Here is a 72,089-nt window from a genome sequence, read left to right as displayed (position 1 = left end):
TGATAAACATATTATGTATTCGACTAAGGCACACTTCATATCCATTTAACTAATTTTTTAGTTGAATTAGAGAAATAAAACGTTGTTTTCAACCAACATAAATGGTTGAATTGGTTTCTGCAATTTGCAGCTATATGGCGCTCTGTCGCCGAAATAACGCTAACACCGTAATGACTACTAGCCACTAGATGGCACACTACTACCGAAAAAAATTTCAGTCGCGGTTGTCTTTTCTATATTGGCAGGTATAAATACGATGTTGTATTGGAAAAAAGACATGAGCGAAACATAAACTTCTTTTTGAACATTTTTCTTCTAATTCGCTGTTTTCTTCATTCGACTTCGCGAAATCGACTCTCTCACTGAAAACTTTGAGCACTCGGAAAATAAAAACCGAATACAAGTAGTACATCGAACGGCGTGGCCCGGAAGGTTGGAATATACAAAAAACATCATTTGACATGTACAATTAGAGTGCAACATGCGTAAAACATCTAAACAATTTGCAAGCAGTTTCAACAAGACTGTCCATTTTAGCTTTTTAATGGATTGTTTTGTTTTGACACTTCTCATGAATTTTGTGGCTAATAAACTGGTGATAGATAAATAGAAACAAATTTTTTGATGTTAAAAACAAAATTAGTTGTCAATGAGAATTTCGTGTTGGATTGAAATATTGCTGGTTTGTGTTCAGAATATTCGCCAACTAAACACATTCTCTAAAAATAAGAGTTTTTTTCAGCAAATAAATTCTCAATTTTAACTAATTTTATAGTTATTTTGGAAATTTTGTTGTTAAAATCAACTAATTCAAAAACAGTAATACGAATTAGGCGCAGAGCTAATTTCGGTCGTTCCGTGTATTTGTGGTACTTTAAGAAACGGTGTTCAGAGACCAGCATAACCCAAAATAGTTCGTATGACCATGAATTAGAATGACGAACAAATTGAAATAGTTTTGAGCCCAACTTTGTAGATTTTTTGGTGTCATCATCTTCTATAACGTTTTGAATTTTAAAAACTCATCACCTTGTAATTTCAAAATTGGAAGTCGGAACCGGAGCAAATTCACAAATTTTGTATGGGACCATAAATTTATTTCAATTTGAATTTTTGTTTTTTTAAATTCTTTTTGGCCTTTTGTTAGCTTTTCTATACCCGATACTTTCGGAAACGGAATTCAAAAATCGGTGCAGCCGAAGTCGGTCAAATTCGCCTAATGGGTTGTTAACCAGTTCATTAGATTCGAAATTTTTGAAAATCAATGTAGCCATCTTAGAGAAATCGTAGTGCGTTACACATAAAATTTTTGGGTACCTTCCAGAATCGAAAACAGAATACCGATAAATCTGAAATAAATTCATTTGATCATCGACTCTCAAAATCTGTGAACCCAATAAACCCGATAAATTTATGTAAAATTTTTACACTAACCACCCTGTATTTCCTGAACCGAAGTCGAATCTGATTAAAAACATGCAGTTTCTATGGGACCTCGAGATCTTTTATAGGAATGTTAGATGGACAAAATCGGTTTAATCATCTACTAGCAAATTAAGTGACATTGTTTTAATTTTATTACATATATAATTCAGTAGCCCCGGAACCAGATGTTGGATCCAAATGAAATTTAGAAACCTTATATTAGAGCATAAGACTGTCTTAGTTTGTAGAAATCAGTTATGCCATCTTCGAGAAAAATGATTGAAATTATTTTTTACACACAACTTTGCTTCTCTCGACGAACTTCTTCGAATGGTACACGGAGAACCCTTCGATCATAAAATTGCGATATCGCAGTATTTGATTTTTGCGATAGTTGATTTAACTAATTTCTTTTTGATTCAACCAATATGGTTTTTGATTTGCATATATTCAAGTAGTTGAAAAATATGTTGTTTTGAATGCTGTCAAATGCCGGAGACAGTTGAAAGCAAAACAATAATCGCAATGCAAAATCAACAACTTTTTTAGTTGAAATCTGTTCGCGTCGCTTCAAAATGTCAATGAAATCAACATCGATGGTTAAAGCGTTTGGTGAAATTGTGTTCATTCGATTTGAGAAATTTATGATAACAAGTGTTTATCTAACACCGGTGTTGTGATAAAGTTAACCTTGTTTAAGATGAAAAAGATTTGGTGACAAATTAGAAAATGTTAATGAATGATCATCTCGTAATCTTTCAGGTATGCGCAAAAATTTTATGCTTCAAATTCGATCATTGATTTACTTCCAGCAGACTGTTTTACTTTCAGCTGTCTGATACTGACGATGATGTTCATGCATTAGCAATAAAACGCTTTTTGACATGAATTTAATTTATAAAAGTGACAGGAGCGAAGGGTTTCAAACACACAGAACACGCTGCGATTGAATGGCGCGTTTGAATTGCCGTCGCAAAATTCCAATTCCCAGCGGTTGATGCACCCAAGCTCATATAATCAATCATTTCCGATCGAATCAGAAGTTTTTTTTTAGAATTTAGATCTTTACTGATCTCGACTTGACATGATAATGATCATACGAAAATCACAATCACTTAGAGATTACACTTCTGATTTCGTAATGATAATTTATTCCTTGGTTAAGATCACTTGAAATCAGCAGTGATCGGTGGTTTTCCCGGCCCTAATGGCATTACATATAAATTACTGTTCATATTTTAACAACGATATTCATTTCAAGAATCTCAACATACCGAACTTATTTCAAATAGATCATGACGTGTATTTGTAAGTATATTTTGATTATTTTCGCAAATCAATAACATTGTTCGAATGGATTCAACTATTTGCAATGTCTAAAACAAATAAAACCGATTTATTTTTCAACTAACAGAATTTTGTTTCAATAACAACACCAGTTATTTCAACTAAAATATTTGTTGAAATTGAAAAGTATGTGTCCTTACTAATTGACAGAATTTTTTTTCAAACAGTTAAATTAGTTGTTTCAACCATCGTTTCTGCTATTCGAAAAACAAAAATGACAGTTTAGATAAAACAACAATCGATTAGTTGTATCAAATTTTAACCAATCGAATTCAGAAAATCAACTAATATTCTGGTTTAAAATGGATCGCGGGTGGTTCCGTGTATAAGGGTGTAAGAAGTTGTGTCCTTCCAGCAATTATTGTTGCATGCAGTATAAATCCATATAAATATTGAATATTGTTTTGAATTTGAAAATACTTCCATCTTTCTAATACGATTTTCGAACGATTATGTTGCCAAAAACGAACCGTGGTAAAATTGAAACGTCATGAAAAAGGGTGCTGAGCATAGTCTTTTAGGTACCAAAAAACAATTGCATAAAACAGTATTGAAAATCATATTTGACTTTGCTACGAAACATCGCTTTATCGTCAAGCGCGTAAAACTCCTACTACTGAAATAAGGCGAAAAGTCACTTACACAAAAATATCGATATCTCCGTTAAAAGTGGATGTATTTTGACAATCTATTATCATGAATCTAAGTCTAAAAACATATTCTGTTTTCAACGTCAATTGTGACAGATATGGTAAAAAATTTAAAAATTTTGACATAAAACTTCGTATAACTCAAAAAGTAAACATCCAATCTCAAAACCATTCAATAGCGTTCAGGGTGACGGGGAGACCTTTCATTTGCGATTAGTTTGATCAAAATCGGTCCAGCCATCCCTGAGATCTCGACCTCTTTGTTGACAACACACATACAGGCACACACACACATACACACACACACACACACACACACAAATTTGCTCAGTTCGTCGAGCTGAGTCGAATGGTATATGACATTCGGCCTTCCGGACTTAGGTTCAAAAGTCGGTTTTCACAGTGATTGCATAACCTTTCTATTTGAGAATGGCAAAACAAACAATATAATTTTTCTTTCAACAGTACTATATTTTTAAACATAGTCCTTATGATTACCTGAAACTTTACAGAAGATACCAAATCGATCAGACCCACTGTTTCTGAAATATATATTATTGAAAATTTTCAAGGAATCTTTTCTTTATACCCTTCTCAAAAGTTAGGCTAGAGTTAAAATGGCAAACTAACGAAGCGAATTGTCTCTTTTGATCATGAAGAATGCATACGGAAACATAGAGACAAATCAAAGAGTACAGGAAAAAATCGACCTTCGATTTCGTATGGAATTGCTCAAATGTATAGTTTATGATATACTTGGTTTGAGAAATGTTTCAGAATATGTGACGTAAGCCCTTAAGCATGATTTTGTGAACTACCCGAATCAATATGAATATATTGGTGTCCAAAAAGAGCCCAAATAAGTGTCAAAAATTATATGCTAATAAAAAGGCCAAACATATTTTAATGAGACTGTGTCGATGAAAGAGAAAGCATTATGAAGCAAAGCATGTTTTATAATTGCAGTCCCATGCACCAGAAGTTTATGCACGGTTGGCGACAGAGCATACCATCCATACAGCTCCACAAAACGAATAGGTTCTCGTGTATATGATATTTTTAGAGTGCCCATTCGATTTCTATTTTGAATCTCATTTTTGTACAAGTAAAACTTTCTGTGCAAAATAATGATTTACCATACCGAAGACTCGTACAACGTTTCATAATAGACTGAGCTGTATTTCTCATTAACATTAGCATTATAGGCAATCTGTTTTTTGCATCTCCTGTATTGATCAGGATTGATTGAGGTTTCAAAAATGTTTTTTTCAAGCAACGTGCATGGGAAAAACATCGTATAGACATCGAAATGAATTGATTTTGGGCGGTCATAGTTACGTTTATAGTATGAATAATTACGTGTAATCGTAACTCATATTCATACTTTGCATTTTGAACATTTTTGCGTTATGGCTAATTGAAGATTGGCTAAAATGCAATATGGATTCATTTGAATCAGTTTGTGAAGACACATGCAGCCATTTCTTATAAATATAATTTAGGGTAGCGGTACCCTTATTCGGAAAGCTCCATAAGGTCATCTTATATACGATTAGAGTGGTTTGTCTATGTTCGATAGGTTGACTTTTAGGATAGGATGAAAATAGGTGCATTCGTGTCGCTATAAATATAACATAAATACAATGTAATTTGCAAAAAAACAATTTCAACTACGCATAATTTTACGATTACTATTTGTAAGTTAACATAGTACAAAAATGAAAGAAACTATTGAAGCATTACATTTTTATATTCTAACTTCTTATTCTTACTAACAAGGCCAATTATCTAAGCAAGGCAGATACTGATGTACTCGCGTATGAATGGAACTACCTGATTCGAAGCGAACCGTCATAAACAGTGAAACTAATGTACAGCCTCGAGTCTCAGAAGCGCTTAAAATTATTTAGAATGATGAAAACATGAAAGCTTCCAAAAGTGGATCAATCAATCATCAAACAACAAGGGTTTTGGTGTGCGATCGTCTACCCGTCCGTGGCTCAGTGATTTCTTAAATAAATCCCTTCTGATGCGTCGACACAAATTGGACCTCTTCGTGTACGACTTCGAAACGGTCCAGGCCAGAGATTTGCCGACGTCAAATTAGTTTTGATTGTTTTGTATTTTGATATCTCACTGATTTGGTTGCATGTTCCAAGCTCTGCTAAGTGATGAATTGCTATAAGTCATTTATACCCGTCAGACCATGTATAGCAGCTGTCAATCAAATCTCACACCTTGATGCCCGCATTCTACCAGTCAGTACCGGGACAGGGAGGTGGTGAGTGAATGCTTCAGTACAACTTCGATGCATAGCCCAGAATCAAAGGCTACACAACATGCAATAGTTGTTGTGCTCGAAGCCTCATGCTGTGTATTCTTGACGTCTCTGTCAGTTGGTGGCGGCAGTGGGTTGTATCGGCCTTTTTAGTCCGCCGCCACACGGTAAAACCGCTAGGCTCCATTATCCGGACTATCTTCAAACCAACACCCTTCTGCTACCACCCTGCGATACAACTGTCTTCATTTTCGTGATCATTTCCAACTGTCGCTTTCAGCATTCACATTTTCCACGCAGAATGTTTTGAAGTAGGTACAAATGGCATTTTGGACGCAGCGAACCGCCCGCCGTCGAGCGTGAGCATTTTGAAACGAGTACCGAAACGTGAAACGACTTCTCTTTCTCGCTTTGCTGCGTCAGTTTACGTCAGTGGAGCTGTCAGTTTGTTTCATTGACTGAGCGAAGTTTCGGATTGTTCAAGTTTCACGTTTTGCCTCGATTTAATGAGCTTCAGATGCACTCTGGATGACGAATGAAGCTCAATTCATCATAATTAGGTACAAGTGGCACCCCCGATTTTAGATTGACAGAAGTGTTATCCTTTCTTTGTGAACTAGCCTATATTGGCTATATGAAATAATATGATTGTGTGGATTGTAAGCATAATAGGGTATGAGAGATTTAAAGGAACGAAATTCTTATATAAAATAGGATGATAAGAGTTTTTTTTGTCAAATGGAAGAAGACCCGTGTTGCCATGAAATGCACCTATGCTGATAATTTCCTTGCTTTTTGTATGCAAAAAAAAAATGCGTATACCATCCAACCCAGTTATATCAGATCAGAGATGTCTATGTGTAGGTTTTCGGATAACTAAGTGCATACAATCCTATCTCGTACCTCCCCGCGTGTTGCTGATTACATTTGATTAATAGAATCACAGAGAACAGACATTCAAGGTCATACAAACTCTTTTGAAAAACCTGTGTAAACCATACAAGTGAAAATTCGTCATGAACCATAATTGTGTACGATTTTGCACGCATTAATTACAGGGCTGCTCGAATCGCCTCTGTAGACGAATTGCTACTTGATGATCACTTTGCCATACAACCGTTAAATTCATTACACACATTGTTATCACGCTGTGATAGAACGGCGGCGATTGGGTGCTTTCGTGTTATGCGTTAGTAGCAGAATGAAAGGGTGCGAAATGGCTTATACGTTACTGCCCAACTGACAAATCACGCTAATTTTTATTATATTATATGCTGTTTTTTATAAACAAGTTTATTTTTAAGGGAGTTTACATAAGTTTTTCTTCACCGTAGCATCACTTTCACATAGAATTCTTGTTCTAATATAATTCTAATATAGTCACAACGATTTGAATTTAATATTCCTCTTATATTTTAAACAAAATATTAGGTATTTTGTCATTATTTATTAAATCTACTCAAAAATATTATTTGAACCAAACGATTAATTGCTTTAAATTAGAAAATAAGCTCTTATATTTATATATTCGGTTAAAAAAAACTAAGTTGGCTTGTGTCAGTACATTAATTCTATTCAAATTTAGCTGTTGGTTGAACTGTTGGACGCAATTGAAGTCAGAACTAAGTCTTAAAAGTGTCAATTATCAAATTGAAACTCCAATTGTCTTCATTAAATGATAAAGAAATTCCATGTAGGGAAGGTCACGAAAAGCAAAATTGTCTCGAACTGGAATATTGGATATTCTATCTTGGGTACGCAAAGAATTTATTAGTTGAGATCTTACATTACGATATTCCAAGCATGTCCAAATGACATGATCAATATCCCGATAACCTTCACCACAAGCACAATGATTACTCTTGGAAGAGGATGTGCGTGAAGGAGATGAGCGTGTAACGTGTAGTGATTGGACATGAGTCTGGACATCACACTAATGAAATCCCTACTCACATCCAGTCTCCTAAACCATACCTTTGTCGATATTTTAGGAATAATTGTGTGCATTCACCGACCCATATCATCTTTATTCCAAGCTTACGTGGTGCGTTTTGCATGCAGCGCGCGTACACAAAAAATATAAAAAAATCAAAAACCGTATTTGAGCACACAGTTTTTTTTATGGATTATGAAAACTAATAATGTATGCAGCATTTTTACATTTAAAAGTAACAAAAATCGCGTGAAGAAGGTAAGTTTAGCAAAATTAATTATTTTTAAACAAGTTTTTATTGGTTCTAATACAGAAATAGATGTTTATCTATTTTCAAAGTTTCGTGTAATTCGGAAAAGTACTTAAGTTTTAGGAAGCATTACAATAAATGGGTGTATCAATATTCAATAGTTTTAAAAAATCGAATTTTGACCAAATATTTTAACGAACATGTTTGTAGATACTAGTTCTACAAAACGATAATACTTATTGAAAAATCGGTTACCTCGTGAAAAATGGGGGGTCACTTCAGAAATTTTCACTCATAAACTAATTCGATGAATTGCAGAATTAGTAGAAAAATACAGAACAGAATTTAACGTGCTACTTGGGTAGTCTCTATATATTGTATCATATTATGTTATATAACAATGTTGCAAAATGTAAATGTATATACGGGCATCAATCAAGAAAGACTGCATGGATTTACCCAATAATTAGAAGAACCCATCAGGAAAGAGAGAAAATCTAGGAAATTGTTTCGAATGAAATGGGAAATTTTCCATTCAATGTCTGCTAGATCTTCAATGATTGTTTGGCTCTTATCGAGTTGTGCACTGCTTGCCAACTGAACAGCAAAATATGAATACTAGATTATCGCTCGGCGCACGACGAGCTGTGTTGTATGGCTATTTTACTGAGACTACTTGACCCATGTGCTTCACTATTTTGAACCGCATGCTTATTTGAGTATGGACATCACATAAACGGCGAACGACATACAAGTTTCCTAAGTCATTTTCCAATATATGAATTGTGTTCAATACCGTTAAATCAAGCTATAGAAAAGTCCTGCATAGACACTTCAAACAATATACAGAATTTTCATATATATGATAAAGAATTGTAATATAAATTAGTAGGGAATTTTATTCAAAATTATGTTTTTCAATAATTCATAATTTTCTGAAAATTCCGGAAAAGTTAAAATGGATACGATTTTATCTGTCACAATACGTTAAAACGTCAGTCAAAGACAAAAGGATTGATGTAAGTAGAGTCACTATGATATTATATTACTTGAATTTATATGTCATTTCTCATCCTCTCATTCTGCCATCAACGCATTCCCTCGACCAATTGTCACCACAGACACACGTGTAGACATGAAACAGGAACCGTAGTACTACTCATAATAAACCCTATAATATAATATAATATAGTATAATAAAATATAATATAATATAATACAATATAATATGATATAATGCAATGCAGTATAATACCATACAACATAGTATATCATAACATGAAATAGTGTAAGACGATAATATATGAAACAATATGCTGTGATACAATATAACAGTTAATGTCGCAGTGTAAGTTACGCTCTTCTAATAATAGTAATAATAATAATGGATGGTGTAATAAACAACAGAATTATATGTTGAAATATACTATGATAAACATTGCACTTTTGGTTGGGCTTCAACCTACAAGCCATTTCGCACCCTCTCATTCTGCTACTAACGCGATAGCACCCAGTCGACGCCGTTCTATTGACCAATTGTCATCATAGACGCTCGGGGAGGCATGAGATAGGGACTTGTGAGGACTTAGTTATCTCACCATTTGACGACCGGGTACATGTTTCACTAATTTGTTCGGCATAAACTCAATGTGGAATAGAAAAACTCATAGTTTGCCAAGCTGTGAATCACATTGTTAAAAATTTGTAAGTTTTCATGACTGCTAAGATTCCATTACTGCTAAATTCATTAAATGTCGCTCGGGACTACAAAAATGTTAAATTCTCACCGTCATAGAAAAGAAAACAAAACTAACATTTCACTGATTCCACATACCGTTTGATGATCCATCGGTTATTCAATATGTCTGGTTATATGTGAGTAAACTGAAATAAGAGAGTGTTGCAGCTTGAGTAAATTAATTAAAACCAAGTACTGAATTCAATCAATAAATCAAATTTGGAAGAAAATGCAAACATATTAGGTCCTTTAATAATTATAATTTTGCACACTAAATATGATATTATATATTATATTATATTATAATATATTATATTATATTATATTATATTATATTACATTATATTATATTATATTATATTATATTATATTATATTATATTATATTATATTATATTATATTATATTATATTATATTATATTATATTATATTATATTATATTATATTATATTATATTATATTATATTATATTATATTATATTATATTATATTATATTATATTATATTCTATTATATTATATTATATTATATTATATTATATTATATTATATTACATTATATTATATTATATTATATTGTATTACATCATATTATGTTGTATTTTTCAATTTCCATTGTATCATATCTCACATAACTAAATGATTGTAAATGTGAGGATGGGAGCTTCAGGGCATCAGATTAACAGATGACTAAACAGGGGATTGTGGATAGCCAGCCCAAATCACTTGTAGGAAACTTGTTCCGCGCTGAAGGCTTGACACGATTCTCCAAAAAACCATCAGGCAGATTCGAGCATGTTTAGCGAGATTCAATGTTACTTGTTTTCCCAAAGTAGTCTTTTGTAGGGTAAAAACAAAAGTTAATGACGAGTTTATAGCATATACAATATAGTGAGTTAGTAAAGTTGAGTATTTTATAATTGGAATTCGTGATGGAATTCTGTTATAGAAACCGGATTTTGAAGTTAGTACTCGTCCTTGAAAGTGGTGTTAAGTTGAGTTCATTACACAGTAATTGTTTTTCACGAAGAGAGTTGTAATGCAATTCCGAAAGCTGAAAGAGGCTTCATGGTGGCGGACATTGTATCATAGGTTATGGTTCGGCTTTCACGTAGTCTGCCAGGGTTCAATTCCACACTGCGCACATAGGGTCATAAAACTTTTTTTTAACAAAAATAAAAAATGTACAAGTTAGCTTATGATATAGATTGGCCAGGCAGTGTTTTCTCATGCTGAATCAAAACGCACTGTTCTATTCAATGCAATTGTTAATCACCAATTTCCATTGCCAGTTTCATGCTCTATCCTGTTGAATATCATACTGCGAACAATTTTGACCGAGGGATAGGAGAAAATTATGTGATAGACCGACCTATTGTGCGGTTTCTATTTTTTCCACTCTGAAAAATGCTTCGTAGTAATTCTTTGGCATTCTATTTGTCTGCAATTGTTGAGTGCACGTTTGGGGTGTGCTTATTCTCTCCAACTTGGAGTCATCGTTTTGGGCCAGAGAACCCTTTTCTTGTACCATTCGCACAAACATACATTTGCTTCCTTTACAAATTCCATGTTGCCCCCCGCATAAACCATTGTTGATGAAGCTTACACTGGGCCAATGTGTGAGGATGAATGCGAACCTGACAGAAGGACATAAAGATGTCACATAATTCAATGTGATTAACGTTGCTGAATATATATGGAAGCTAATAAAGTTTGGACTTGTGTACATAAATTTCTGTTGAAATAAAATATGTTCCTTCTCCGATTTTGCACACGCTGTCGACGACTAACGACAGTGCTATGGTTGCATGCCTGCTCCGGAGCTTTGTTATAAAAAAGCTACTGCAAACCAAACTTACACACTTTTGTTCTCCCCTTTCTTCAGGGCGGCGCTACGGAGCAGAATACAGCAGGAGGGCCATTTCGGCATTTCTCGCCCAAGTATTGCGACATGGATGGGTTGGTTGAATGGATGGCTGAAGGCAACAAGGTTTTTGAAATCGTAACAGATTACTTGCATATAAAACTCGTCTCCCGGTTCTGTGGTACCGTAGAAGAATGTCCACAAGTCACATACGAAAACCGTACGCTACAGTTTCTGGGGGGCTCTGTGATGTGTTGCAAGTCGGTAGTTCAGACAGCTTTCGGTCGTCGGTCTTGTCTTACGGGTTATTCCCACTAGCTTCGCGCTAACGTAATAAAACTGGTGAAATTATGGGACTATGCAAACTGCAATTGCACTGCGAAGATTTATGGGTTATTACATTAATTTTATTTCTTTCCGGCACCGTTTTGGGGTTTCGCTGCATTCTACGGATGAGAACAACAGTGAAGCTCTACCGTAAATTGATTGCGGGCTTTTGACACCAGGGAAGCAGTTCTACAACAGCAGTCTAGTGTCTAATGACACGAATACCGATGATTTTTCTTGATATATAATGACATTGCGAGCTGAGAACGTTGATGAATGGAGGTGCATAAATTAGAGAAAATTCGTCGTTTGTTTTAGAAGCTCGACATATTTATTGGTAAGTTCAAGCAATATAGATTAGAATACTGATACTAAGAATACTACAACAAACTTCTGGCAACTTTGTGTATAGGTGGCTCCATATTGTATATGCGTTTTAAGTCTGAATATGTGCATGTGTGAGTGTGCGTACTCCTTACAATAATTTTCCTCTCCAGTCAATTTTCTCGCAGATTGCTTTCGGTTTCGGAGATATAATGTTTTATGCTGGTTCGAAAGTGACTTTTAGCTTGTTTGTTTTCAGTTCCGGAGTTATAATGATATAAGTGACGTAAAAGACAAAACGCAGTTTTTTCCTTCCACTACATTCTCTCGGAGACAATTGAACCGATTTCAACAAGTTGAGACGTTTGAGACAAATTTTGGATTGTGGATCAAATTCGAAGGTCATATGGCTGACACTTCCGGTTCAGGAGATATAATCGTAGAAGTGACGTAATCGACAAATCGCATTTGTATTCTACCCGCACAATTTTTTTAAGAATCAATAATCAAATGTTTTACTGCTGTGGTTTCGGAAATGTTGTCGAATATGCGATGTAAGCACTGAAACACGTTTTTGTGGACTAACCAAATCAATCTGGATGAATCAGTTTAAATTCGTACCAGGGATTCTCTTAATGAAAATAATATGTTCTAATGAGACTGTTTGAATGCCAAGAGAAAGACATTATTACACTACTAGGTGGGTTAAGAAGAGGTTTTTTGGTAGAATTTTACTTAAAGTCGTTCATATCGATTTCTTGTAATAATAAAGTTCATATGACATAGCCTTAAACAGATTTATCGACCAATATATTATATATTATTGAATACTTAGTATTTCATTCGATAGCTATTGATTCAAGCAAAAATAAAATCAGTAAGCGTTTAACAAGATGACGTTGTTTACCAAGACACTAATTTAATTTTTTTCTAAGTGTGCATGAACATGAGACGTTAACTTTGATTGTTCAATTTAATTGATTTCAATTTAATTTTGCTCTTATACCATTATAATTCTAAACCGCTGCTGGTCTATTGGCATTTTTCATTAGAGACGGCAACATTGAGGAAGTAAGCAACGTACAACTTAGCTGAGAAAGTGGTAAAGTCGTGTTGCATTGTTATTCTTAATCGTTCAAAACTAGATCAAAACAGTACAAGCCATTAATTTTAGTATTATAAGCGCTTGGTCAGTCTCAGAAGAACTACAGAAATCGACCTTACTCGACTAGCAAAAATCTTTGAAAAGCTCTATTTCCAATTTGGTTCTCAACGCACCGAAACAGAATATCAGTTTATTCCAGATGTCAATATAACTCTTGCACTATTTGCAGTCAGCTAATCGTAATCGAAAATAAGACAATCATCATCGCTCATATGGAGGTAGTCGTAGAACTAATCATTTTTTTTAATGTTGTTGTTAGTCGTCTTGTAGTCGTATTTCTTGAATTAACTATGCTATAGAATGTTTAAATTCAATACCTAAAATGACATTGTATTGCCATGAATACGACTTACTTTATTATCGGGCACCTTTTCAAAATTTAACTCTTCTTTCTATTTCTTCTCATAACCATCAGAAATATGTTCAGTAATTCATGATAAAGTTTTCAGTAGTATGAAATCAAGTTGAAGTTTTCTAAAATGTTTGGTATGAGCGAGCATTGAGGTGAAAATCAGTGCCAAAATAAGGCGCGCAACATTCCAAACACACGAATTGAACAAAACACCGCACAAAGCGTATCGTGCAAAACCGACACATAAAAATACGGATAATTTTCAATGATTGAGTGGGCTGTGGGCTTATGACACGTTTTGTTCGCTAGTAAAACAGACACTTATTATCGATGATTATAAACCAAGAGCTTTTTCAATTGACTAATATGAGGCATGAGTCGCTCATTCGGTTCATATGCGAGAGATTGAAACTTCTTGTGGTCAACTGAATACTTATGCATGTATGTAATACCTTAAAAACTTCTTAATCCTCAAATATATGGCAAATTCTCCTTTTTGTCGTGAATACGACTTACTTTACTGTGGGACGCCTTTTCAAAATTTACCCTCTGAGAGAGTGATAAGTTTTTGGTCGTGAATATCTCTTGTTGTATCCAACGAATCAACATAATTTTTGCTACCTGCCATCGGAAATATGATCACAATTTTATGATAAAATTTTCAGTTGTATGACATAATCTCAAATAATTCCAAATTAAACTTTGCTGAAATGTTTGGTATAAACGAGTATCAAAGAGGATAATTCATAAGGCGCGTTTGCCTTTCTCGCTCATTGATCTGTGAAAGGATTCATACAGGGTGATTTTTTAAGAGCTTGAGAACTTTTTTAAACAATAAAACGCATAAAATTTGCAAAATCTCATCGGTTCTTTATTTTAAACGTTAGATTGGTACATGACATTTACTTTTTGAAGATAATTTCATTTAAATGTTGACCGCGGCTGCGTCTTAGGTGGTCCATTCGGAAAGTCCAATTTTGGGCAACTTTTTCGAGCATTTCGGCCGGAATAGCCCAAATTTCTTCGGAAATGTTGTCTTCCAAAGCTGGAATAGTTACTGGCTTATTTCTGTAGACTTTAGACTTGACGTAGCCCCACAAAAAATAGTCTAAAGGCGTCAAATCGCATGATCTTGGTGGCCAACTTACCGGTCCATTTCTTGAGATGAATTGTTCTCCGAAGTTTTCCCTCAAAATGGCCATAGAATCGCGAGCTGTGTGGCATGTAGCGCCATCTTGTTGAAACCACATGTCAACCAAGTTCAGTTCTTCCATTTTTGGCAACAAAAAGTTTGTTAGCATCGAACGATAGCGATCGCCATTCACTGTAACGTTGCGTCCAACAGCATCTTTGAAAAAATACGGTCCAATGATTCCACCAGCGTACAAACCACACCAAACAGTGCATTTTTCGGGATGCATGGGCAGTTCTTGAACGGCTTCTGGTTGCTCTTCACTCCAAATGCGGCAATTTTGCTTATTTACGTAGCCACTCAACCAGAAATGAGCCTCATCGCTGAACAAAATTTGTCGATAAAAAAGCGGATTTTCTGCCAACTTTTCTGGGGTAATAAAATTCAATGATTTGCAAGCGTTGCTCGTTAGTAAGTCTATTCATGATGAAATGTCAAAGCATACTGAGCAAATAATAATGCATGAAAATCATAACCTCAAAAAATCTGAGCAAATACTAATGCATGAAAATCCTAACCTCAAAAAAATCACCTTTTATAATTTAACTACCAATAGAATCGAAATTTTCAACTTGAACGTGTATAGCAACAGCATTGAAGTATTTCAATAGTACACTATTGAAAAATCTGTTTCATTTGACCCATGTCAAAACCAGCCAATCAGAACGCGTTCTGAGGAAAAGAACAAAATATCTGCTGCTGTACAACAAATCGTTTGAGAAAAATGTTCCGAACAGTGCTTAATATCGTGCAAATCGAAAATGAAATAATTGAAATTAAAATTCTGTATGCGGCTATTTTTATAGCCGTTATAACCGCCAATTCCGAAAAAGCTACAAACGAAATCACGTATCAGTTTGGATTCTATCGCCACTGCGAGCAGATGTATTGTATGTCGTTTGCAAAGCTAGTTTCGCTTCCGACAAGAGTGATTACGTCACAGTTTCCAGTTGTTTGCATTGGTGAAAATACAACGAAGAGGACAAAATCAGCCGTTCTAATGGCTCTAAAAGTTTTCTAAAGAACTATCAGGATTTCTTCTTCGCAAATTGAAGGTAAATCCTCAGTTTAGTGCAGATCTAGAACAGTTTGATTAGATTTGTGCACTTTTCGCTGTGTGAAATTCACAGTAATCGAAATCAAGTGAAGCCTTCTTTGTTTTTGCGAAAAATGTGAAAAAAGGGAATGCTTGCATAATTAATACAATTGATCAACTAATTGATATTCGGAAGTGTTAAGGAACACGCCAGTTGTTTTCGTATTCACGACATCCAGTTATGTCTCTGACATTATCCACCCGTCTTTTTATAATTAATAGGTATAGAATTAGCTCAAACTAAAAAAATAGCGAAATGTGGAAAAACATATCAGTTTTATTAGGATAAACGTCATCCAGTTATGTCTCTAACATTACCCACCCGCCTTTTTATATTTGTATAAATTTGTATTTTTCGGACAATGTTGAGGACTAATGAGTTCTCATCTTTCCAAGTAATTCGAAGAATGATAAAATATTGTTTACAACAGTTTCGATCATATTCAATTTTTTTAAATTTCTTGGTATTGGTTTTCTTAAAGTACACTGTGAATGCAAAACACTCAAATATCGAATAATATGTTGGACTTGGTATTTGATGAATTGGCGGAGACATCATAATAAGATTTTTTAAGCTAGAACTGGTTGAAAGGATATGGATTCTCATGGATTTTGTTTGGAATGAAAAATTATTTACGCAGTTAGATCGCGTTTTTGCGATCTTCGTCATGCTTATGTTCTTGTTCGGATAGGAAATAACATGCAATTGACAGAATATTGAAAAATTAAAAGCATTTCGATGAATCGGCATAGACAATTCTAGAAATCACTATACATTGAAATTTTCATAATTCACATTTCTTAACTTACATTTTCATTTGCTAATTTTGCTAATTTATTCTAGAAGTAACGTTAAATTGCTTTCTTTATGTATATATTGTATGTATGTATGTATGTGTGAAACCACCACCAGTTCAAGGCATTACCAGTGTATGCGGGTTGACTTACAATAGATCCGAATTTGATTATCAGATAGCTTTCATATAATTGTTGTTAAGAAGGCCAATATTGGTTTTGAGGGCCCATCGCCTTTCAGCAAGAACATCCGGTCATATAATAAAAAATTTCGCTGTACCAGCTTAAACCCGCCTGATGGTTTGTTTGTTAGAAGGGTGCGTCTTACTCATTTCAGACCTACAGGGAAAAACACAAAGCTTCCCCCACGTGACTTAGGTTGGCAATCCACTCCATCATCCAGTCATTCACTTGTAAGATACCCCGTTGTCGATATACTTGATCATAATACAATATAATATTATATAATATAAATTTATATAAAAAAATATAACATAATGCAATACAATATAATATATCACATTATAATGCAATACAAAACAATATAATATGATATAATTCAATAAACATAACACAATATATCTTAATATAATATAACATAATATAATGCAATACAGTATACTACCAAGCTAGTACAAACTTTTTTAAAAAGCTGTGTAAAGCATACAAGTGAAAATCCGTTAAAAATCGCCGTTGTACACGACTTTGCACGTATGTCTGTTGGATATCTGTTCTCTGTGATATAACATAATATAATATAATGTAATGTAATATAATATAACATACTATAATACAGTATAATATAATATAATATAGCACAATGTAATATAACATTACACAATATACTTAACAATATACTATAACATAATATAATATAATACAATATAATATGATATAATGCAATGCAGTATAATACCATACAACATAATATAACATAACAGAAGATACTATATGAAATAATATGCTATACAATGTATAACAGTTGATGTCGCAGTGTAAGTTATGCTCTTCTTTCGTCGCAGTACTATTTGTTTGTTAATCATAATAATAATTATAATAATAGTAATACTAATAATAATAATAATATTAATAATAATAACAACAATATATGATACAATGTAATATGATTCAATTGAATATATAACAAATAATGCAACAAACAACAGAACCACATGTGGCAATATACTACCATAAATATTGCACTTTAAGGTGAGCTTCGAACTACAAGCCATTTCGCACACTCTCATTCTGCTACTGACGCAGAAGGCGATAGCACCCAGTCGACGCCGTTCTATTGACCAAATGTCATCAAAGACGCTCGGGGAGGCATGAAATATGAACTTAGTTATCTCACCATTTTAAGACCTACGACAAAATTGCTTTCTTTATATGACATAAAGTATGAACTGTTACCGGAACATGATACGATAATTTGTTCATACAATTATGCGAAGCTAGTTGATCTGTAAAACTTTAAAGCACTTTTCAAATAGTCAAATAAACGTACCTCTGGAGCCAATTTGTTCCGAAAGCAAGTTTATACTTAATCCTTGATCCATTTGTTCAGAAATCTTTGGGAAGGGTAACTGACTAGTTCCCTTACCTCTTTACCAGGTGTACTTCTAATTAATTTCCGGTTTGTCCGATAGATAACATAGATGTCTTTTAAGTTCGTTTTATTGATAGTCGAGCAGGTCGAGGAATTATCAACATTTCTGGTACTATACAATTACGTTTATTTGGAGCACTAGCCGAACTGTACGTCTACAATTTTAGGAAAATGTTTCCTGCACAACTAAGCATTACAATAAATAATACTAATTTTCGTGTTTTATATATTCCTTTGATTTCACTAAAAAGCCGAACCACTAACTACCGAGTCGAAATAATGACGAACTAATGCATAGATCCAGAGTCCTAAACAAAGCAATAATTTACGAGCATTCCGAAACCATAAATCATTTTGCACTTACCAATCACGATGATATATTGGTGGTAATTTTCAGACATGGTACACAATCATGACGTTGTAATTTATTCATAAAATTGTTTCACCATTTTTCCGGCAGCGGCAGAAATTGAAGAGTGCTGAAGGGAAAAAAGAGTAATATATAATTATGACGTATGCGAGACATGTACCACGTTTTCCCAACTCAGCCAAACACGCATTCTGCAAAACTTGGTTAACACATACGGGAAACGTCGTCCCGTCCACTTTGCGTTTGCATATATGATTTAGGGCGTCCGATCCCGAGTTTGCCGTTTCGTGACTACCCATTTATCGGCATAATTTACATGTTTAAATTTCCTCGTCGTCACCGAGAGAAAAAAAACTTGTTGCTGTGGCGAAGAAAAGACCACGCACCCAGATGAAACTGCAATGAAAGGGTTCGAAGGTATCGATTTTGAGCTGTCAGGAGAATGAATGTTGGTAAAAGGCTGAAATCATATAATTATATATGTATTGGGCGAAAAAAAACGGCCACAACAAAAGGATGCAGCCACTGTCAATTAAAAAGGTAATTTAGTGAACGTTCGATTGACCGATGAGTCTGCCGTGTCAGCGTTGTGATTTATTTCTACCCATCCCAAATTTTCGCTCACATCGAACCCATTGCCATTCTCAAAGTGCCAATCAATCTACACTCTTTGATTTTTCGTTTCTCCTTCGGCCGCAAAAGCCCATAAATCTTCTTTCTCCAGTTTCTCATCACCACCCTCCGTCACATGGCAGACGGAATACTCGTCAGGGTGCGGCGAAGGACGGACAGATTCAGGTTGATGATATGTCTCGTGTCTACCTATCAAGTGCTCCTCCTAGAGCCCAATGCAGCACAACGGTGACTGGGAAGTGAAATTTATTACCATAAAATCGGATTACGTCCGCAGACTATCAAGTGAAGGCGTAATAATTTTCTTTTGAAAAATATTGCAACTCACTCCGCGGAATGTCCTTCGTCACACACATCGTTGTTTTGTGCTTGTCTTTTGGAAGGAGTGCTTTTGTCGAAAGTGACATCGTAAAAGGAAACAATATATATGGAACCCGTTCCGATTACCGTGAACAGAGTATGGAAGCACCTTTTCGTTGGCAAATGCGTGAAAATGCTTTGGAAAGCCCGCCCTCCTCCCTAGGCTGTCAGCGTAGGGGGCTTTCGAGGCGGTAAAAGGCAACTCGTTACAAACTTACTGCCAACCTCGTCCTGTGTCGGCGACTCGGAGAGCTCTAGCATGACGACCTCACTATTGCTTCTCGTTGCCAGAGTCGTAATTCTTTATACTCCAGCCAACATAAACACATTAGTCTTGGAGTAAAAGTGATATATGTTTGCAATAAATTCTCATTCGTTAGCGTGTGTAAGTTATACTTTTTCCTACCCCATCTTCCGCACGATTTTCCCATTTCGCTCCGTTTGGGGTTTTGTTCGCGCCGCACCACTTCAATTCATTTTCTTTATGCCAAAGATGTATTTTGCTGGGATCGTGCCTTTGGTGTTCATTCCCGATTGCACGCGTGGAAGCTAGCCTTACTCTTTCTTTCCCGGTTTAGATTGGAAAAGGGACACCGAAGGGAAAAGTGAACGACGAAGAATATTTTTCTTCGCAACTTGGGCTACACTCTTAAGCAGCCCAAGTGGCGAAAAGGGAACCGGAGTAAAAAATGTATAAATATAAATTATATTTTATATATCTATTTTCTTGTTACTCAACGCTTCCAAAAATAAGATTTATGTGCTCGGTGTATTCATACTCCCTGTCTTCTGTCCTCGACGTCATCATTGTGTCGTGGCTGCCATTCCCGCGAACAGTGAGCTCTCAGAGTTGAATGCAGCCGATAAATGGAGGGTACTTGGTGAATGTTAGAAGGCCAAAAGCTGCCGGAATCGAATGAAACTATACGCCAACTGAACATGAGAATCTTTCATGTCATGAGCTATGGACACGAAGTAATATTTTAATAATATATTCTACTTCAAGTATAAAAAGATATACATCCTCGTATTTTTAAGCAGCTTCGAGAAGAAATTAAAACTGTGTCATAGTTTGTTTTGTGATTAGTCTAAAATATTGTCGAAATATTGATAATAATTGATGTTTCTGAACAAAAATATTCAGGATGTTTTCTTACCTTTCTCAAAATGAAAGGCTACTGTTAAAAGCGATTGTTGAAACGAAGCCGAGTGTCAAATGTTTTTTTAATTTCGTCGAGATCGCAGAAGGTATGCGTGAGTTTGTAACAAAAATGTGCACTCACTGTTCACCGAGACGACTGAACCGATTTTCACTAACTTAGACTCAAATGAATGACATTGATGTCCCATAGTTTTGAGTTCAACTTTATTCAACATATCTAATCATACTAGCATTGTGATGAAACCTTTTTTTGTCAATCCACATGTGTTTTTACATGATTTTTTTCGGTGTTTTTAATTTTCTTATAATTTCTTTTCGTCTAACTTTACTATGCTCACCTGGGTGTATTTTCAAAATTTCACAGCACGAAAGTGTAACGAAATTTATTTTCCTAATAACTTTTTACTTTTTGAGTATTTTCTCTAATTCTCTGTAAAAGTGGTCTTGGTCCAAACACGAAACATTAAAAGCAACCGAAACTATAAATAGACCCTGTTGCACGTTTGCTTGCTTCAGTCTATGAAAATCCATGAACGGAGACACTTTGGGTGCGCAGGCTGCCATCTACGCCAAGACAGTGGAACTACACCCGGCATTTTTCAATTGGTGCTTCAGTCAATGACGAATATGAGGTTCCGAGCCATCCTAAACGCAAAAAAAACAACAACTAGCTCTTCTGTGAGTATATCTGCTGTTGGACATTCGCAGTGTGAGTTTCGTTTCAAACAAAAGTGATTGCATCATCCAGGCTCTGGTCGTTTGCATTGGAGGAAAAGGAAACGAAAAGTGGACAATGGGGAAGAATTTACTAGATCAGCCGTTCTAATGACTCTAAATGATATCTGAAGAACTATTCAGCTTACTTTCTTTGCAAATCAAAGTAAAAATCATCAGTTTAGTGCAAATCTAGAATAACTTAATAGGTTGTACACTTTTTACTTTTTAAATTCGCACCAAATGAATGCAACTAAAACCAGCATACTGCATATCAATGTCGAAGAAAGTACAACCTTCTGGAAGCCTGAAATTATTACATTATTCAGTTGCTGGTCGTTTGCGTTCGAGTAACAGAAAAAGTACATTTAACCGACCCGAAAAATGAAAAATGATCATCCGAAATGAGGTAGCCCACCTTAAAATTCTCTACGCTGGTATTTTTGTAGCCTTTTGAACTGTTTTTTTAACTTTCAATCTATTATATTTATTGTTCGTTCCGTTCGCAGTTTGGTTTTCGATTCAAACAAGTGCGGATAATTCATCAAAGTATGGACACAACGGAGAGAATACATAAACAAATCTACAGTTCTAAGGGCCATAAATGATAGTGTTATAATCTGCAATTACGGTCAAATCATTTAGTTCCTTACCATTTTCAGTGTCTCCACATAGAAGCAAGCCAAGAGTTAATTTAGATTTCCTCATATACATTAATTTGATTTCATAAAACAGATTTTTAAACAGAATAAGTGTCGTCTCTAATTCATACGACTTCCAACTTTTGGACCAAATCTAGAAGAATTCTGCCCTTTTTTGCATCGTCGCTCTAAATGACGGTGTGCAATTTTAAACACACTTTACCCTATGAAAGCATGATGAATTTTAATAGCAACCTATGGGATAATGAGTGACATTATTTGACATATACTCACACATACACACACACAGACACATAAACTGCTCAGCTCGATAAACTGTGTCGAATGATATAGAACCCTTAGCCCTCTGACCAATTTTCACTAGTCAATTTTTCAAGTGATTGCATAAATTTTCTATATGAGAAATGCTGTAAGTGTACTTTTATAGAAAAGCACCGTTATCATGAATTTGTAATAACATTAACAAGTAGGTGCAAATTAAATAAAAGATTTACAAATTTACATAAATTTCCCCTGAAAAACATAGATTTGAATATGGCAACCCTGCACGTTATACGAAATTGAACAAAGTACGCTGCGAACGGAGTAAAGACGCACGTACCGACGCGTACCAGATTTGCATCGTTATTTTGAATGACGATTTGAATGTTTTAACATGCATCGCCCTATAGTTTCGGAACCGAAAGCCGGATCTAGATGAAATTTCACACTATATTTAAAAACAATGAGAACTTTAAGGGGAAAAGTCGCTTACACAAAAATATCGATATCTGCGTTAAAAATAGACAAATTTTAACAATCTATGGGGTGTTGGATAGCTATTATCATGTTGAATAAAAAAACATATTCAATTTACAAGGTCATTTTACAAGGACCGATATTGCCAAAAATTTATTTTTTTGCATAAAATTTGGTATATCTCAGAACAGGTGCATACCCAGAAATTTTTTTTGGGGGTTGTTTCAGAACATGTTGATCAATTTCTATACAAATGGAAATTTTTATACAATAATTTGAAATAAAAATTATTGAAAGTTGTTTGTTGAAAATTATTTATTTTATCATTTAGGGGTAAGCCTATGTTTGTGCTTAGGGCACATAACCGTTTCTACTGTTCTTTACGTTTCGTCTTAGACTCGTCAGTGCAGAGCAGTTCAAATTGAACTACCACGAAGTACCACGTCTTTCCTGACGTGCCGAACGAAAACGTTGTTTTCGGCTTATTGTGGCCGATGCCTATTTATTTTATAATTTTTTTTTTATTATTTCCTTATTCGAAGAAAAGAGTTTACATAATATTATAGATTTATTAGTTTCGGAGGGGGTTCGAGCCCCCAGTATGAGCGCCTGACTCGGGAAGTTAACATCAGATCAATTAAAACCAATAGCGTAAAGACCTTGCATTTGCAAATAGTTTGATCAAAATCGGTTCAGCCATATCTGAGAAACACGTCTCTTAATTTTGCACACACATACATACATACACAGGCATTTGCTCGGTTCTTCGAGCTGAATCGATTGAAATACGGCTTTCCGGGCTACACCTATTTTAATATTTATAAAAGAAAGTAAAAGACTATACAAATTTTTGGAAGATCATACCACTCGTGCCAATCCTCACTCTTCGATATAATTTTCGAATAACAATGAAATCAATAATTATATGACTTTTGAGTACGCTATATTCGTGACACTTTTGGACTACTAGTCGGATTCAACCCACAGTGTTATGGGCGCCTATAAACTTTTCTTTGAAACAGTTTGATTGTGAAAATCGATCATTTCCCGGCAATTTACTTTCCAGTCTGAGAAGCATCCAAAATCAACCAATTTTACCGAAATGTTGTGAAGTTGAGGTAAACAAGCAACCAATTATATTACATTCCACAAAGAAAAGTAAGTTGGGAAAAATATGGAATAAACTTCTGGTAAAACCAAACGTTTTGTTGTTCTAGAAAACACAATTCACTTTTAAATGAAGCTTCAAAAGTGAATTTTTCCCTATATGTAAGTTAAGGATATGCTCAGCTAGAAACATATTGTTTACTTTTTATTATATTATATTTGGATATATTTTATGATGTCCAATGAAGAATGAAACTAGCCTTCCTTCCCTGAATACAGCGAAAATCTCTTAGCGGAAACCAAAACGAATGCGTAAACTAGCAACACGGATTGAAGTATCCCATCTTACCGGTATCGAAAATCAAATCTCTGACTTGCTATTAATGATAAAACCTGTTGAATATCAATACATTGTAGTTAACAGTTAATATAAATTAAACACATGTCAATTAATTACCTCGAACACTACAATCTGTGCTTTATCATTTGTATATCTGTGAATTATTCATCGTCATTCTTCATTCAAACGATAATATGCATCATTCGAGCGAATTGTTCTAGTGCTCGCTCTGGCAATAAATTGAATAATCTCTCCATGTCCAGTTAACCGGAGAGACAAGCTTTTTAACAAGACAGCTAATAAATTTAAAAAGTTAAAGGAAAATTTATATCTTATGAACCTGAAATCTAAAGCCATCTATCTTTTCCCCCTTTCCTGCTCCATGCAGACTCGCTTTGCCGAAACAATCAGACGAGCCGGCATACTCCCAAACATACGTAGATCCACAAACACACATACAGAGTTCGTGCTCACTTTCAGCCACATTCACGAGTCACGCGGCCATGAAATGGTGTTTTTCGTACGTTTTTGTCGGCAAGATTTCCCCTTTTCGCAAAAAAAAAGAAAGGTCTCTTCTGCACTACCGCGAGATTGCTATGCTTTTGGAAGTGGGTTGGTGCCTTTTGTGTAGCGCCGTGCCTGCAGCTTTGACCCGAATCCATATATCATCTCGAGTCAGGAGAGTACACTGTTAGTTGCAGTTGCGAGGAAAATAAAATTCCCAACAGAAACCGTCACGTGCTTAAACCCGGACTTAGACTCTTGGCGTTAGATGTAGAATTGAGCTTCTCGGTTGGATCTGCCGCTGCTTCCAGACCTTCGTCATTCGCGGCATGGCTGGTCAGGTGCGATAGTTCAAGATAGTTGTGTAAATGAAAATTAATTACGTCTTCCTTTGGCGAGGAAAGCCATTTTTTATCCTCGTTGACAGCAATTGGCGCGAGAACAGTCAGGATGTGTCAGTGAATAATGAGCATGACGAAGTCGATATTGAAATGGTAATTGGTTTTCTGTTGTCATGAAAGATGTTGTCACCATGATCGTTGTTTATTGCACAACGAGAGAATAGTTGGCAGGGATTTCGTTGTTATTGACAGTCACCCGTAATTTCGGGTAATGGTCAATTTACGAATGTCTGCAGTAAACCTGTTACTTAGACATGTCATTAATAAAGATTTCAGGGCACTCTTTTGCACTCAAACAACTGTAATATATCGGAACAATATGGCAATATTTTATCACTCTTTATGCTCTTTATACTGTACTTGATAAATAGCTCATCTGTCTTCACGCTTGTTTGAAGTTGGTCTTCCGCAGAGTAGAGTAGCAGGAAGTCTCAGAAATCCTTTATATTTTGTCGGAACCGTTCTGTCGGCAAAACCTGGCAATCAGAAATTTTGACAAACTAATTTCTTCTGCTCGCATAATTAATGCATGACATCATGACATAAATTTCACCGATCTCGCAGTTGCTGCGTCTGCTTTTATTTTTTCCGGCACACAAGCCGAGACGTTCCTCCTCGAACTGGCAATGGTAGTGTGATGATGGAGAGCTACAAAGCAAGTACGAAGTATCTCGTGGTAGGGCCGCAATACATTCTACTCAACAAGATATATGGTTGTCGATTAAGAGAACACGGGAGAGTTCCTTTTTTCTTTCGAATATTTCAACTGAATTCGTTATATACTGTCTTAGATCGTGAGCACAACAAATTTGGCACATCTGCTGTAAATCAGAATCACTTTATATTTTGGAAGTCGTAAAATGAAAAATTTGACCTTATGTTGTTTTACGTGAAAACGCGTTATGTTTGCTATTTTTCTATAGAAATAATATAGAATAGCTATCATAGAAAACCCGATTTTTGGTCGAAGACCGCAAACTCTTAGTTTATTTTTGTTTATTTTTTGTTTGTTTATTTTTTGGGAGCAGAGAAAAGCCCGATGAATATTAGTGTTATATACCATATAATTGATTGTAAAACCGATTCTAACAATTTCACTGATCGAGTTCGAAGATCAACTGACTGACATCCAGGTTTTGGCATAATGATCTAATACATAGATATGCAATGCACGGAGATACAATGGTATGTAAGTATTCGAAAAAACGCCCTTGCCCTGGTGGTCCTATATTAAATTTTTGAATTTCATCCAGATCTACCATTCGGCTCCAGAACTACTGGGCTCAAAACTATTTCAATTGATTACCGAAATCGTTAGTAGACGGCCAAACAAACTAATTCAGGCAACCCTAGTTAATAGTTTCCTATATCGGAAGCACCGGAAATAGAGGTTATACCTATATTCCAAAACGGAACTAACTAACTTTTATCAGAGATGGCTTGACCGACTTTCACAAAGGTCTTGTGGTGAATTCCTTCCGGATCTGACTCCCGGTTCCGGAATCACAGGGATGGTAGACGAAGTATTTCGCAGTGTTTTCTAATGCGCCAAATATTCTCGGAGATGCTTGAATCGATTTCAATAGTCTTAGATCCGTTTGAAAACTACTACTATGTTATATGATAAGCTCTAAGTTCTAATGGCAACACTTTTTGTTGTTGTTGTTTCGATATAATGTTACTATTTAACACTAATCGTAGAGGCATTTTGACGTGAATACTTTCGTACTTTACTATGGAGCACTTTTTCATAATCTACAATTTTAGTAATTCGATTCTTTGAAGTGTCAGTTCACCAATGATACGATGATAACAGTTCGGCTGAAAAGTTCGTATCGTTTAATAGAAACACACATTGTTTTGCCAAAATTCGTTTTTATTATTCAACATAATTGCCATCAGAGGCGATACAGCGATTATAGCGAACTTCCCACTTTTCGATACCACTTTTGTAGTACGATTTGTCCTTTGCCTCAAAATAGGCCTCAGATTCAGCGATTACCTCTTCATTGCTTCTAAATTTTTTACCAGCGAGCATTCTCTTGAGGTCTGAGAACAGGAAAAAGTCACTGGGGGCCAAATCTGGAGAATACGGTGGATGAGGGAGCAATTCGAAGCCCAATTCGTTCAATTTCAGCATGGTATTCATCGACTTGTGACACGGTGCATTGTCTTGATGAAAGAAAACTTTTTTCTTCTTCAAATGAGGCCGTTTTTTTTTTAAATTTCGTCCTTCGAACGCTCTAATAACGCTATATAATAGTCACTGTTGATGGTTTTTCCCATTTTAAGGGAGTCGATGAAAATTATACCATGCGAATCCCAAAATACAGACGCCATAACCTTACCGGCCGATTGTTGATAACTTTCCACGCTTTGGGTTCGGTTCATCGCGTGCAGTCCACTAATCTGACTGTCGATTGGACTCCGGAGTGAAGTGATGGAGCCATGTTTCGTCCATTGTTATATATCGACGAAAAAAAATCGGTTTTATTTCTATATAACAGCTCCAAACACTGCTCAGAATCATCAATTCGTTGTTGTTTTTGATCGATTGTGAACTCACGCGGCACCCATTTTGCACAAAGATTTCTCATATCCAAATATTCGTGAATAATATGTCCAACACGTTCCTTTGATATCTTTAGGGTGTCAGCTATCTCGATCAACTTCACTTTACGGTCATTGAAAATCATTTTGTGGATTTTTTCACGTTTTCATCGGTAACAGCCTCTTTTGGATGTCCACTGCGTTCATCGTCTTCGGTGCTCATATGACCAGTACGAAATTTTGCAAACCACTTACGAATTGTTGCTTCGCCCGGTGCAGAGTCTGGATAACACTCATCAAGCCATTTTTTGGTATCGGCGGCACTTTTTTTCATCAAAAAGTAGTGTTTCATCAACACACGAAATTCCTTTTTTTCCATTTTTTTCACAATAACAAAAGTAGCTTCACTCAAAATGCAATATCTCACAAACTAATAATCAGACAACTGTCAAATTTATACACGTATCTTTTGAAGGTTGGTACTAACTGAAAATGGTATGGATTTAATTCTAGTGGTGCCCTCTCATAGAAACGATACGAACTTTTCAGCCGATCTGTTACGAGAACGAAATCATTTATTTTCGCAAAAATATGCCATTGATAGTTGCGAAAGAATTTAATAAAGTTTGAAGCGTTTAAGCAAAAAAATGCCAAATTCATTGATTTCATGAGGAAGTATGTCAAGTTGTGTATTAGATCTGTTAGGTATGTCTGGAAATAGATAACGGACAACATGATCACCATTATTATGAACACTTATTTCTACTGTTTCCAATACTTTCGTTGTATGTTATCGTATTTGATATTGGACTTATCATTATTATATGTATATCCTTCAGCCCCAAATTTAACCTGTATTTGCCGTTCGCTGGAGCAGATATCGTGTTTATATTAATCCAGTTATTCCTCTAACATTACCCATCCGCCTTGTTTTCTTCGATGCAAAATTACCAGTCCAATCAAGTTGAATGGAAGTTGATACATGTATTAAATGGCATGAGAAAGGCATTATCACACTACTACGTGGATTAAGAAAAGAATTCTTTAAACACGTTCAATTTTCTCGGAGATCGCTCCTCCTATTCCGAAAACCTAGGCTTCTTGAATAGCTATTATTAGATCATTGAACAAGTTTGAATAGTTATGGCGAACATTTCCGGTTCAAGAGATATGCTCTTATAGGTGATGTAACAGACAAAGCGCAGTTTTTTTTAATACGAGATATATATTCTCAGAGAGGCCTGAACTGATTTCTATTATCTCAAATTTGTTTAAAAAATACTATTGCGTTATTTAGTAAGTTCACAATGCTCCGAAGATATAATCGTATAAGTCAATGATCAAGTTTTAATGTATTATTGCTGATACTTTCGGTTCCGCGCATGCTATCGAATACCTGACGTTAGCGTTGAAGTGTGCTTGAATTAAATTGAGCGAATTGATTCCGTCTACTTTCACTATGTAAGCGGGGCCGTTGTCTTGCTGTAAAATGACTTTTTATGTTTTGTAGAGCATTCTGGTCGTTTTGTCGGAATATGACTTACTTTACTATAGAGTGCTTTTTCAAAATTTACCTTCTGAGAGAGTGATAAGTTTTCGATCGTGAATATCTCTCTTGTTGTATCTAACGAATCAATATAATTTTTGCTACACGCCATCGGCATTTTTTTTGCATAAATATCGGTTTGTTAATCTTATTTTTGTGTATTACATCAACATTCTACAGTACAAGTGTTTTGACCCTTTGGCCTTTCATTTTTGTTGTTCATACGATTCGTTATTAATAATAGGTGTTTTAGTTACTCTTGTTTTACATACTAATGTTTAATAATAATATTTATTTTAATTATTAAAATATCTACCTACTTATAACTATCCCAAACCTAATACGTACAAATTTTGAATTATTTGTATTTCAGAGATTGAGCACCTCTCTTCAAATTTCGTGCATTCGAATTTTTGTTCTAGTATATCCAGTGAGGCCATCTCATGTACTTCACTAGTCCTTGTCCAAGGGGGTAGATTTAGAATCATCTTTAAGATCTTACTTTGAATGCGCTGAAGCCTAAGTTTGTGTGTTTGTGCACATCCCCGCCAAACAGGGACTGCGTATTCAATTGCGGGGTAGATGATTTGTTTATATACAGCCATCTTGTTCTTCAGGCACAGTTTAGATGTTCTACAAATCAGCGGATACAGAGACCTAATGAGTATGCTGCATTTTTGAACGATTTTGTCAACATGTGACCTGAATATCAGATGTCTGTCAAAGGTGAGTCCTAGATAGATAACTTCGTCGGACCATTGCACAGTGGGGAAAAATGGACCAAAAACGCGACGATTTTTTTGGAGGCATGATACAGCTGACCACAAAGCACTTTTTTGGTGTAAAATGGTCAGTAAAATCGATTCCATGTATTTAGAAGGACCGCACGAAACGCTATCATGTTCATTTTACCCCAAGTTCCCTTTTGATACTGCATTGTATTCAAGCTTAACTATATAACATGAAACCGAAGAACTTGCAGAAGAGCGAATAGAGAGTTTCCGATGTAAAAAAGTCTAACAAATCGATTGCATATAGTTTTATTGACAGCAGAAAACTCGTTGCACCGTTTTACCCCATTTCTTTTCTAGTTATAATATTCAGTTGAATTATGATCTACAATCCAAAAGCAGATCCAATGCGATCTATCAATATTGGTTCATAATACGTGCAAAACATCTGTGATCCAATAAAACACAATGGGAATGACAGTACTAGTCCGTTTAACCCGTTTTACCCCAATTTATTTCATAAGTCGTATTTCTGGTTAAACTTTCTTTCGGATACCGAAAGCAGTATGATTGCGGTTGATGTAAATCGATTGATATTACGAAGAAAGACCTGAAAATAGGATTACAAATGAATTCAATGACCGCACGAATCTTGCTATACCGTTTTACCCCAATTTATTTCATAAGTCGTATTTCTGGTTAAGCTTTCTTTCGCATACCGAAAGCAGGCTGATTGCGGTTGATGAAAATCGATTGATATCACGAAGAAAGACCTTTCGAAAGAAGCTTTCGGTATGCGAAAGAAAGTTTAACCAGAAATACGACTTATGAAATAAATTGGGGTAAAACGGTATAGCAAGATTCGTGCGGTCATTGAATTCATTTGTAATCCTATTTTCAGGTCTTTCTTCGTAATATCAATTGATTTTCATCAACTGCAATCAGCCTGCTTTCGGTATGCGAAAGAAAGTTTAACCAGAAATACGACTTATGAAATAAATTGGGGTAAAACGGTATAGCAAGATTCGTGCGGTCATTGAATTCATTTGTAATCCTATTTTCAGGTCTTTCTTCGTAATATCAATTGATTTTCATCAACCGCAATCAGCCTGCTTTCGGTATGCGAAAGAAAGTTTAACCAGAAATACGACTTATGAAATAAATTGGGGTAAAACGGGTTAAACAGGCTAGTACTGTCTTTCCTTTGTGTTGAATTGGATAACAGATGTTTTGCACGTAATATGAACCAATATTGATAGGTCATATTGGATCTGCTTCGGGATTTTAAATCTGAATTCAACATAAAATTATAATAGTGGGAAAAATGGGGTAAAACGATGTAGCACGTAGCATGCGATCATGAACATCATCTGTGAATTATTATTTGAGGTTATATGCGAAATATAGAACTGTCTTGTTGAACCAAAATTGGTCCAAACACCGATCAGTAAAACATTTTTTTCTGTAAATTCATGGAAAAAGATGACTGGGGGTAAAACAGAATACAGTTGTTTGCGGTCAATCTTATTAAAAACAATCCATTTATCTAACTTATGAGCATGTCAGGAATACCTTCCGATTGGTTGAATTGAATTTTTTCCTGAGTTTCACAGTTAGTTTTCAAAATAAAGTCAGAAAAAAGAGGAATTGGAGCAAAACGGGCATGATAGTAAATTTTGCGGATCTTCTAACTATCATAAATCGATTCTACAGAAAAATTTGCATAAGAAATACTCATTTTGAAAATATTTGCTTATGTTTTTATGAAATTATTAAGCAAAGTCGCGTTTTTGATCGTTTTTTCCCCACTGTGCATTGGATGACCTCATCACCGAATTGTATTCGGCATTCGTCTGATGGAACAAGTTTTGGAGATCTTGAATGTGGAAACAAGATGACCTGAGTTTTTGCTGCATTGATCACAATTTTCCAGCTTGTAAAATATTTAGTTAGAGCGTCCAGACCTGCCTGTAGTTTATTCTTCAGAGCATTAATGACACGACCTTTGTAAAGAATGGCAGTATCATCAGCAAATTGTGATAGAACACCACCACCCGGAAGAGGTGGGATGTCTGATGTAAAAATGTTGTATAGAATGGGACCTAGGATACTTCCTTGGGGTACACCAGCAGGAATAGTAAATCTTTCTGAAAGTGCATTATTCAGAGAAACCTGGAATGCTCTATCTGCAAGATAATTTTTGATAATTTTTTATAAGATACATGGGAAAATTATACCGATGCAGTTTAAACACCAGGCCATCGTGCCACACATTATCGAATGCCTTTTCAATCTCCAATATTGCCATGGCAGTCGTTTTGGACACTGATTTGTTTTGCTGGATGACGTTGTTAACCCTTGTTAGTTGGTGGATTGTGGATCTTCCTTTCCGGAACCCAAACTGTTCTTCCAGAAATATATCTTGTTCATCTGCGAAAGCAAGAATTCGCCTTTGTATTGACTTTTCGAACAGCTTGGATAGGGCAGAGAGTAAGCTGATGGGCCGATAGCTCTTGGAAAAGGAAGGACCTTTCCCCGGTTTCAAAACTGGGATAACTTTAGCTAACTTCTACTTTGAAGGGAAGTAACCAAGCTCCCAGCACTTGTAAAAATTTTAGCTAAGAAGACAAATGAGCGAATACTCAAATGTTTCAACTCAATGTTGAATGTGTTGTCGAAACCGGGGGCCTTCATATTTTTGGATTTTTTCACAAAAGCCATCAGCTCATTCGCAGTGACTCTACTTTCCTCAGGAACCAAGCTGTCTGATTGGTCAACCTCAGCTACGCTATCAGCAACGGCTCTTTCATATGGACTAACAATGTTAAGTCCTAAATTGTGAGAACACACAAACTGCTGGCCTAGCGCATTTGCCTTCTCTACTGGTGTGATTAAAGGTATTCCTTCAGCTGCGTCCTGGGGTGACATCAGAGGAGGAATAGGCTTCGGTTTTTTTTTCTTAAGCACCTTCGTTAAGGACCAGAAGGGCTTTGAATGTGGGAGAATTTCTCGAAGCTTTTGCTGGAAGTTCCTGTTGCGAAGCTCAGATATCCTTTCCTTGATTATCCTAGTTAAGTTGTTATAAGAAGCCTTCCTATATTGGATGCCAGTTCGTTGATACTGCCTCCGGTAGATATTTCGAAGTCGGATGAGTTTCTTGGTGACACTGTCGATTTGAAGAGAGGAACTCGGCATATGTTGTACTGGAACCGTCCTATCACGAGCGACTGTGATTAAATGCTGGAAGGAAGATAGGGCCGCATTGATTTTCATCGGGGAATCAAGTGGCAGATTAATATTAATATGTTGGTTGGCGATTTGTTGAAATTGGACCCAATCGGTGCGATAATAGTTCCTCCGAGGTTGAATAGGCACTGTTTCTGGTGGAGATCCCAACGTCAATATTACTGGAAAGTGGTCGGAAGAGAGCTCGTTGAAGACAACCGGAGAGCTGTCTATGGCGATGTTGCTGATGAATATATCCAAAATGGAATGAACTCCCGATCTGGAAAGTCGCGTTGGTTGATCCGGAGCGAGGATGTTGTACTGTCCAGCTTCGTAATCTTCGGCAAGTACGAATCCGTTTCGATTCTGGCTTTTGTTTCCCCACAGCTCATGTCGTGCGTTCAGGTCCCCAGCAATGATGAATTTGTTCTGTCGTCGAGTGAGCATAGCTAGATCTCGCTTCAATGATGCACACGTACCATCTCGAAGATTGGTTTGTTTGGGGCAGTACGCTGCAATGATGATGATGGGTCCCATCGTCGTTGTAATCTCAATTCCGATGGCTTCTATGAGTTGCAATTTAAAGGCTGACAGAAGCCTGTGCTGAATGGATCGTTTAACGGCAATGGCAACTCCCCCTTCTCTGGTAGTTGTCCTGTCGAGCCTGTGAATCCTGTAATTGGAAATAAAAATAGAAATTTCAGGTTTAAGATGAGTTTCAGTTAAAATAGCAATATCGGCATTCTTCTCTTGAAGAAAGTCGGACAATTCAGCAGTTTTGCTCCTGAGTGAGCAAGCATTCCGATTTACTATAACCAACTCATTATATTGCATATTCTATGATGAATTTGCCTAAGGCGTTGATTTGATCTAACCGCGTTCTGCAGTTTCGTAGTTTTGTTGTCATGGTTTCAAAAATCAATGTCATTGTTTCAAAGTCATCCTTTGCTTGTGGTTGATTATTGCCCCATCCAGGAGGGATTTTTGAAGAAGATTCTTTTTGTGATCCAGCGGCTGAACCTTTTGGATTGCTGCGAGAAAGTGGAGGCAAATTTGGAATATCCCTCTTCGGTGGAAGCCGTGAGAAATTAATTTCACTTCTGTGGAACATTCTTGCGCGTTGATTGTTTACGGGACGCCTGTTGTCGAATTTTTGCGAACTCAGCACGTTTGGGACACGATTTGCTAGTAGATGGATGGTCGCCATCACAGTTCACACATTTTACAGCGATGTCATCTAGTAGGCAATCGTTGGTATTGTGTGAATCGGCACATTTCCCGCACCGACTTTTCATGTGGCAATTCCTCGCTCCATGGCCGTAGTTCAAACAGTTCGTGCACTGTGTGACATCCCGATGTACCGGTTTATACTTTTGCCATTCGATGATTATATGAAATAATGATTTTATGGTTTTCAGTTGACCCATGGTGATGGAGCCCTTCTCCAGATGAACCAAGTAGAGTTGATCTCGATATTTTTTGTCCGTGTTATGTCGCTTCATTTTAAACACCATCAAAGGCTTTAGTCCAGCCTCCGACAGTGCCTGCTTTAGTTCGGCTTCCATCATGTCGGGTAGTTCTCGAAGTACAACCTTCATTGGTTTGTTGGCGGCAATATCGTGTGTGAAGTATTCCGCTTTTGTCTGCTGCAGATAACATTCCACTCCTTTGTAGTGGTTCAAAGCCGGAACAGTTATTTTGTAGCCTTCAGTACATAAACGGATTGTTGCCTGTAGTCCTTTGCTGATCAGTGTGTTGAAATCCGAGCGTAGATTTGGTGGGAAGCCCTTCAGGTAGAAAGGCGGAATTTTTTCCTTCTTCTGCAGTTCCTCTTCGACATCAACTGGCAGATCAGCGTATTGGTTGTTACTCAGCAAACGGTCGTTTACCTGTACATCACTTGGCTTCAGACGTTTAGCATCCTTTGGATCCTTCTCGGGTCTATGGCGCGTTTTACACATAGCTTGGGTAGGTAGAAAACTGCGAATAAAAGATAAACGAAATTAGTCGTAGTAGGTTATTCGTCTATCCACATCGAGTGTTAGATGACGAATACACGCCATCGGAAATATGATCACAATTTTATAATAAAATTATCAGTTGTGTGACATAATCTCAATTAACTCAAAATTAAACTTTTCTGAAATGTTTGGTATAAACGAGTATCAAAGAGGATAATTCATAAAGCGCGTTTGTCTTTCTCGTATTTTGAAAGCTCATAGCTCAGTGATCTGTGAAAGGATTTGTATAATCTAACTACCAATAGAATCGAAATTTTTCAACTTAAACCGCCCATTAGTGAAAAAGCTACAAACGAAATCAGGTAAAAACAAACCTCTCAACAAAAATTGGATTAGTTTGGATTCTATCGCCACTGCGAGCAGATGTATTTTGTGTCGTTTGCAAAGCTAGTTTCGCTTCCGACAAGAGCGATTACGTCACAGCTGCCAGTCATTTGCATTGGCGAAAAAGCAACGGTGGAGAGCATTACACAAAATCAACCGTTCTAATGGCTCTAAAATTTTTTCAAGAACTATTAGGATTTCTTGCTCGCAAATCGAAGGTAAATATCCTCAGTTTAGTGCAAATCTAGAACTGTTTGATTTTATTTTTGCACTTTTCGCTGTGTGAAATTTACAGTACTCTAGATAAAGTGAAGCCTTCTTTGTTTTTGCGTAAAATGTGGAAAAGGGGAATGCTTGCATAATTCATACAATTGATCAACTAATTGATATTCGGAAGTGTTAAGGAACATGTCAGTTGTTTTCGTATTCACGACATCCTGTTATGTCTCTGACATCACCCACCCGCCTTTTTTACCAATGTTTGATTCGGTTTCGTATTTTGTGTCAGTAGCGATGAACATTTACAGTTCCTTTTGGTTTGAGAAGCTCTTAGTATAAGCCACCTTTTCGATCGCACCAAACAATAAGCATCGTTTTCTTTCCGAGGCGATTTGTTTTTCAGTTTATGTCGAGCCTCTCCGCCGTTTATTTTTGGGTTTGAATTTTGTTTTTGTGCAACAATCCGTGCATTTCGGCATCTTCATTACAATGTTTGACCTGCACGTTCTTTGTTTTTTACACTTCCGCAAATGCTCTTTACTTGCAATTTGCCAAAATGTATTGTGGAAATTTGAAGGGAAAAAAGTTTATTGTCACCCCCAAATTTATGCTAGATGCACAGAAGTATTTTTCGTGTTTACGTTTCGTCTTCGACTCACCAGTGCATCAGCAGATTATGTTGAGCTGCTGACGCAAACCCACGGATTAACATAATTCGCTGAGCAGACGTAAAGTTAATGCTATTTGCAAAACACTTTTCTATCACACACGAAGTGTAACGTCTAGCCTGACATCTCGGACGAAACAAGTTTCGGAAACTAGCCCTGTGCTCCTGCGCCTAGCCCTGTGCTCCTGTTACTTCTATAAATAGAATTCATGTCAAAAAGCGTTTCATCATCATCAGCATGAACCAGCTGAAAGTAAAACAAAGTGTTTTGTCGCTCTAATCACTATGTGATGTGAATATTATTTCACTAATTTTGCATTGCTATTGCGTGGTGAATGCTGTCAAATTTTTATGAAACTTTCATCTAGCATTTATTTCTATTAATCTAGTATTCATTATATAGCGAATCAAACAACCGGTTGCAAAATTGGACACGGGAAGCATCAAACGAGAATATATGTTGAAACTGCGTAAACCATGCCGTACCCAAGTAGCATACTTTGTTTGTGTATTGTACGATAAACTTGATGTGAAACAAGTTTTGCTTGCTAAAAAAACATGTATTGGTACTTTTATTTTTTTGAATGCAAAAACAAACCGAGCTTAATTTCCAAGAATAATGTTCCAACAATGTTTCTAGTTACGGGTTGCAGTATGGAGAATACTCTAAATCTTTAGAGACTGTAAATATATGTAAATACAGAATAAAATTGATTATGCGATATTTGTGAGCTACTTGGAAAGGTTTGTTTTGAAATAGAACTAATAAATTATTCGGATAAATTAAATTGGTTATGCAGTATTTACACACAAAAACATTAAATAAAAAATGAATTATAGCGAATAGTGAATCTTCTATTCTGATTTTGATGATGATCAGTACTGTGAATTCATATTCAATTCGATGAAATGGTGCATGCTTCTGAAATAGCTTTTAAATTGTTTTCTCTTTACATAATCGTATTATCATAAACTTGAGAGACCATTTCTTTTGACAATTACTGTTTATGATAACAAAATCGCTCCTCCATTTTTATTGTTTCATTTACGTTACCAAAGTGCCATTAACTTCTTTAAAAAACCTAATCGAACATGTGTTTAATCAACGTTGAATAGACTTGTGCAATACTATATACAAAACATTATAAGAACATTTGTTATTCTTGTCGTGTTAGTGATGATTTCAAGAATCTTTTGTGTTTGATTGATTTTTTTATGTGTAAATTAAATTATGCATTATATTGTAAAATGTAACAAAATCAATCTGCCAAACATAAAAAATCTTTTATGAGACGCCTATTGGACATCTTATATTACTGTTTTTTTTTAATTTAACATGTTTCAATTGTTATTTGTGTAGCGAAACCAGCATTTTTCTCAACTCTGGTGATAAGGAGTGTTAAAGGAGCATTCCCCAAAGATACAAAATTGACGATTTTCCATGATTTTGGAAGTCTCATTGATACGTTCCTGTCTTTAATTTTCACCTCAGCGGGGGATAAACGATTTCAGATGTAGATCATCACTTGGCACTCATGTTTGATCTTGATCCTATGTGATTTTCCTCCATCAAGATCAAAGCTGATCGAATCATCTATTGATTGATCGTATATGTATCAAGAACCATTTCAGCTCAAAACCACTACCGATTTTGTGTGAAGGGAAGATCAGTACCAATTTTGATCATCTTAAAAGATCAGATCAGTAGTGATCTTTATTGGAAAAGATCACAAGCGATCTACTTCGGCAGTGATCTCGATTTGACGATTTTTTGATCTCGATTTTCCCAATCCCAATGATAACTCACGGGCGAGTGAAAATTTTAAACGATTATAGTGACGCACCGAAACACAAGACTCGTGTCATAAATATAATACTTCTTCCAGAGAATTGACGAAAGCGCATGGTTAAGTTCGAGGATGTTTTAAAACTAAATTCCAATTTTTTCGGTAACTGATACCATAAACCAGACGGGATGGCCGTAAAATAATTAAGGCATAAAATTACAGTTCTGGACCACCGTGCACTGAGCAGCGTTGAATTTAAGGAAAACAGACATTGTTAAAAAAACGCTAAAGCAGTTTCCTCCGCTATTGCTTGATGAATCTTCAAGAAAAAACCTGTTTTAATCCACCTAGTGGTGTAATGATGCCTTTCTCATATCAATCATACTATCATATATAATACTGTAGAATTCTTCAAAATTATTTTTCTTTGATTCTTAAAAGAATAACCGAAATAGACTTGTTTGTCCGTCTACTGATAAAAGCCATCAAATTGGAAAATATTTGAGGTTAATTTAGAATTTTTTTTAAGGTTTTTCCCCATTTTCAGTGATGGTATACAATTTTTAACACACCCTTTTTTTCCGGATCCGGAAGTCGGATCCTGATGAAATTCAGGAATTACGTATGGGACCACAGGTCCTTTCATTTGAACCTAAGTTTGTGAAAATCGGTCGCGCCATCTATGAGAAATATTAGAACACATATTTTCATTTTCTTGCACATTTTAACCCATAACTTCGGAACCGGAAGTCGGATCCAAATAGCAGGAATTTTGTATGGAACCACAAGACTTTTCATTTGAATCTAAGTTTGTGAAAATCGGTTCAGCCATCCCCGAGAAAAGTTAGTGAACTTATTCTCACAATTTTTTGCACATTTTACCCCATAATTCCGGAACCGGAAGTCGGATCCAAATAATATTCAGGAATTTTGTATGGAACCACAAGACCTTTCATTTGAATCTTAGTTTGTAAAAATCGGTTCATCTCCGAGAAAAGTTAGTGCAAAAAAACGTTACATACACACATACGCACATACGCACACACATACACACACAGACATTTTGCGTACTCGACGAACTGAGTCGAATGGTGTATGACACTCGGCCCTCCGGGCCTCGGTTCAAAAGTCGGTTTTCACAGTGATTGCATAACCTTTCTATATGAGAAAGGCGAAAACATCAGTTTGTTTAGAAAAATGTTCTAAACAAAATGATGTTTCTCTTTCGAATTTCGGCTCAACGACTGCGAAGAAAACTGCTTTTGCGTTTAACAACAATGGTCGTTATTCTACGATTGTAAATTGCCCCTTAGATAGCTATTACCAGTGAGTTTAGTGCTGTGATATGCAAAATTATGTGGTTCAAACGGTGTATTTAACTGAATTTAAATTGTCATCGTGATCGGTCGTATCTCGTACACAACCTTGTATTTATTTTATTAAATATTAGTAAGGCTGTTGTACCGATAGTCATCTCATTAGTGGTGACGCCATATTATTTTTCAGATTACACGGCTTTCAGTCAACGAATTGTGTTGAAATCGATTAAATTTGCTTCGTATCTAAGAAACAATACCGCAGAAACAATTGTTTGATAATAACTGCTGTTATTAAAACGCGAAAATTCGAAACGAGTGCACCTATTTTCGTCTTACCTTTTGAGTCGAACAGAACCAGTAAATCTCATGCTAACCTATGATTTCAGTATATAAGATGAATAGTGGAGCTGAGATGAAAAGGAATACCGTTACCATTTTTGCGTATGGAACTAAAGAGTCGCAACTACAAAAAGCTGCATAGGGCTCACGACCCGCGGTGCCGAATAGTTTAAAGGATTTTGATCGTTTTTTCGGTGACCAGATATTCAAATTTTTTTTTCTTCTAATCAGTCTGTAATTCCTGTACTGGAAGTCGTATCCCGATGAAACTCGATAATTATCCAAAGAATCGTAAATCTGAGAAAACTGTGTGCATTATTTATCAATTTTTGCACATTTTATTCTGCAAATCTACATTTGAGACTTGCATTCGCATAAAGTTCAATAGCGTTCTAAAGGACCTTTCATATGAATTTTAGCTTGAAAAGTCGGTGCTGCTATTTTTGGTACTCACATACATTTTACATCTCGACGAACTGATTCAAATGATATGTGGCATTCGGTTCTCCGGACCTCGGTTCAAATTTAGGGTTTCACCGTGATTGCATGGCCTATTAACATAAGAAGAGTAAGTAATAAATATTAATTGATTATAATACAAGACGTTTATGAGTAGAGTAACTGTATCCTTACTCATCTCTACCATCTATACCATTCATCTCATACATGAAAACATATTTTTAACACATTGACTCAAAAAAAATAGGTACAATTGTTTCAAACTTTCGCTCCATTGAAACAGAGGTATTGCTTATTTTGCTCTACATTTTTTATTTAATATTGTTCCTTTGAACCTAAGCGAATATACTGGCTCTGATTACATAGTAATCCGTTGTTTTCAGGCTAAGTATGGAACAAAAGAAATGAGATGGCCATTTTCTTAAGTAAATATTACCGTAAAAGTTCAGTAAAATTTGTTACAAATAATTAATCTTACTAGGGTATCAAGCCCTACTTATTGACCCATTTTTCTTTTTTATGAGAAATCGACATTTTTATATTATCTTAACGTTTGAAATAATCGATAAGATTATTTGGAATACATTTTTTTTCAATGTACTTCGAGGAATGTATTTCAACAACCACAAAGCATGCCATTTCTTAAAATATTAACATAATTCGATGGCTTAATAATCGTGCTAATGTTTGCTGTCCAACATAATAGCGGTTTGGTTGGATTTAGCTTAGGCATACAATCTAGCATCTTGGGCTTAGAGTAAACCGGACTAGACGAGTATGCCAAGGCGGATGTGGACAGTAAATTATCGGCAACATGACCAGGGGACCAATTAGTACGAAGTTTGATCATAAAGTGCCACGAATAGATCGAACTTCATAACAACGATAAACCATATCTGTGCAAACGCTTTGTACCTTTTGAAATCAAACGTGTACATCTGACAGCTTGTTTCCACTGTGTTCAAAGCTTAGAACCTACTAGAGTCGATACCGCCCATTAAACCGTGCCCTCTAGTAAATAACAGGTAATTTTTCTGCTTCCCACATGAAGCGAAACAAGCCGTGACAGCAATCGTCGCCACCGTCGCCGCCATCGCCATCGTCGTCGTCGTCGTCACTGCCGTTCTCAGACGTAAAAAGTTGATTCTTATCGTTCATCTCAATCTTGCTTTGACTTATTTTCGACTCTCACCCGTGGCGTGTTTAATGTTGGCACATATATTAAGCATATTTATTAATATGGGCTTAAATTCATTAGTGATTTTATCGATATCTATTTCATTTACATATTGGCTTCCTCGTTAATGTTTCGTTCTTCGATCCTCCGTTGCCCAAGGGTCGCCGGGGGACGTTTTGCGCATTGACCAACTGGATCTAAGCCAACCACGATTCATTCTTTTCAGCTGGCGATCGGCGATACAGTATAAAGATAAGCGGGAACCCAATCAGAGTACATATAAATTATGTCAGTTGTTTGTGTTCACCTTCGCGGGCATAAATTTAGAAATCATGAACGCCTAATTTGTTCCATTTTCAGCTAAATAACCTTTGTCGGTCTGTCGAGGACAATATCGTAAATTTAATGGCTCTCTCAAAAGGCGTACACCACTGAAACTTTCCAAATGGCCATACAGAGAACAAATGGTCTTATGTATAGAGAAAAAAAAACCCTGGCGAGCCACCAAAAAGCGGCCCGAAAAACTTCCGAAACTATTCGAAAAACAATAAATTACTACCATTCCGAGGCGACAAACTTTATTTATTGCGCTTTGATATGTTTTATACAGGAATAAATAAAACTCTGCTAATCCCCGATACACATCCGGGCAGCGTGTTTTGTGGCACAGTCGAGCTGCCCCGTCGTCTAATGGATGGCGTAACGGCGTGCGAGGGTTCGATTTCAATCGATTTTTGTAATCACCACACGACACAATCCGTAGAGCCTGAGAACCGATCATCAGGTAATTTATTTTATGAGCCACGTCCACCAATAACAAACTGTTCGAAATAGGTTCTTTATGGGATGAAAGAAGTTTTATCGTTGTTGTTGATTTTTCGATAATTTATTCATCTTAAGGTTACCATTTCCTCGTTATAATGGAATAAAATTTAAACAGTGGATAAACGATTGGATTCGATCATAATTGGATGTACAATATTGATCATGATAAAGCTATCTGTTTCCATAAAAAAATGGGAAACAAAAATTATAACGAAAATTATGCTACGATTGTAAGGAGTGTTCGAAAAATAATTTTGCATCGTAACATGAACATTGAAGGTTAACCAGAAATACGGAGTTTCAATCTGAAGCTCAAACTTTCGGACCTTCGACTTAACTCCTGCCTTCAAAGTTTGGAAAAACTTTTCTTCTCTGGTTTTGTAAGCTTTTGTTTACTTCTGATTGAAGTTTTGAAACGATTTTGACATTATTTGTATTTTTTTTACAATCATTGCCCTAATTTCTCGATCAGTCGGAGTTTTGGACAGTTTGGAGGATTATTTTCCTCGCACCTTTTTCTTCATCACTGTTGAGCAGTAGCAAGATGTCAAATCGGGCCCAAGCAGGGTATCACGAGAATGCTACTTTAGAAATGACAATAGGCGTTTAACTGCTGGTACTGATGGCTTACTAAACAAGTTACTTTTTCGTATTTTTATCTTTCTAATATAGAAAGGCTATACAATCAGTGTGAAAAACGACTTTTTAACCAAGGTCCGGAGGGCCAGCTTGACGAACTGAGCAAATGACTGTGTGTTTTTTTTTGACTTGGTGGTAAAGCTTTTACGCCTTCCTGGCACGCGTTCGATAAGCATGACCAGTGCTAGCCGATTTCGTGCCAGTTCGTGAGGGATTATGAACAGATAAGGTAGCTCTGAACCCTACGCCTCTAACCTCCACCAAGGTCTACGGTGCCCGTGTCCCCCGGATTCCACTAGAAGTGACTAATTCGTGGGGAGGCTGTGCTCATGCACCGAACTTCCGCTTGAAAACTGTTGCTGTCTTCTGTGCTTTGGTGTGTTGCTGTTGTGCTCCAGAGACCGATCTGGCGGCCAGCGTCAATTCGCTGGTCGTGCCGCCACTTCCTCTGCAGCTCAGAAAGTATCCGTGTGACTGCTGTGTCGACCACGTTCCATTTGCTTTCCTCGCGACACATCTTTTCAAAAACGTTGTCCACTCGCACGTTGTGCATTTCCCTACGTACTTCCTCGAATCTAGGACATTCGAATAGCACGTGTTCTGGTGTCTCATCGACGTTATCGCACTCCGGGCACCACGGTGATGTTACGTGCCCGAACCGATCTAAGTACTTCCTAGAGCAGCCGTGGCTGGACAGGAACTGCGTCAGGTGGAAGTTCTATCGTGGGTAGATCGTCGACAAGTTTGGGATGAGCCTATGCGTCCACCTTCCTTTCTCCGTATCATCCCACTCCTGCTGCCACCTCGTTATCGAGCTGATTTTCACAATCTTCCTGGCGTTTCTGGTGTCTCTCTGCCGGTAGCATCCGATATCGAGGGTGATGCAGATGGGGATCATCCCGGCGATAACGCATACTGCCTCCGACGATATTGTTCTATACGCGCTTGAGACTCGCATGGTCATCAGCCGGAACGCACTGTTCAGCTTTTCACGATTCCGCTTTGTTTCCAGCGCCGCACTCCAAGCAGGTGCCCCACACTACAACCCCGGTATTGAAGTCACCTCCGATGATTACCTGCTTTCGTCCGGTCAAACTGTTGGTTAACTGGTCCAGCATCTGGCTGAGCTGCTCCACTGTCTCTGGGGGTGTGTGACAACTGCATGCGAAGACGTCGTTAATTTTTGCGATCACGAAGACTTCAGAACTCTCTACCACTTCTTGAATTGGGAAACTGCCCATAATTTGTATAGCAGCCGCACCCGTCCTATCCACCACCCAGTTGCCGTTGTCAGGGGGAACTTGATACGGCTCTGAGATAATCGCGACATCACACTTATACACCCAAACCTTCATCTACGTAACTTATATATGTATATATGTATTAATATATGTACGCATGTGTGAAAATATTTGTATTTCTTAATACATATAAATATTGGTGAAGTAAAAGCGATCATTTATATGTATAAATATATACACATATACGCAAACGAGTGAGTGTGCAAGCATACATACATACATATATAAGGTTCGTAAATGGAGGTTTGGGTGTAGTTTCCGTCGTTGACTGGCACAACAGTTGTTGTGCGGTGTCGCAATGATTCAGGTTTATCTGGGTAATCTTAATTGTTATTTGCCTGCGATCGTTCTCTTGTAGGCAGGGCATCTGAAGCCACCCGTCTGGTGGTCGCTCCTGTCATTTGGAGTGCAAAGCATGCACTTTGGTTTCTGCGTGCAATCTCTCGCAACATGACCCGTCTCCCCGCATTTCCAACACATTTTGGATCTGTCCGAGCCTTTACAAGCCCCTGCCCGATATCCAAAGGTCAAACATTTAAAGCATCTTTCCGTTTGCCTATTTATTTGCTAAGCGGCTTTTAATGTGCATTTTGACCATCCAACCGTTACTTTGCCAACCTCTAGTGCCTTGTTAGCAGCGCTAACTGGCAGACGAATCATCGCTGTTTGTGTGCATACGAACGACTTCCTCAACCAGATCACCATTTGCATCTCGCCGAAGTTACACTGCGCTTTTAGTGCACCAGCCAGCTCATCCACTGTTGTGACCTCGTCCAGGTCCCTGCACATAATCGCTTCAGCCTCCTTTCCCAACCGACTTCCGGTTCCGGAGATACAGGATGATATGTACAAAAAATGGAATAAAATATGCACTAATTTTTTTTTCAGAAATGGCGTAACCGATTTTCACAAATTTATATTCAAATCAGAGGTTTTATAGTCCCATACCCTGCTATCGATTTTTATTTATATCCGACTTCGAAGTTACAAGGTAATATGTTAAAATTAGAGAAAAAATGTGCACGCAATTTGATCAAAAACGACCTAACCGATTTTCACAAACTTAGATTCAAATGAAAGGTCTTATACAGGGTCCGGCACTCGAAGTGTAACCAATTAAAAAGGCCATAAATTCAGTTTGGAAAATTACTTTTACTTAACTTAAAGTACAAAATGTGTAAAAATAATACAAAATTCAGAATCAATTCACTTTTGCTCGATATGACCACCTAGAACATTTTATTCGAATCTGACTTCCGATTCCGAAACTGAACCGTGATAAGTGGAAAATTACCAATTTCATGAGTATTTTTTTACGAACGATGGCAGAACTTGTTAGTTTGTGGCCATGAAAACGTAATTCGGCACTACTGATGCTCCTTTTCCTGTTCCAGTAGCACCGATAGTAGTGAAGAAAAACTCCAAAAATAGAACTCAATCCGATTTCTCAGTGATGCTTGAACTGATTTCCACAAATCTCGATTGAAACTCAAGCTCATATTGCCTTTAAAGCTGTCAAATTTCATCCAGATCCGACTTCCAGTTCCGCAGTTAAATGACAAAAAAAAAATCTTTGGTTGCGAAAATTTTGATAGCATCCGGTATAAAATCACGAAATAGATCTATTTCACCTCATAAATATTCAATCCACTCACCTTTCCGATTGATACTCTTCAATTCATGATACTCTAAAAAAAAGTCAGAAAAAACTTTTTTGTTGATATTCACGTTATTAAAAGTTATTTGAGCGCAGCAAAAAGTTTAAGTGACTGTTTGCTTCGCAATTCGGCACAAAAAGAACGTGCTGCTATTACACACACATGACATTTGTCGGGTTGACGCTATCTGCTTTCTGTCATATGTTACGGTGGGGTGCCGGTAATTGAACACTGCCGGCAACCGAACATCTTCCCTTACAACACCGAAAAAAGAAGAAAACACAAAACTATTGCTATTAAGCAAAAGAAACGGTTACGGATGTCTGCTGCTGATGTGTGATATTGGTAAAAGACGGTGCTGCGGTTGATAAATATTTTAGAAATAGAGCATGAGGTAGTGAGTATAGGTTTAACTAAGTTCAAAACTACTATATCGATTTTAATTTATTCTTTTCGGCAAGCATTAACTGAGAGAGACGAAAGATATGAAATGAAAAGACGGATAGGTATTCTAGATTGAATCAGTTATAAATTTAGAACGGAAAAGCTAGCCTAGGCAGGCTCATGATCAGAAGAAAGAAATGAATTCTATTTTACCTTTTACTTGAGGGGGTCGAACACTAAATTCGAGTCCCCAAGTATGGTCGTGTAACAAGTGTAGTTCTTCACCACACTATGCTACTGACACCGGCAAAATAGAATTAAAATCTTCCCGCCTAGATCCGATCACGCGATTATTATTCTTTTACTACTGACACCGCAACTGTGTCCAATGCTTTTTAGGCACTAAGTTAGAAGTGCCAACCCCATACCTATTGTGTTTGAACTACTCGTAGCCTTTCGTTCCGCACACAACGGAGGGTATATCGCATCAAACGACACGGCCAGACACTCAGTAGAGATCGAATTTTTTTCGTTACATTTTAACCAACTCATGTATATGTTATTAATTGCCGCATAATGTCTACTATATCGATTTTAATTGGTTCTTTTCGGCAAGCATTAACTGAGAGAGACGAAAGTTTAGTGAATTGTCAGTAACATATTTGTTACTGGCAAACGAACCAACTTCGGCTATTCCGGTCATTTGAATCCGGTTTTACTTTTCTTCAAGACGGTCGAATCGATTTTCACAAACTTATAGATTACACTTTCCTATTTTGTCGTGAATACGACTTACTTTACTATGGGGCGCCATTTCAAAATTAGCCATACGGAAGAATGGGCAGAACTTAATCGTGAATATCTAGACTTGTATTAATGGCAACAACATAATTCTTTCACTATTTCATCAAAAATATGATCAGAAATTTAGGATAATATTTTAATCAGTGTGAGATCACCACAAACAACTCAAAAATTAAGTTTTCTAAAAATTTGAAAACAACACGGAAATCTGTTTACTTTTGCTTGGCTTTTTCGCGCAAGGACGACGATTTTGAGATAGTCAGGTACACCCAAACCTCCATTTACGAACCTTATATATGTATGTATGTATGCTTACACACTCACTCGTTTGCGTATATGTGTATATATTTATACATATAAATGATCGCTTTTACTTCACCAATATTTATATGTATTAGGAAATACAAATATTTGCACACATGCGTACGTATATTAATACATATATACATATATAAGTTACGTAAATGGAGGTTTGGGTGTACATATCTTCAACTGAACGTTATAAAAGGGGAACCGTGGTGGAAAATCGATCATTTCTTCTTGTGCCACATTTTCCACAATTCACACAATCGATCAACTATCAATTTGTATTCGAAAGCATAAAGAATCGTGTCAATTTTCACATCCAGTTATGTCTCGGACATTACACACTCGTACTTTTTTTCAATGAACAGTTGTTTTTGCAAGTTCCACAGTAACATTTATGATGTTATGAGTAATATGAAAAGGGCATCATTACACCACTAGATGGATTGAAAAGTTTTCATGTATAGGTATAGAGTTCGCTCAAACTTTGGAAAAATTTTTGAGGCCCGGAGAGCTGAGTGTCATATACCAATCGATTCAGCTCGACGAACTGAGCAAATATCTGTGTTTGATCAGACTAGTTTCAAATGAAAGGTCTTTTGTCAGCCTGTTTTCGATCTTTTATCCGTTGTTTACTTTTTGAGTCATAAAAAGTTTTTTATGAAACTTAGTTTTTTTTTGACAATATTTGTCTCAATTGACCTTAGCAACAAAGTAGATCCCAAAATTTTGATACCTCGTTATAACACCTATGAAACAAGCCATAGTTTGTTGAAATCCATTCATTTTTAATGGAGATATCGATATTTTTGTGAAAGCGACTTTTCCCCCTATTCAGTAGGAGTTTTGAAAGCGATGCTTGGGAGGAAATTGAAACACTTTTTGTATACCGTTGTATGCAATTGTTTCTGTAGACTAATAGAGTGTAGCATCCTTTTTCATGACATTTTGCCTCGTTTCGATTTTACTACAGTTCGTGTTTCGGCAACATAATCGTTCGAATATGACATATGTATTAGAAAGATGACAGTATTGTTGAATTTAGAACAATTTCAAATTGATTTAAACTGCTTGCAGCAATAGTTGCTGAAAGAATATAACTTCTAACACCCTTACACCATTCGAATTAGTTCATTGAGATCAGCGAATGTGTGTGACAAATACTTTCACTCAATTTTCTCGGAGATGGCATAACCAATTTTCTCTATCTAGGGTTCAAATGAAAGGTCTTAAGGTCCCATAAAAACTACTTGTTTTTTCATTAGATTCGACTTCCGGTTCAGGAAATACGGGATGATTAGCGTATAAATATATATTTTACATAAATTATTCGGATTTTTCGGGTTTGCACATTTTGATAGTCGATGACCAAATAAACATATTACAATTTTAACGGTATTTGATTTTCGATCTCAGAAGGTGCCCAAAACTTTTATTAGGAACGCACTACAATTTCTCAAAGATAGCTATACTAATTTAAAAAAAAATTAAATATAATTCCGACTTCCGATTCTGGATTTACAGTGTGAAAAGTGTTTAAATTTGAAACCAAAAGATTTTCAAAGGTGGTCTCAAAACTATTCCAATTTATTCGTCTATTAATTCATCGCCATACTTCAATAAATCAGACATTGTGGAAAAATCGGCTACACCAAACTATCGCTATCTCCGTGAATAACGTACATTCCAGGAAGATCTTTCATTTGAAACAAACTTGGTCAAAATCGATCCACAGGTATTTAAGATCAACGATTTTCCAAAGTTTGAGAGAATTCTATACCCCTTTTCTGTACCTATTAGAAAGGTAACAACCGTAAAAAATTAATATGTAAAATAATAACATTTGGCTACTATGTTGTATAAAACAAGCCTTTTGTCGAAGAAAGTCTAATGTGTAACACTGCTACTAATTGTTGCCCTAAATCTAACTCATTGTTCAACCGACGAAGATCAATTCTCAATATTTTATGTTCACGAACAAACACCACTCCTAATCACACAACTTGATTGGTCGTACAGACACGCCATCCATTCTATCTGTGACCCATCATTCAACGTGAACACTCGGTAATTCCAGTAGCAGCGTGTGATTGTTCGATATTGCTCCCTACAAAAAATCTCAATTTCCGACGGAAAGTCATTCACACTGATAACATTCAAACGGACAGTAAACAAGAAAATTGGTAAAGTCGAAATTTGATCGATTGGTCTTTCAACATTGCATGATCTTTCACCGAATTAGCTGTCTACCAACAATGCTCACACATCAATCAAATAAAACCACCTGGGTTTGGACGCAATGCTCTATCGATGAGCGTGATTCGGTCGTTCCAATTCCGGAGCCGAAAAAAAAACATTAGTCCCAGTTATAAATAAACAACATTTTGATGAGGTCTGCGCTCATGTGACTAGACCTTCGTTTTGAGGTCAATGCGTATTCAAATAGTGCATAAATCAAATTGACATTCATAGCGCCCTGTTTGATAGATTAAACATTACAGCTCCCGGCAAGCAGACGCCTCGGAATGTCCCATTGATTATATGAAGTATGTTTATCACCAAATGCACACATAATTTATTTGACTTGTTTGTTATTTAGCCAACGTGTGTCAGAAATGTACACACCTTTCGGTAGCATTTCTAAGTGCTGCACGCAACGAAATTCAGAAAATGATCACCGCTGCGACAGACTGTTCTAGGAAATGCAGTTCGGTTCATGAAGTTAGTAGGTCTACATGACTTAGAAATATTATCGCTTGCGTAGATTCCTCACAGTTTCTATCAAAAGATGAATATTCATACTGTGAAATATATAACACGCAGTATTGCTCCCGAAATCATCCAATTAACCATGGTCTATAGCAGAAGATAATTATTGGATCATGTTTCGAAAAAATAAATCCCTCAAAAATATTACACTCGTAGCTTGATTTAGTCTCCCAACACCTAACGAGCGGACGTTGTTTTCCAAATTACATTGCAATATATTTGAGCACCTCCCAACTGCCACGCCACAAACTGACACCCAACACAGGTTGAGTTCATAAGACGAAATGAATTATTAAAAACCGTGAGCAAGAGGTGTATAAAAAAAAGGAAAACTATTCCCAGATACAAATTAATTGCTCAATTAAAAAAGAAACAAGAATTTTATTTCAATTTACGAACCATTTAGGTGCTTTAATAAGGCTCAAAAGGAAAGGAAGATAAGTGGTAAGCAAGAAGTGAACAATTAATAACTTGAAGTATCGTCTGATGTTATCACCTTTTCACGAAGTGAAAATGTGCGGCACCAAATTTTCTAGTTTCTTCTGCCATCTTCTAGTATGCTCATCTTTTTGATTGATTAGTTCTATACTTTACCGTTTCTGTAGGACAGCATTAGAAAAAAAAAACGGAATGGAATATGCACTTACTCAAATTTACAGTTTCAAACATAAATTCTTGATTTTTTATTTAAAAGATATTTTTAATCAGACCTATTTGCGTACAAGCTTTACGTGACCGATTGAGTCGATTTTTTAAATATTTTTTTTGAGTTGGATCTCGTTGTCACCCTTTTTCTAAGGGGAGAGGAGCTTCCATTTCCCTCTTGTGAGGATTGAGGGGCACTTCGTTTGTGGTTCGTCTCGTCATCCATTGCCGCATCGATGGTATTGTTGTCGATTTCCGTCTTCTTTTCATTGCTAGTTGCTGTAGATGCGTCTTGTTGTGCATTGTTTGCAATTGCTGGTTGGTTAGATGGTAAGCTGTTAGCTGCAGCTGGTGTACTTTGTTCTATAGGGGATACGTTGGATGGTTTCGTTGAATGCTTCACTGTTGTTGGTGACTGTCACAGGTGTACTGGGGTTGCTTGGGGTAGGTGTGAAGGAAGCACCGTTGTCCTTTGGTGTAGTTGTCTCCTTGTCCAATTGATCACATGGCTTACCGTAGTGAACAGCTTTTTGGCAATATTGACATGTGGCCATCTGATTGTCATAGGTAACAAGTGATTTGCACGGAATTCTTGTATCTTGACCGAGAATCACATAAGAAGGTATAGCCTTCTTCAAGTGTATGCGTAATAAACGTACGCCATTTAGAATACCGGGGGAAAAATTCTTCCACTTTTCTTTTTCGATAGAGAGAATCTCTCCGTATTGGGACATAGTTTTGCGAATATATGAATCGGTGACGCTTGAGAGAAGATCATGCACATGCACTTCTATAGCACTATCTTCCATATATACTGGAATGTTGTACTTAATGTTCTCGTGCTCAACATAGTGCACATTGTTATTGTCTTTTGCGAATTGCATTGCATGCAACTCTTTATAAAACTAGATGCAAATAACATTATTTGTCTTGTTGCATTGAAGTAAATGCACACGTTTTATGTCAAGATGCATTTGCTCCTTAAGCAAACCTTCAAGTTCTCTTATTGAAGATCGAATTTTGCACTGCCTGAAGTCAACAACAATTGTATTATTTTGTGTCGGCGGTAGCTTTTGTTCGTTTGATTCACTCATTTCGAGGTCGTTCTATTGTTCACTACACAATACTGTACTTGGTTTCTTCTGTCCCGAACAGCGGTTTTGTCTTATCGACTGACTTGGATGAGATGTGAAACCGAACTGATGAATTCTTGATGTTTTGTCTATCTCAAACAATAGCTTAAATCAAAAGCTTATGTATTAAAAGACAAAATGGGATATGAAATGATCGCATGGAGGCAACTCTACATCCATTACTAAGTAAATCCTGTTAGTCATTTGCTATTACTAGTTACAGTTTCTGCCAAATGCATTTTTTATATATTGGATTTTTCAGTGTTTGCAGATGAATTTAAACTACAATACCAAGTAAAACTTAGTAGTAAATTACCGAAACCTACTGTGAGAACTGTCCCAGAAAGAGTGGACGCACCTAGTTTTTAGTGTAAGACATGCAACAGTGTTGTATATTCTATTTGTGTTGAATAAACTGTTAGTATTAGACTAGCACAACGGACTAGTTTCCTCAACCAGCTAGTTTTTGTATAACTTTTTTTAAGTTCCTTGGCCATAAGTTTAGACACTTTTGTTGTGAATACGATTTACTTTACTATGGGGCGCTTTTTCAAAAATTTACCCTTTGGTAGAACTCAATCGTGAAAATCCTTTGTTGTACTTAACCCAACAACATAACTTCTCGTACAAGCTATCGGAAATGTGATCAAGAATTAGTGATTAAATTTTCAACCGTGTGAGATTAGCATGAATAACTCAAAAACAAAGCTGTTTAAAATTTTTGGAAGCAATGAGAAAAACTCATCACGCTTGCTTACTTTTTTCGCGCCCGGACGACGGTTTTGAGGTAGTCAGGCAATAATATCAGTCCCGATATTCCACTGGATGAGTATAAAAGGTAAACTCAGATGGAAAATCGTTCATTTCTTCTAATTCAATCAACTTATCCTTTTCCATGAGTAACTATATTGCATGGTCGATATTGCAAACAATGACGTTCGTCTACCATTTTCATCAACGCTTGGAATACATCCTTATCATCCAAATTATTTTGATGCATAGTGTCACTTTCTATCGTTTCAATCATTTCCTATGTGAATTGTTCATCGAAATCTTTTTTCAGTTGGCTTGCCCCGTGATGGAATATTTTCTGCCTTTTGTTACAGACACAACTTCAATTTCGAGAAAAATCTAAAATTTTCAATCGATTTTTTGTGTTATGTTTAATACCAAACCTGGTATTAACTGTCGAAACTGGAGTCCAAAGCGGTAAATACGCAACATACTTTCTTAAAATAACAGTAATAAATTAACTTCATTGAAGTTATTCATTACGCACGGAACCACCCGCGATCCCATTTCAACCAGAATATTAGTTGATTTTCTGAATTCGATTGGTTAAAATTTGGTACAACTAATCGATTGTTGTTTTAACTAAACTGTCATTTTTGTTTTTCGATTAGCAGAAACGATGGTTGAAACAACTAATTCAACTGTTTGAAAAAAAAAATGCTGTCAATTAGTGAGGACACATACCTTTCAATTTCAACAAATATTTTGGTTGAAATAACTGGTGTTGTTATTGAAACAAAATTCTGTTAGTTGCAAAATAAATCGGTTTTATTTGTTTGTTTGTTTTGAGATCAGTAAAGATCTAAATTCTAAAAAAAATACTTCTAATTCGATCGGAAATGATTGATGTAGAAAAACGTTTTTAATCAGCAAAAGTGCCCGGAGGGGCGAGTAAATTAGCGACATTATTAAATTTACCTAAAATGATGCCTTCAAACGGTTGAATTGAAGTTATGCACTGATAATTTTAGTCAATTTATATGAGCTTGGGTGCATCAACCGCTGGGAATTGGAATTTTGCGACGGCAATTCAAACGCGCCATTCAATCGCAACGCGTTCTGTGCGTTTGAAACCCTTCGCTCCTGTTACTTTTATAAATTAAATTCATGTCAAAAAGCGTTTTATTGCTAATGCATGAACATCATCATCGGTAACAAACAGCTGGAAGTAAAACAGTCTGCTGGAAGTAAATAATGATCGAATTTGAAGCATAAAATTTTTGCGCATACCTGAAAGATTGCGAGATGATCATTCATTAACATTTTCTAATTTGTCACCAAATCTTTTTCATCTCAAACGAGGTTAACTTTATCACAACACCGCTGTTAGATAAACACTTGTTATCATAAATTTCTCAAATCGAATGAACACAATTTCACCAAACGCTTTAACCATCGATGTTGTTTTCATTGACACTTTGAAGCGACGCGAACAGATTTCAACTAAAAAAGTTGTTGATTTTGCATTGTGATTATTGTTTTGCTTTCAACTGTCTCCGGCATTTGACAGCATTCAAAACAACATATTTTTCAACTACTTGAATATATGCAAATCAAAAACCATTTTGGTTGAATCAAAAAGAAATTAGTTAAATCAACTATCGCAAAAATCAAAAACTGCGATATCGCAATTTTATGATCGAAGGGTTCTCCGTGCGTTATCGGTGAATTGTACATTGCCTTCTTCGTTCAATGTATTTTTGTATATTTCTTGTCCTTGCTGATAGAACGGACTTGATTTATATATGGTTTTGCCTTGTTTTGGTTCAGTATTATCATTTTCAAAAAAAAAGTTATCATTGCTTACGTTCGCATATTCTTCAAACTTCGGATCTTTCGTTAAATTTATTGCAGTTACCATCATAACATATGCCTTGTGTTTTTGTTATGCGTATCAACAATCAAATAATGGAATAGTAATTTCAATAAACGGTAGATAACGTTCATTTCTTTAACGTTGAAGAGTGAGGCTAATGAAATTCTGCAAATTCGATTGTCTGGTTTCTCTTGTCTAATATATTCATCAACATCCTTATACATAATTTTAGTTATGTGTGACCAGCATAGTTTCACAATAACATACTCAACTGGTTTACCATGTTCCGTTAAACTCATCATATTAAACGACTGCACAACAGCTAGGGAGAAACCAGCTGTAATTGTTCTTACGAATGAAGAAGAATATCCTGGTCGAATTATTTGAGCAGAAATTTACTAATACAGACCTCAGATTTAGTTCTATATTTGATGTATCATGGCTTTCATTAAAAAATAACTGACCAAAGGATATGGTTCGGCTATTTTGCCTGTTCCCTATATTTTTATATTGTCATGAATACGACTTACTTTACTATGGGGCGCCTTTTTTCTAGTGCGTTACATGGAACTGGATATCGTGGTGAGATTTTTTCACCAACATCAGTAACAACAAACCTGGTATAAAGCATCAAACGCTCAGGTTGTGCTCTCATTCCGTCATCTAACACTCGATGTGGATAGACGAATAACCTACTACGACTAATTTCGATTTTGTTTTATTTTGTCGTGAATACGACTTACTTTACTATGGGGTGTCTTTTCAAAATTTACCCTCTGAGAGAGTGATAAGTTTTTGATCGTGAATATCTCTTGTTGTATCTAACGAATCAACATAATTTTTGCTACACGCCATCGGAAATATGATCACAATTTTATGATAAAATTTCAGTTGTGTAACATAATCTCAAATAATTCAAAATTAAACTTTACTGAAATGTTTGGTATAAGCTTTCTCGTAGTTTTGAAGCTCATAGCTCAGTGATCTGTGAAAGGATTAATATAATCTAACTACCAATAGAATCGACATTTTTCATCTTAAACGTGTGTAGCAAAAGCATTGAAGTATTTCAATAGTACACTATTGAAAAACCTGTCTCATTTGACCCATGTCAACACCAGCCAATCAGAACGCGTTCTGAGGAGAAAAAAAACTATCTGCTGCTGTACAACAAATCGTTCGGAAAAAATGTTCCGAACAGTACTTAATATCGTAGTGAGTTCCACAATTTGGTCCTTCTGAAAGACATGAATGAATCCCGTACAGCATCCTGATAGTTTCTTACAATGAAATGCAAATCCGAAATGACGACTATTGAATTCTGTATGCTGCTATTTTCATAGCCGTTAGGACCGCCCATTAGTGAAAAAGCTACAAACGAAATCAAGTAAAAAGAAACCTCTTAAAAAAAATTTATCAGTTTGGATTCTATCGCCACTGCGAGCAGATCTATTGTGTGTCGTTTGTAAAGCTAGTTTCGCTTCCGACAAGAGCGATTACGTCACAGCTGCTAGTCGTTTGCATTGGTGAAAAAACAACGAAAAGAGGAGAACGGTGGGGAGCATCACACAAAATCAGCTGTTCTAATGGCTCTAAAAGTTTTCTAAAGAACTATTAGGATTTCTTCTTCGCAAATCGAAGGTAAAAATCCTCAGTTTAGTGCAAATCAAGAACAGTTTGATTAGACTTGTGCACTTTTCGCTGTGTGAAATTATCAGTAATCGAGATCAAGTGAAGCCTTCTTTGTTTTTGCCAAAATGTGAAAAAGGGAAAAAATTCATAATAATTCATACAATTGATCAACCAATTGATATTCGGAAGTGTTAAGTAACATGTCAGTTGTATTCATATTCACGACATCCAGTTATGTCTCTGACATTACCCATCCGCCTTTTTTATTCGCAGTTGTCTACCTACCCAAGCTATGGGTAAAACGCGCCATTGATCCGAGAAGTATCCAAAGGAAGCTAAGCGTCTGAAGCCAAGTGATGTACAGGTAAACGACCGTTTGCTGAGTAAAAACCAATATGCTGATCTGCCAGTTGATGTCGAAGAGGAACTGCAGAAGAAGGAATAAATGCCGCCTCTCTACCTGAAGGGCTTCCCACCAACTCTACGCTCGGATTTCAATACGCTTATCAGCAAAGGACTACAGGCAACAATCCGTTCATGTACTGAAGGCTACAAAATAACTGTTCCGGCTTTGAACTACTACAAAGGAGTGGCATTGTACCTGAAGCAGATAAAAGCGGAATACTTCACACACGATATTGCCGTCAACAAACCTATGAAGGTTGTACTTCGAGGACTACCCGACATAATGGAAACCGAACTAAAGCAGGCACTGTCGGAGGCTGGACTAAAGCCTTTGATGGTGTTTAAAATGAAGCGACATAATACGGACAAAAAGTTTAAAGATCAACTGTACCTGATTCATCTGGAGAAGGGCTCCATCACCATGAGTCAACTGAAAACGATTAAATCGTTATTTCACATAATCATCAAATGGCAAAAGTATAAACCGGTACATCGGGATGTCACACAGTGCACGAACTGTTTGAACTACGGCCATGGAGCGAGGAATTGCCACATGAAAAGTCGGTGCGGGAAATGTGCCGATTCGCACAATACCAACGATTGCCTACTAGATGACATCGCTGTAAAATGTGTGAAATGTGATGGCGACCATCCATCTACTAGCAAATCGTGTCCCAAACGTGCTGAGTTCAAAAAAATTCGACAACAGGCGTCCCGTAAACAATCAACGCGCAAGAATGTTCCACAGAAGGATGAAATTAATTTCCCACGTCTCCCACCGAAGAGATATTCCAAATTTGCCGCCACTTCCTCGCAGCAATCCAAAAGGTTCAGTCGCTGGATCACAAAAAGAATCTTCCTCAAAAATCCCTCCTGGATGGGGCAACAATCAACCACAAGCAAAGGATGACTCTGGTGACTTATTCTCTGCTGAACAACTGATCGTCATTTTTGAAACAATGACAACAAAACTACGAAACTGCAGAACGCGGTTGGATCAAATCAACGCCTTAGGCAAATTCATCATCGAATATGCTATATAATGAGTTGGTTGTAGTAAATTAGAATGCTTGCTCACTCAGGAGCAAAACTGCTGAATTGTCCGACTTTCTTCAAGAGAAGAATGCCGATATTGCTATTTTAACTGAAACTCATCTTAAACCTGAAATTTCTATTTTTATTTCCAATTACAGGATTCACAGGCTCGACAGGACAACTACCAGAGGAGGGGGAGTTGCCATTGCCGTTAAACGATCCATTCAGTATAGGCTTATGTCAGCCTTTAAATTGCAACTAATAGAAGCCATCGGAATTGAGATTACAACGACGATGGGACCCATCATCATCATTGCAGCGTACTGCCCCAAACAAACCAATCTTCGAGATGGTACGTGTGCATCATTGAAGCGAGATCTGGCTATGCTCACTCGACGACAGAACAAATTCATCATTGCTGGGGACCTGAACGCACGGCATGAGCTGTGGGGAAACAAAAGACAGAATCGAAACGGATTCGTACTTGCCGAAGATTACGAAGCTGGACAGTACAACATCCTCGCTCCGGATCAACCAACGCGACTTTCCAGATCAGGAGTTCATTCCATTTTGGATATATTTATTAGCAACATCGCCATAGACAGCTGTCCGGTTGTCTTCAACGAGCTCTCTACCGACCACTTTCCAGTAATATTGAAGTTGGGATCTTCACCAGAAACAGTGCCTATTCAACCTCGGAGGAACTATTATCGCACCGATTGGGTCCAATTTCAACAAATCGCCGACCAACATATTAATATCGATCTGCCACTTGATTCCCCGATGGAAATCGATGCAGCCCTATCTTCCTTCCAGCATTCAATCACAGTCGCTCGTGATAGGACGGTTCCAGTACAACATATGCCGAGTTCCTCTCTTCAAATTGACAGTGTCACCAAGAAACTAATCCGACTTCGAAATATCTACCGGAGGCAGTATCAACGAACTGGCATCCTAGATAGGAAGACTACTTATAACAACTTAACTAGGATAATCCAGGAAAGGATATCTGAGCTTCGCAACAGGAACTTCCAGCAAAAGCTTCGAGAAATTCTCCCACATTCAAAGCCCTTCTGGTCCTTAACGAAGGTGCTTAAGAAAAAAACCGAAGCCTATTCCTCCTCTGATGTCACCTTTAATCACACCAGTAGAGAAGGCAAATGCGCTAGGCCAGCAGTTTGTGTGTTCTCACAATTTAGGACTCAACATTGTTAGTCCACATGAAAGAGCCGTTGCTGATAGCGTAGCTGAGGTTGACCAATCAGACAGCTTGGTTCCTGAGGAAAGTAGAGTCACTGCGACTGAGCTGATGGCTATTGTGAAAAAATCCAAAAATATGAAGGCCCCCGGTTTCGACAACACATTCAACATTGAGCTGAAACATTTGAGTATTCGCTCATTTGTCTTCTTAGCTAAAATTTTTAACAGGTGCTGGGAGCTTGGTTACTTCCCTTCAAAGTGGAAGTTAGCTAAAGTTATCCCAGTTTATAAACCGGGGAATGATCCTTCCTTTTCCAAGAGCTATCGGCCCATCAGCTTACTTTCTGCCCTATCCAAGCTGTTTGAAAAGTCATTTCAAAGGCGAATTCTTGCTTTCGCAGATGAACAGGATATATTTCTGGAAGAACAGTTTGGGTTCCGCAAAGGAAGATCCACCATCCACCAACTCACAAGGGTTAACAACGTCATCCAGCAAAACAAATCAGTGTCCAAAACGACTATATTGGCAATATTGGATAGTGAAAAGGCATTCGACAATGTGCGGCACGATGGCCTGGTGTTCAAACTTCATCGGTATAATTTTCCCATGTATCTTATTAAAATCATCAAAAATTATCTTGCAGATACAGCATTCCAGGTTTCTCTGAATAATACACTTTCAGAAAGATTTACTATTCCTGCTGGTGTACCCAGGGAAGTATCCTAGGTCCCATCCTATACAACATTTTTACATCAGACATCCCACCTCTTCCGGGTGGTGGTGTTCTGTCACAATTTGCTGAAGATACTGCCGTTCTTTACGAAGGTCGTGTCATTAATGCTCTGAAGAATAAACTACAGACAGGTCTGGAGGCTTTAACGGAATATTATACAAGCTGAAAAATTGTAATCAATGCAGCAAAAACTCAGGTCATCTTGTTTCCACATTCAAGATCTCCAAAACTTGTTCCATCAGACGAATGCAGAATACGATTCGGTGATGAGGTCATTCAATGGTCCGATGAAGTTATCTATCTAGGGCTCACCTTTGACAGACATCTGATATTCAGGTCACATGTTGACAAAATCGTTCAAAAATGCAGCATACTCATTAGGTCTCTGTATCCGCTGATTTGTAGAACATCTAAACTGTGCCTGAAGAATCAGAAGGCTGTCTATAAACAAATCGTCTACCCCGCAATTGAATATGCAGTCCCTGTTTGGCGGGGCTGTGCACGAACGCACAAACTTAGACTTCAGCGCATTCAAAGTAAGATCTTAAAGATGATTCTAAATCTACCCCCTTGGACAAGAACTAGTGAAGTACATGAGATGGCCTCACTGGATATACTAGAACAAAAATTCGAACAATACTGCACGAAATTTGAAGAGAGGTGCTTAATCTCTGAAATACAAATAATTCAAAATTTTTACGTATTAGGTTAGGGATAGTTATAAGTAGGTAGATATTTTATAAATAATTAAAATAAATATTATGATTAAACATTAGTATGTAAAACAAGAGTGACTAAAACACCTTTTATTAATAACGAATCGTATGAACAACAAAGATGAAAGGCCAAAGGATCAAAACACTTGTACTGTAAATTGTTGATGTAATACACAAAAATAAGATTAATAAACAGATATTTGTGCAAAAAAAAATTATGCAAAAAAATAGAGCAAAGAAAACAGACCTTTTTTTATTTCAGGTTTACAATTTAGCTTATTCATTTCAAAATTCTGTTAGTTCCAGCATTCAGAGCTTGCATGCTGGAACTGAATTCTGGAATTTTTAAAACTATTAATATATTCCCAAAGAACAATACGAAGTTTTCCTACTATGTAAATTTCCAAAAAAGCGTGAATACGAATAAAACTGACATGCATACTGACTTCTTTCATACTTCCTCATATGGATGAACGTTCGTATTAGCAGATTGTGTGAATTTTGTAACGGTTATTCCTTCACTTCCAGAGTTGTAAAGGTGCATCTATACCAAAGTAAGACTTATTGACGACAAACGTATTCTACCAAGCAATTAAATAATACGAAACAAATAGTTTTCGTATTCATGTCCTTCAGTTATGTCTATTATGTTACCTACCCCGCTACCCGATATATATCCGGTTTTTTGTCATCACTTAAAGTTGTTATAATTTTTTGAGACACCTTCGAACACTTACTAGGAAGCTTATGAAAAGATTCCTTCATTCTCTTTCTGAACGAATTAATACAGAATATCACTCAACCGCACTTATATAAATACAACTGAACGGAATGACCTTGATAACGGAAATAATTTAACGCATGGTAGGAGATCGCAAATTCACGTCCGATCGGTTTGATAGTTACAGTGGAACTGGGTTAGTCATAATTATCCATATTGTATTAAAATGTGTTAATTAAAACTTAACAATTATATCATTTGGTTTTGTTAATTGTTGATACTTAAAAAATGATGAGGTTTTGCGCCTACGGGAGAAGGATTGGCTAACAATTTTGCGGACTTTTGGCATGAATGAATAAATCCGGAAATTTTTAAGTTCAGTTTTCTGGGAGATTCTTCTAGGCCCGTACAAGTGGCAACCCTAATTTGTATACAGTATAACCACTTCTTCTTTGAATTTTTATCTATACGCATTTACTCAGGATTTTTGAATATATTATTGCATGTTTCAGTTTTACACAATGATAACGATAAGGGGGTTTTATCTTTTAAGAATGAACAAGTACCGATTAAAATCCCAGTTAGCTGAATTCAATTGAAAAACCGATTTCAATCAAGGCATCAATCACACTAGTTAATAAAACAATCGAAAGCAGTTTTAAATTATTCCACCTTTATCATGACAGCTGTCCACACGTCTATCAAATGTCATGGAATGAAATACAAGCCAATAGCCCTTTTAATCAATCCTCGGTGTCGGTAGCGAGCAACGGTAGTAGACACCTGCAGCTACCTGCGAGAGAGTAAATGCCGTGTTTTAACTGAACTGTCCTTCGTGCATGTCTACACCATTGCAAGCACGTTTGAGCCAAGGGAAAATCAATGTACGGGTTTCAGCTTCTGAACTGGCTGATGCCGGGAAGTGGTGGCAATTAGCACAAGCCACACAAAACTAAATCAACTGACGATGACTGATGATAGAGTGCCTGTTATCATTCAATTAACGGTTTATGCCTCTACACGCTTCACCCTTATCGATGCAATTACTACATCGAGGCAGCTGGAAATTCATCAGTCATTCACTTGGGACAAGATTTCAAACAAGATGCTTCAAAGCGAATAACACTGTGTTGCTAATTAAAACGATCAATCAAACAATGCCACTGGAAACTGTTACATCGATTACCTGTACTACTGTTTGGCCGTTCATTGAGGCGTTATCGAACTTTCCCATGTGATTCCAATCAACAAGGTTCAACAGCTTCTCTGACAATACGATGTCCGTCGAAGTGATTGCAAACATTACTTTTCACGTTGAAAACAATGCTGTCGACTGGTTTAGACATTCCTCGTTTCAAATCACGACACGATGGTGATATGAAACCTGTATCTATTTGTAGCGTTTCTAGAGATTACTACTGTCAAATCGGTCATAAATAACAATATTTCAGTTTGTGCTTCTAAAAAATTCTGTGGTCACATTTTTGCTTTTAGTCATTTCGAAATAGTAGTTGAGGTTTGCAAATTGGTTTGCTTCACTTAATGGCATTATTAATCTTTTCTTTTACAATTGTCGGAGATTGTCTTTTCTTATTTCATTCGCACATTGCATTTTGCCACGATTTGTATTTCAAAATACATGTATTTTATTTAATGTAATTTATAATAGCGACGCTTGATAAAAACAGTGTTTAGATTAACTAATGAATACCAACATACTAATATGAAATTCGAAATGTATTAGGTTTAAAGTACTGAGTATTGTGGATGCCACGGCGAAGAAAAACTTATGTATATTGCATTGTATATGTATTTATGAAAAAAAAAAACGATTTGTATTTACTGTTTTTTCGGGCGACATACTTTTTCCATTAAGATAATTTCTGATACGAATTTGGGTTGATAATTACTGACAAAAGCGGGTTTCTGCGATTACGGTTGTAAATCCGACAAAATTTTTGAAACCAAAAATATCAGCAATAATACATTTGAACATGGTCGCTTTCTGAATAATTTATCGGTTAAGTCCCTTATAACACTATTGTATCTTCGCACCGGAAGTATCTGCGATTTAATCTTAGAACTAGATTTATGATTCAAGTTATTTTAATATACATTCCGTCATCTCCGAGAATATTGAGCGAAGAAAAAGGAATCGTCTTATTGGTTACGTCACTTATGCTATAATTTCACTGGAACCGAAAGTGACAGCCAGTTGATCTTGGAACTTGGTTCACAACCCAAAAGTAGCTTTCAACCAAGCCAAGGCTTAGAGAAAACGGTTTTGCCATCTCCGAAAAAATGAGCGGAGAGAACAAAAAGTTAATTCTGTCGGCTACGTAATCTAGACCATTATTTCTCCGGAACTCAATGTGACAGCCAATTCATTTTCAAACTTGATTTACAACCAAAAAGTAGCTCTCGAATAAGCCTACACGAAAAGAAATCCATTACTGCAGTTACTGTTCATTTGGTAAACAATCAACGTTTTTTTGTATTAATATATCTGAATGTTTTCTTATATGTTTGATTTCTCTGTTGTTGTTTGAATATCATTTCGGTGGCTAGCGTTTAATATGTTGCATGGAACACTTGCTGTATTGATCCACTTAAATAATTCAAATAAGACGACTACGTCTTTCTTTACTATGTTCACCTGGGTGCATTTTAAAATTTTCACAACACGAAAGTGTAACGAGAAATTTCGATTTGTTTTCCTAATAACTTTTTCCCTGTTTGAGTATTTTCACGAAGCGAATGGAAAAAGATGTAAGATTGTTGTTAATATCACGTTTATTACGAAGGTAAAAATTATCAGTTTAGTTCAAATCTAGAATAATTTGATTCGTGCACTTTTCGCTGTGCGCTTTCATAATATAGAGAGATCGGGGCTAAATCGAATATATTTTGGAAATTGAAAAATAAAAAATAATAATTAAATCTGGGCTTTTACCCAAGTCATCTTTAAGCGAGTTTACAAAGTCAATCCTTGAATCTAAATAATAGCAGGTTCATTGGATATTAAACCACATGTCCAGTCTAGCCCCTCTCTCCCCTAACTATTTCTTTGCTATTCAAAGGCTTTGGAGACATGAGTTAAAGTGAAAAATCCAAAAATTAAGGAATGGCGAGATGAAATGTCCATAACACCATTTAATTTAATTCTTATTTTAAATCATCGAATTCAAAAACATAACACCTTAATATATGTTTTATACCCATCAACGTAAGGTGCGTTATGCTGGCTTAACCGATTTCTACATACTTGAGCTCGTTTGAAAGCTGCAAAGGGGTCAGCTTAATGAAATAAAAACATAAGAGGATTATAACTTGAGCCGTTTAATATGTGGAGGCAAAAAAATCTATCTCCAAACCACATTCATAAAATAAAAATGTGGAGTACTTTAAATGAAGGTTTTAAATTAAATTTATTGAAGACTCGACATTTCCAATAATATTATTTTGTTCACATTGGACTCGCATTTTAAATCACCTTTCCACTTGTTTTAAACTTGTGTTTGGAAACATTCCTCATACGGGCGGAACTGAGGATAGATGGATGAATTGATGTCTTTGGCGAATTCTCTCCTCTGTCTTGATAGAACTGCCCATAATGCATCTGTAAGTTCGTTCTGTCGTCCGTGAGGATGCATCTTTCGTATTTCCAATGAACTTGATTGTATAATCTCCGGTTACGCCTTTTTGGGATCTATTTGATTGCTTATTGGCTCGCCATGAGCGAAATACACTTGCGAATACTTCTGGCGTATCATACGTCAGTAAAGACTTTGCAAAATCATTCATAATCTCTCGTTCGAAAGCATGTAGCGTTTGGAAACTTTTCTTTGATCGGTTGACTCCTTATCGAAAAACGACAAACCAGCATCAAGTCTCAGCGGAATGCAGTCTTTTAGATGATTAAGCAAAACCCGAACTTTTTCATCCAAGATGTGACTGAAATTCGGCAGAGGTAGGTTTGTAGGACGTTCAAGGAAAGAAATATCCCAAACAGGAACGGGAAGCAGGAAACCATTTCCAAAATAAGAGCTTGTTAGCTGTATAAGTCATTGCTGTCCAAATTTGGTTGCGAAGAATTGGAGAAAAAACAAACACCAAGGCAGGGTCGACGATGCAAAAAAACCTGAAAATTTGAATAATTTTAGGACCATTTTAAAAAAACAATTTCGAGTCATCAATTATATAAACCGGTAAAAATCAATAGCAATCGAAGAGATCATTGCATCTTTCATTTCAATTTGTGTTAGAGGAGAATGGTTCGAAATGTTTTATTTGCAAAAAAGTTTATTGGCACTGATCGTATACATATATGTGATGTGAACAAGTGACAGAGGCCATTTTAGCCCCGGTCTCCCCTAGATAAAAATAATAATTCCAAATCATAGTGTTATTGTGAAAACATTGCTCTAAATAAAAACTCAAAATTAAACAGTATTTCTATTATATTTAGCCATTAGGAGTAGAAATTTAGTGATTGTGTTTCTTTGGAGAAAGGGTTCATATTGAATTCAATTTAAATATTAATTAAAGTGCATAGGGGTCAGCGATCTATAAGATTGTTGATCTTTTTTGACTCACAAATGTACAAATGTATCTCAGAGAACGTTATAAGGTTGAGAATATTTTCCGTATAATTGTTATTTATTTGATGAGCATGGTTTCCAAATCATTTATTAAATTATTGCTCTTTCAAATTAAACGAACTCATATTTCAGATTCTAACCGACAAAAGGGCTTTTCCGGATGCATATTTTACCCTTGCCTTTCGTTGTTCGGCTCGTGAAATAATCAAATAAATTACACTCTGACTTCAATGCCAGCTTTATTAACGAAACGCTCGTAGTCTGGAATTATGCTCATTTTTCAAAATATCTACCTTGCTGATATCAATTTAATTTGCCGCATTTCAACACCACAGGGTAAAACAGGCGGACAAACATGCTATCGGCGGACGTTCGTGGTGGTTTCTGGAAGGCATTCACATGGCCATGAGTTGATGAATTGATAGTAAGGGGAAGCAAGAGCGTGAAATAGAGAGAGAAAGAAGGGTGAGGAGTCATCGCCGACAGCTCAAGCCGAACCAAGCGACCAACCACCGTCAGTTTAGATTAATGTCTGATTGCTTGTCCATACCTTCAGACAGGCGCGTCTATACAAACAACAACAACGCCATCGCCAGGTCGTCATCAACACCCAACGAGCCGATGAATCCGATTCCACCGGTGTGATGAAGGCGTGACGGTGTTTAGATGCAGATAGTTTCTCACGTGGCATCTTCTTATGCTGATGAATTGCATTAAACTCTAGACCGGTCAAGTTTCACGAACCGCTGCACGTTGGCGTGAAACATTTTTCAGGACCCAATAATCCGGACTCACCAATCAACTGACTTATTATTACGAATGTGTTCGACTACTGACGCACCGTTTAAAGCTTTTCCGCTGCGTTGTGGTCATCGAGCGGAAAGAAGAAGGCTCCGAACATGCGATGCGAATCAAAGAAGCATTCACGTAAAATTAAATCTCGATGTAGAAGCGCAACGAAGCAGTCAGCCACCGAACAACGGCTGAATGATGCCTGCTCACCAGCCAACACCGCCACCACCGGAGCTTGCAGTCATCACTGCGAATCAGAAAAAAAAGAAATAAATCGCTTTTGGTAAACGATCCAAGCGAACAACAAAATGAGTATTTAATTGAATAATTAATAAGCTTTTGAGTTGTCGGCTCGACGATCGCGCTTTGGCATGGGCTTTCGACATGATTTGCGACTTTTTGCGGCTAGTTGAATTTGAAATGAACAACTGTTTGGCTGTATTACGGTAACCTGACTGCCAAGAGAACTGGATGCAAAGATTTTACGCTTGCGGTTTAGCTTGTAAGGCTGTCTGTAACTATCCGGCATATGATCTAAGAACTACTCGTGGGATAAGTTATTGTTATTATTATTATTTCAACATATTCCAACCAGCGATTCGACTTAAAAAGGGATATAATTACAGTTATAAACATTTCGTAGTAGGTATCTTAAACTATTTATGGAACACAAAATTTGTAGAATCATTGAAGAACCATTTATATTAATCAATGAACCGATCTAAGTCTTTTTAATAATAATCTAATCCAATTTTTTAAAAACTGCTTATCAATGCAATTTTAACCTGTTCAATTAAAAGTGAACTAGTGAACTAGTAAACTAGTTAAGTTAGTTAACTAGTAAAAAAGTAAAATAGTAAAATAGTAAAATAGTAAAATAGTAAAATAGTAAAATAGTAAAATAGTAAAATAGTAAAATAGTAAAATAGTAAAATAGTAAAATAGTAAAATAGTAAAATAGTAAAATAGTAAAATAGTAAAATAGTAAAATAGTAAAATAGTAAAATAGTAAAATAGTAAAATAGTAAAATAGTAAAATAGTAAAATAGTAAAATAGTAAAATAGTAAAATAGTAAAATAGTAAAATAGTAAAATAGTAAAATAGTAAAATAGTAAAATAGTAAAATAGTAAAATAGTAAAATAGTAAAATAGTAAAATAGTAAAATAGTAAAATAGTAAAATAGTAAAATAGTAAAATAGTAAAATAGTAAAATAGTAAAATAGTAAAATAGTAAAATAGTAAAATAGTAAAATAGTAAAATAGTAAAATAGTAAAATAGTAAAATAGTAAAATAGTAAAATAGTAAAATAGTAAAATAGTAAAATAGTAAAATAGTAAAATAGTAAAATAGTAAAATAGTAAAATAGTAAAATAGTAAAATAGTAAAATAGTAAAATAGTAAAATAGTAAAATAGTAAAATAGTAAAATAGTAAAATAGTAAAATAGTAAAATAGTAAAATAGTAAAATAGTAAAATAGTAAAATAGTAAAATAGTAAAATAGTAAAATAGTAAAATAGTAAAATAGTAAAATAGTAAAATAGTAAAATAGTAAAATAGTAAAATAGTAAAATAGTAAAATAGTAAAATAGTAAAATAGTAAAATAGTAAAATAGTAAAATAGTAAAATAGTAAAATAGTAAAATAGTAAAATAGTAAAATAGTAAAATAGTAAAATAGTAAAATAGTAAAATAGTAAAATAGTAAAATAGTAAAATAGTAAAATAGTAAAATAGTAAAATAGTAAAATAGTAAAATAGTAAAATAGTAAAATAGTAAAATAGTAAAATAGTAAAATAGTAAAATAGTAAAATAGTAAAATAGTAAAATAGTAAAATAGTAAAATAGTAAAATAGTAAAATAGTAAAATAGTAAAATAGTAAAATAGTAAAATAGTAAAATAGTAAAATAGTAAAATAGTAAAATAGTAAAATAGTAAAATAGTAAAATAGTAAAATAGTAAAATAGTAAAATAATAAAATAGTAAAATAGTAAAATAGTAAAATAGTAAAATAGTAAAATAGTAAAATAGTAAAATAGTAAAATAGTAAAATAGTAAAATAGTAAAATAGTAAAATAGTAAAATAGTAAAATAGTAAAATAGTAAAATAGTAAAATAGTAAAATAGTAAAATAGTAAAATAGTAAAATAGTAAAATGGTAAAATAGTAAAATAGTAAAATAGTAAAATAGTAAAATAGTGAAAATATGAAAATAAGAAAATGGAATAATAGGAAAATAGGCATATAGGAAAAATAGGAAAACAATTTTTTAAAAATTGGAAAATAGAAAATGAAAAAATGGGAACGTAGGAAAATGATAAAATCGGAAAATAGGGAGATAGTTCAAGAGAGCAATATTACAATATTGAAAGTAGTAGTTAGAAAAGCAAGTGAGATGCTCAATTTTTCAAAACTTGGTTCTCATGAATTTGAATAGATATATTTCTTGAAAAAATAGATTTTCATAGAGATATTTCAACGAAATTGCGTTCATTTATTAATCACTATCACTGATAAATTGAATACATTGAAAGTAAATTTTTAAAAACAACTTTTATTTTTAAATATCCTGTACTTCGTTCGAGAACTTCTAATTTGATGTAGCACAAAATACTCTCACATTCAAAATGAAGAGAGTGAATCGTCAGTATTACTGAAAGCAACAAATGTAGCATTATATCATACCTTTACTATTCCGCAGGGAGAACGATTAGTCAGTGCCTTGGAAAATTTGAAAGATGTAAAGCAATAATTCATTCACTCGTTCTCTCGCATGCTTCTCCATCTCACTCTTCCTGTCGACGCGCGGCAACGTTGTCTCGTCCGTCGTATTTCGCAGTTTCACATTTTTCATCTCCGCGTTGATTTATGCTTTCCGAGAATGATTAATTAATCAATGCACACTCGTTCATTTATTTATACTTTTTTACTCTTTTTCAGCGTGTCAAATTGACTGGCATTACACTGGCCTCCCGACTTGGGTTGGGTTAGACGAGTTCGATATCCAGGTTTTGCCACATATCGCAACTCGTTGCTTCATTAAATGACGGTGACGGTGAATTTGGTAAATACGGCATTTGCAGGCGGATTGAGGTGTGGATTGGTTTTCCATTGCATGGTGGCAGCCTTCGTATATTCAAATGTATTCTGCTCGCCTTCAACGTCACGTCATTCATACCACAAACCGATCAGCACCGATAAATCGGAATGAAAAATAATATACGAAACGAGTTCGTGCAAATTAAATAAATATGTCAAACACGTTGTTAGGTCGTTATCAGCGAGAATATAAATCGTTGGCGGGATATCATATCTCATTCTTCTTGACATTCTGACAGGTTCTGAAAGCAAAGCTTCATTTAATTTTCCTGGCTGTCGCTTGTCAGCTTGCATTAGCCAGAGTTTGAGGTTTTGTGCTTCGTACCAGCTTCTGTTTTACAAATAACATTCAGAAGGGTACCGCACTGGTGGTTTGGTGAATCGTGTCTTGAATATGTCATCGAGATTCTGAGATATGAGCAACGACGCATGGAATGTGAGACCTTTTGGATGGTAAATCTATGGTACTCCAATTTTTATGCGAATAGTCGTCAATTATCCGGAGCTCATTGTTTTTCAATTGACTGACTAACAAATCAATTTTCTAGATCAGTTAGTAATTGGATTATCTTGTCCAATCAATACTATCAATTACTTTTTTTATTTGTTTTTCGGAATAATCAGAAATTGCATCTAGAACATTTTTACATTGCTTGTGAAGAAAAATAGGGTTTAATTTCGATACCTTGGAGTCTTTAGATGCTATCGGCTCAATAAAAGACAGAAGTTCTTGTTTACAGAATGAAAGTTTTTTCTTCAATTGAATAGAAAAACTAATTATTTATATAAGACTAGGCCTGCTTGAGGATGAACACAAAAATATTGTAACACAGTTATATTACTACAAAATTTCTTTGACTCGCATTAAATCAGATATTTTTCATTTATAGGTAGACGTTATGTTAAAGTTTAGGTAGTAGGTAGTGGCAGAATGGTTCCATTGAAGTGGACCATGTCAGTGGTACCCAAAGTCACCCTGCCACTAGTACAGGAAAGCAAAACGTCTTCGAGGTTACCTCATGCTGTCCCGCACTGGAGGCCTATATCTACCCCGTGAATGTTTCCTGCTAAGATTGTTATAATGCAAACAGTTCGATCCCTAGATTCCGTTCCGACAGACTACGCAGCCAATTTCTTGTTTAAGAAAGCACTTTGTAGCTAGTGGATCTTCTTTCATGGTTCCGGAAGTACCGGAAAAAGTGATCGTTCACCTCAAATCGGAAATCACCCAGTTTCACTGGAATGGCTGGACCGATTTTCACAAACTTAGATTTAAATGAGAAGGTATTGTAGTCCAATAAATTTGTGTAGAAATTTTTCCGGATCCGTTTTTATCGGTAGATCATGTTTTCATAACGATTCAACTACCTCGTACTGTTGGTGGTTATGAAAGGAACTGATCAAGATTATAGCGAATGACTCACTAAGAACAAAAAAAAAACCAAACCGGTCTGTTTCTCAATTGACTGTTTTCCTGCAAACTAGACAGAACCTATTGGAATATTGAATAGCTCCACTAGTTTTCATCTGATTTCTACAATTTAACCAGATTCTTAAACGTCAGTCGTTGCCATTCTAGTCATGGATCGATTTTCACCAAAAATGCGGGCTGAAATTGTAGCGATGTAACAATCATTCAACTGTGAAAACTGCATAAAAATATGAGAGGCAGTTTGTACTGTGGCATAAAATGTATGCCACACGCAGAGAAATAGTGTGTTTAAAAAAAAACAAAACAGTTAGTACATTTTTAATTTTGATTTCAGATGATTTCAAGCTAGAATATGATTGTTTCGAACTAATTTCTGCCTTCAACATACACAATGATTGTTCCATTTGAATCATAATTTTGGTCTAGTCAAACGAAAAAAATATTTGTTCCGGCTGATTTTATTGTTGAACAAAATTAATTGTTTATTACAAGTCAAATACGTTGAGTTGATTTTGATGTCTATGTTGGTTCAAACCTGCTAAATCTGTACACCAAGACAAAATGTAGATCAATTGATCTATGATCTTATTACATTATTATTACAACTAAGTTTGCTGTTTAATCAGATTCATTTCATGTAAACCAAAGCAAATTTTCCTCCCGCGAATAGGGGGTTTGTATTCGTTTGACAAGGTAAGTTTTATCTTTCTTTGAAATGTTCACGTTGATCTTTCGCTGATGACCATGAGCTGTTCTAAATAGTTCGAAGTATCGAGGATACCGTTTTACCCCAACAGCAAGTAGTATTCGACTATGACGTTCGCATGCAAAAAAGTTCCATATTGAATAACAAAATAGACTGTCCTGCTCTTCTCAGTAAAATTTGTTTAAGCGTACGCAGTAGAGATCTTCGGAATAATGTTTTCTCCGATTACCTATAAGCCGTATT

Source organism: Malaya genurostris, chromosome 2 (assembly GCF_030247185.1).
Source record: "Malaya genurostris strain Urasoe2022 chromosome 2, Malgen_1.1, whole genome shotgun sequence".
In the NCBI taxonomy this organism is placed as follows: domain Eukaryota; kingdom Metazoa; phylum Arthropoda; class Insecta; order Diptera; family Culicidae; genus Malaya; species Malaya genurostris.
Note: the sequence above shows the minus strand (reverse complement) of the source record.